General features: G+C 41.2%; 5 protein-coding genes, 3 long non-coding RNA genes and 1 pseudogene across 9 annotated transcripts in view; 2 read left to right on the top strand and 7 right to left on the bottom strand.

Annotated features, from left to right (window-relative positions):
* LOC148875974 (protein DEHYDRATION-INDUCED 19-like) overlaps positions 1 to 5,387 on the top strand; it is a 6,285-nt gene extending 898 nt beyond the window's left edge. The window contains exons 3-5 of the mRNA XM_088966812.1: positions 2,740 to 2,817; positions 2,983 to 3,266; positions 4,929 to 5,387. Of these exons, the coding sequence (XP_088822938.1) occupies positions 2,740 to 2,817; positions 2,983 to 3,266; positions 4,929 to 5,037 (471 nt within the window). The 3' untranslated portion in view covers positions 5,038 to 5,387. The remainder of the gene's footprint in view (positions 1 to 2,739; positions 2,818 to 2,982; positions 3,267 to 4,928) is intronic.
* A 5,611-nt stretch (positions 5,388 to 10,998) lies between these two features.
* LOC148875973 (reticulon-like protein B17) lies at positions 10,999 to 13,690 on the bottom strand. Its single transcript, XM_088965838.1, has 8 exons — positions 13,009 to 13,690; positions 12,755 to 12,911; positions 12,582 to 12,656; positions 12,374 to 12,509; positions 12,215 to 12,284; positions 12,038 to 12,103; positions 11,791 to 11,913; positions 10,999 to 11,305 (listed from the first exon to the last, which is right to left on the bottom strand). Exons 1-8 carry the CDS (start codon positions 13,505 to 13,507, stop codon positions 11,127 to 11,129), a joined length of 1,305 nt encoding a protein of 434 aa, XP_088821964.1. The 5' UTR covers positions 13,508 to 13,690; the 3' UTR covers positions 10,999 to 11,126.
* Positions 13,691 to 30,237: 16,547 nt separating this feature from the next.
* On the bottom strand, positions 30,238 to 31,856 carry LOC148875972 (endo-1,4-beta-xylanase 3 pseudogene; annotated as a pseudogene).
* A 112-nt stretch (positions 31,857 to 31,968) lies between these two features.
* On the bottom strand, positions 31,969 to 33,624 carry LOC148875971 (uncharacterized). The gene is made up of 4 exons (XR_016105406.1): positions 33,211 to 33,624; positions 32,956 to 33,112; positions 32,196 to 32,309; positions 31,969 to 32,081 (listed from the first exon to the last, which is right to left on the bottom strand). It is a non-coding gene; the product is annotated as an uncharacterized LOC148875971 (long non-coding RNA).
* Positions 33,625 to 33,719: 95 nt separating this feature from the next.
* Positions 33,720 to 39,822, bottom strand: LOC148875970 (uncharacterized). Its single transcript, XR_016105407.1, has 3 exons — positions 39,687 to 39,822; positions 39,519 to 39,564; positions 33,720 to 33,854 (listed from the first exon to the last, which is right to left on the bottom strand). It is a non-coding gene; the product is annotated as an uncharacterized LOC148875970 (long non-coding RNA).
* LOC148875968 (uncharacterized) lies at positions 39,064 to 43,316 on the top strand. The gene is made up of 2 exons (XR_016105408.1): positions 39,064 to 40,198; positions 40,669 to 43,316. It is a non-coding gene; the product is annotated as an uncharacterized LOC148875968 (long non-coding RNA).
* On the bottom strand, positions 40,510 to 43,224 carry LOC148875969 (D-amino-acid transaminase, chloroplastic-like). 2 transcript variants are annotated; one of them, XM_088965831.1, is made up of 5 exons: positions 42,571 to 42,703; positions 42,401 to 42,474; positions 41,741 to 41,916; positions 40,876 to 41,555; positions 40,510 to 40,769 (listed from the first exon to the last, which is right to left on the bottom strand). In XM_088965831.1, exons 1-5 carry the CDS (start codon positions 42,599 to 42,601, stop codon positions 40,672 to 40,674), a joined length of 1,059 nt encoding a protein of 352 aa, XP_088821957.1. In that variant the 5' UTR covers positions 42,602 to 42,703; the 3' UTR covers positions 40,510 to 40,671. The 2 variants fall into 2 exon arrangements, with proteins under 2 accessions (XP_088821957.1, XP_088821958.1); XM_088965832.1 differs by lacking the exons at positions 42,401 to 42,474; positions 42,571 to 42,703 and adding an exon at positions 43,086 to 43,224.
* Positions 43,317 to 45,482: 2,166 nt separating the features above from the next.
* Positions 45,483 to 49,419, bottom strand: LOC148875967 (D-amino-acid transaminase, chloroplastic-like). The gene is made up of 5 exons (XM_088965833.1): positions 48,822 to 49,419; positions 48,612 to 48,673; positions 46,860 to 47,035; positions 45,972 to 46,645; positions 45,483 to 45,819 (listed from the first exon to the last, which is right to left on the bottom strand). The coding sequence occupies exons 1-5, from the start codon at positions 48,850 to 48,852 to the stop codon at positions 45,722 to 45,724; spliced, it is 1,041 nt and encodes a 346-aa protein (XP_088821959.1). The 5' UTR covers positions 48,853 to 49,419; the 3' UTR covers positions 45,483 to 45,721.
* Positions 49,420 to 52,643: 3,224 nt separating this feature from the next.
* Positions 52,644 to 65,770, bottom strand: LOC148875966 (putative aminotransferase TAT2). Its single transcript, XM_088965829.1, has 7 exons — positions 65,250 to 65,770; positions 64,753 to 65,092; positions 64,398 to 64,616; positions 57,671 to 57,730; positions 55,051 to 55,206; positions 54,880 to 54,973; positions 52,644 to 53,066 (listed from the first exon to the last, which is right to left on the bottom strand). The coding sequence occupies exons 1-7, from the start codon at positions 65,516 to 65,518 to the stop codon at positions 52,945 to 52,947; spliced, it is 1,260 nt and encodes a 419-aa protein (XP_088821955.1). The 5' UTR covers positions 65,519 to 65,770; the 3' UTR covers positions 52,644 to 52,944.
* Between the last annotated feature and the right edge of the window lie 4,536 nt (positions 65,771 to 70,306).

Below are 70,306 nucleotides of genomic sequence, written 5' to 3'. Positions count from 1 at the left end.
CTTGCATTCTGTTGTTGTTATGAATAGTATGGGGGAAAAAGGTTTTTTCTCTATTGGTATCAAGAGAGATAACCAAAGGTTCTAGTTTGTCATCTTGTCGTTGTATACTTATCAATAAGAGTTTGTAAGGTAAGAGGATTAGTCGGCCTGTACCTTTATCTATCCTAAATGTGACATTGCAAAGCGCATTTGGTTGGGGTTAATGTACACAGTGATATTTCTTTCAAGAAGATGTACTGGAGAATGTGCCTTCCCGTGCATCAGGCTAGGCATTTGGATTCAGGGAAACTCTGGAGCATCCGTAGGACCTTTCACCTTTCTAAGGTTACTCTGTTTTGGAGGGGAAGGCCAGCCCATACATGGGGAGAGGATGTTCTCTGTAACATTATTTATTTATGTAGATTATAAGATGACTTGTTTCCAATCTGTTGTGTAGAAACTCCGCTTTTCTGTTTGAGATTTTGAGTTTCTAGTTTGCTTCGATCTCATTTATATTGCATGTAATTGATATTTTAGGACAGTGAGTGGGTTTTAGGGCACTGAGCAAATTTAATAGCTTAGATGCGCATGAGGTGATCAAAGAGGTAAATACCCTTGATGAGACAAAATATCTACCCTTTTCTGTTTTTTGTTTTCCTCTTAATTTCATTGTAGGGTTAGAACTCTACTTTTCATCAGTGCAGCCATTTCCTACACTATGCACAGGCCAACCAATGGGATCTTAACCACAGTTCTCTACTTAACTTTAGTAGTATCCATCCATTGTCTATCCTGGTTAGTGATATCCAGTTGATGTAGGACCAGCTCAATTCTAGTCCTTAGAGAATGTTGAATGGTCTTCTTTGATAAAATATTTATGGCTGTTGATGGCTGTAATGGCTTCTTGAATGAACAAGAAAGTAAATAGGAATATAAAGAAGAGAGAAAAAAAATACCTGGAATTACTCACAGGGTGCCTAGAATCGCTCCAGGGTATGAGAATCACTCAACCATAATTAGCATAAGCTGAAGAAAACTCAATATACTACATTGCTCTTTGTGTAAAACTTCCATACATATTTATAGACTCTAAACTCATAATAATCCTAGGAGTCGAACTGTTAGACTCAATAATCCTAGTAGGACTCAAACTAAGTTGGCATATCCTATTTCAATTCAAAAAAGACTCAATAACTACAATCCTACTTATGCAATGACTCTAAAATTTTAAATATAAAAAACTATAAATAGACAGTCAAACCCTATTATTGGACCCTACAGAAAAATTGTAAAATGGCAGAATTATCCCCAGTTTCCAAAAATACGGAAATACATAAAATTTCGCAAAATTCCAATTTTGACTCTTCAGCTCCTGCATCACCAGTGTCGGGGTTCCTTTTGTCTTCAGTTCAGACACAAAACTTATTAAGGATGGACTTGCTTTGGCACCATTTATTTTTCGGAGAAGTACGGAAGGCCGTCAGGCCCAACACAGATTTCTGATTTCCACTGAAGAGCTATAAACATTCAAAATGGCAACAACCCACACTCTATGCACCAACGCCCACCCGTGAATTGGCATCAATTCCGAGCTGGCATCTACCCCAACAGTACTCTGTGCCTGTAAATTCTGACCCTGGGCTGAACTGTCTTTCTCCCTCTTTCTTTTGTCTGTGTTTGGGGGGGGTATTTTTCTCCTTAACATATCTGAAGTGGTTCTTCATTTGCAGAAAAGCTAAGCAAGGGAAAGGAGAAAACTAGCAATAGTATTGTTAAATTGACAGAGATACGATTAGGTGGTTTTGTTGTGTTCTTCGACTTGTTTATATACCAAGTTACTTACAGTTACTTCTGATATCTTTACAGCCTAAAGAAGAAAAGAAGTTACCTGTTCATCTGACCTGAATTGCATAATCACTTAAGAATCAAGTGCCTTAATAAGTAATAGCATATGAAGCGAACTACCTTGCGACTTTGATCCTTGAATATTTGGTTTCCTATTCATGTCCATATATCCATAGAACTCGGAACTAACAATGGTGCCCTTCTCAGTTTCTCCACTTAAAGCCATTTTCAGTTTGCTCACTTATTTCAGTTCACAACTTTGTGCTCTTGCCTTTTCTTTTGGGGGGATGTATGAAGTAATATGATCTTAACTAGTGAATGGATTCTGGCGAAAGCCTCTTCCAATGCATTAACAGGATCAGAACCAAGAATTACAGAACTACCTTGCGACTTTGATCCTTGAATATTTGGTTTCCTATTCATGTCCATATATCCATAGAACTCGGAACTAACAATGGTGCCTTTCTCAGTTTCTCCACTTAAAGCCATTTCCAGTTTGCTCACTTATTTCAGTTCACAACTTTGTGCTCTTGCCTTTTCTTTTGGGGGGATGTATGAAGTAATATGATCTTAACTAGTGAATGGGTTCTGGCAAAAGCCTCTTCCAATGCATTAACAGGACCAGAACCAAGAATTCCAACTTGCTCACTTTCTTCACTCAAAAGCCATTTTCACTTTCTTATATCATTTTTCTTATACAAGGTTAAAAAACAAGAAAACTTATCCATTTAGTGGTCCTTTCCACAACAAGTATTGTTCATCTAAATGTTTCTTCAGTTTTCACTTTCCAATGTGTGAGATTGATGAAAATAATATTTGACAGATGATTTTGTTGTCAAGATTGTTATATTTTCACTTGCCTGCACAAATTTCTTACCCTTTTCCACTCTTTTCTTTCTGCCCTTCTGCTTGCAGGTTTGTCCCATTTGCTCTGTTAAGGTTGCGAGGGACTTGCTAAATCATATTATGCTGCACCATGGACACCTATTTAAGATATCCTTTTCATAGAATTGACTTTAATTTTCTTTGCCAATGAAATTGCCTATTTTAAGTTAATTTTTAGATGATTTTGGAAGGGTATGATTATCCAGATGCAGTTATTGGGTTACATCCATTTAATGAAAAGCCTCAGAGTTGCTCACCTTAACTAAAGTTCACTTGCAGAGGCATCGCAGATTACGCAGATTTGCTATTCCCAATAGTCAGACATTGTCCTTGCTGGGGTGGGATCTTCGTGAGGCTCATATGCAGGTTCTACTAGGAGGTGGTGGATACCGGTCAAATAATGCTAATACATCTAATGCAATTACAGATTCATTCCTTTCATCATTTGTGTTGAACTTCCCAGCATCTGAAGCAGATGAAATATCAAAGTCTGCAGTTTCCAGTGCTGAGGATACTTCTGTAAAGAGTACAGTATCAACTCAGATTTGGAAATCAAGGTACTGGATTCATTTTTTATTTTTTTATTTTTCATTGTTTTGAAATTTAGTAATCTATGTTTTCCATAGGTTTTTCTCTTTTCTTTATTCTCCTTTTATGCTGGTATTTTTGATGTTTTTGAAGTTTAGGATTATTTTGCTGCATGATATAAGCTTCATCAGGAAAGGCAACGAGAATTGATTTTTTTGATTGGATGTTGATTTTTTTTAACCCATCGAAAGAGGCATCGATCATTCTCTATATGATACAATTCTGATGCAGATAAATGAGGATCTTTATTGATCAAAACTGTGGAAAAAGTGCTAGCCCTTTTATTTTGCTCATAACAAAGATCTTTGCATGCACAAATTTTAAATTTATATAGCCAAACATTGTTGTTTCCTTTAGATCCCTCATCTTAGAGTGATCTCTATAATCTAGTTCCATTGAAGTCATTGAAGTTTGTACTAGATCACTAGAAAACCTATCCTTTAGGCAATGCAATTTTTTTTTTGTCTTTGCAATAGGATCTTGCTCATGGGGAGTGGGAATTTCTGGTTTATGTATTAACATTAATCATTTCTTCTCTTGATTCCAAATATGTTTGCAGTATAGATTTTTCTAAGTTTTCTGGTAAACCACTTAAAGGCACTTAATTGTTCTTGTTGTATAACATATAGATTTTGTGGACTTTCACTCAGGCAGGAAAAGCAGGGCCATGCTTATGTACTGATCTACAACTTTCTTTTCTTTTTGCACAGTTTTTTTATTGTACTTTTCAAAATTTCCCTTTATTTGGTCTCTCTATATGGTACTTGTGTTTATCACTGTGAAAGTGCTATTAATAAAATGGTTGGGTATTGATCAAAATAAATAAATAAATAAATAAAATGTGGTTATTGGGGGGGAGGGACAGTTGAGCTTATTGGAGGTTGTGTGGTTTTGTGCATGTGAGCACCTCCCGTGTGCATATTGCATTTTTTTGGGCCAGTGGATTGTTGGGGTGGTGGTCGTCCAGAGAGTAGGAGGGAGTGAAGACAGGTTTGAATCTATGGATCTAACATCACCTAAGAATTATCTTTTCACAAAAGAAATTCAAGAATTATGAGCAACTTGGAACTGCTCAAAGCGAGGTGCTATACACATTTTTGATAAATAGATCTCCATTGAAAAAACCAAACACACTTTTTTTTGGTTGTGAGGGTCAGTGTGAGTTTTTCATTTGGCACTTAACAAGCTTGTTTTGTTCACTATTGATCAGGGCTTCATTTTATTTTTATCTAAGAAAATAGGTCCAAATCGTCAGCCTAAAATAATTGTGACAAGCAGGAATATATCTTCAGTGAATAAACGGACAAATCAAATTGTCTAAGAATTCCATTGGTAGCAGTGTATGATTTTAATTTTTACTTTGGTCGGGGGAGAATGGATGGAAAAGTGGGGGCAAAATGTAGCCTTGTCTAGTTGCAGTTTATATTGCAATGAAGGCTCTTGTGTGCACAAGTGGCATAACCCTCTTCTTTCCCTTTGTTCACTTGTTCTGTGCACATATGTTAGCATCTGTGATGCTACTATTATCCTTGACCATGAATTGGAAATTTTGATGTGATTAATGTTTGGTGACAACAAATGAATCCTGGAGACTGAGTTCTGACATTTTTATATCTTCTTTTCGCTTGCAGTTTTGATTCCTCACTGAGTCATGAAGAGAGAGAACAGAAAATCAGACAGGCTACTGGGAGAGCTGGTTTTGTCCAGGATCTGCTTATCTCAACTTTATTTGGGGACTAATGGAAGTAGGGGGGCCCCACCAACAAGAGGTAAACGAGCAATTGCGTAATCCTGATTGGAGGCAGTTATGGGGTCCTAGTGGTGTTTAGATGCAATTATATAAACCTTGGGATAGCCCAATAAGTGCCTTCTCTGGATGTTCCACTCAAAAGCAACAGTCACTAATGGTGTTGGGAACGTCCATCCAGTTTACTGTCTGTTGACCAAGATATTCTATTAATGAAGAAGCAGATGGTCTACTAGTATTCTGGTATTGACCATTTCACCATTTTATTGTTTCCTCCCCTAATTTTACCTACTCAGACAATTCTTGCTTAATTTGTTAGTAGTAAGAAATTGGATTTAACTTATCCTGTGTCATTTTCCAGCTCAATAGCTATGGGGCTACTTGCATAGTTACCATTTTTCTCAGCCGTCTTCTTCTACATTACTGCCCCAGAAATTAAGTCATTTTTGTCAGCTAAATAAGGTAAACCGGTCTGTTCTGTGTAAGCGCCCCTGAGCATTAATGTTTAATGCCAGAAATTGTTGATAGTGATGCATCATTATATAGATTCCAGTGGAGGCTAGTAAACAGAAAATTTAAGGCAGTGATCAGGAAAAAAAATTACAGAAAAAGTTAAGGGTACTTATTTGTGTGCCTCCATTTACAAAGGGGAATACATTGTCTTTAGAACTGGTAAATTTTAACTAACAATTACTGCATAGAGGTGTGCTTTCACCCAGTCAGGCAGTAGACGTGGTGCCAACTAAGAAAACCCAGAAGATTGCTAGTCCATCATTCTCAGTGAATTCAGGTCGCTCATTCGTACTCAGTGTCAGAAAAATAGTGTTCACCTTTTCCATTGGTTGAGTCCAGTCCAGGGGAGATAGATTGTAGCTTTTTTATTTTTGGGCTTACGATTTTTTCCATTCTGAATCACACAGGCGTTGGGTATAGATAATTCGATTCTGATTTCAGGGAATTTCATTTCTGATTTCAATTTCGAACCAAATGGACCCTTAAAGCATAATTAGATTATTAAAACACTTCTTAGAAAAAGGTTTGAGGGCACCAAGCCATCAATTGCAAGGCATTTAGAAATTATAAAATCATTAACTGTTCATTAAAATTTTAAAATATCATTTTCTTAGAGCCATCAAGAGGGTTAGAAATATTTAGAGAGGGAGAAATAGAAGAAAAATATATAAAAAAATAAGGAGAAAAAAAAACAAAATGCTGAGAGAGAGATAGAGAAACGAAACTCAGCAGCGCAATTGAAGGAAGACTAATTGAAGGATCCTATGAGGATTAGAAGTCTCTCTCTCTCTGAATCTTAAATCGTTCTCGGTCTCAGGGAGCTCGGAAAAGTCAGATTGAATTCTTACAAACCTTGAGTTTTTCATCTTTGGAAGTTTTAACCGTTGTGTTGGATTCATCGTTAATTCTTGCAAACCTTGAATTCTTGCTGTGTTGGAGTTTGGAGTTCAGATGCAACATATATTACGATAGAGTTTGGAGTAAGGTGTTCACAGCTATTAACGGCACACTAACGGTTTGGGGTTATAGTAGATAAGGGCAACTTTTGAGTCATAATATCAATAAAAGTAATATTTTTAATAGAATTTTAAAAATAGGTTAATTTTTTAAAAATAATATCAAATAAGGGTAAAATTATTGTTCATCTTCTTCCTCTTGCATATTATTCATTAGCGCCGCCGCCTCTAACAATCTCCGGCAATGCCTCCGCCCACCTCTGCCTCCGCCTCCGCTTTAACAACACTTCTACGATTTTTTGAGTCTTTAGGAGCGAGTGTTCTTCATCGGCAGAGGTCCTTACAAGTTTTTATGTGAAATAGTTGAGTATTTGCCACAAAAATTAGAATCTTGGTCAGAATAGAATAGTTTGACACAAACGGTTTTATTGGTTGATTTAAAAATAATAGTGGTTCCGAAACCTCCAAGCTTCAGCAACCATAGAACTAATATCAAGAACACAGACAACTCCGAACATAGTCATGATCCTCTTCTCTCTCCGATACATTTGCAATTCCACCACCGTTGCTGGTTGGGTATACGCATAGTCCATAAGTCCATTATCTCCACCACCACCGCATCCCAAACCCTGTTGTTGTCGACGTGGTTTTGGTTGATGTTGCTTCCGCCCCTTCGACCTTTCTTTTCTAGGACAATGACTTTCTGGTGGAAGTTGTGGTGGCACCCACACGCCTCACACATTAGTCTTGGGGTGGTTTCATCGGTCGTGAGCTCTCCACAGGTCCGTCGCATAGCTGCTGAGGCTGGCCGCATGATTGTGGCGGCATTCTCTATAGGCATCATTTGTGTTATCTCCCTCCATAATTTAATGGCTGAGGTAAATGAGTTATCTCACTGCCTTAACTCAAATATCTTTGTACTGTCCGTCCATCCGCTTCGTTGACGAACACGAGATGTCGAGTTTTTCTCTATTTCCTGGAACGCTAATTAACAAAATCTAAAATTGCTTTGCCTGAAAAATGCCACTCATCCCATGCATCAACAAAAGAATTGTTCAATCCCAGTGAGCCCAACCGTTGTAATTGCCTCTTGCTCGCTAAATTTTTGTACAACCCCAGATCATTGGAACTCTTGAAATTCATATTAAATGAAGAAAGAGCATCTAAGTTATTCTCAGTAGCGCCATTGCTCATTCTCTGAAAAGAGAACGAATGGGGTAAATGGGCTTCAATATTGAACACTCGGTGAAGAATAGTTGCCGGTGAAGAACAATTGTCAGAAAACGGAAAACATTCTTCTAACAAATGGAATATTCCAAGCAAGGGCACCATTGCGAATGTTTTGGTGTTAGGGTTTGCCACCTAGGCAGAGGCGGAGGCGTTGCCGGAAGCGGCAATACTAATCTACAAGAGGAAGAAGATGAACAATAATTTTACCCTTATTTGGTATTATTTTAAAAAAGTTAATCTATTTTTGAAATTTCATTAAAAGTATTACTTTTATTGATATTAGGGCCCAAAATTTGCCCTTATCTACTATAATCCTGTTGTGTTATGTGGGTTAATTAATAAGACATGTTTAAGTTGCTTTGGTATAAATAAAAATAATTCGTCAAATATAAGGATATACATAAATAATTAGCCTTAATTAACACAAAAGTTTTAACAACGTGTGCGTATTTGTAATTATTGGAAATCCCGGGTAAGGTATTTGAAATTTTGCCTTAGATTTCAAAATGTCTAAAATTCACCATGAATTTTCAGCATTTCTCTTAAATTCACCATAACTTTTCAAAATGTCAAAAACTCACCATGTCAATAAGTTTTTATTTTCCACAACTTACCTTCTGTTAGTGCACCGTTAATGCTTCTTAACATAGGTGCCCGCATCAGCATAAATAACAATTTTCATACCAAATTACCCTTGGATGGCAACTTAGAGGCACAATGTATAGGGTGATATCGATACTTTTTTTTTTCAAAACCAGATTAGGTGGCAGGTTTAAGGCTCCTCCACCCCTTGAACCAGTCAGAACCCTGATACACCCTCTGTAGGGATGTATCAGGAGCTCCCAAAATGATACGTATCAATTGATACAGGCTGCTACGTATCGATACTTTGAACATTGGTTAGAGGAAAAATGGTCTTTCAGTTTTCAATTTTCATGTTTGTTTTTGCAGTTTTGTGTTTCGTTATAATTTCCAATGTTTTTATAATTTTTGTTTTTTCTTTACGTTTTTCTATTTTCTACAATATATAAATTTACCGATATTTTTTGTTATTTATTTACAATTTTTGCGTTTTTCTATAATTTTTGGTGTTTTTTCTACAATTTTTATTTTTTGATTTTGTTTTTCAATTTCTATAGTTTCTATAATTTGAAAATATTTTTTTGAACTTTTTCATGTTTTTCATGTCTAATTATATATATATAATATTATAGTTTCTATGAAACTTAAAATGGTAATATATTAACACCTGTTAATTTGTTAAGTTAGTGACATGGTGAGTTTTAGACATTTTGAAAAGTTGTGGTGAGTTTAAGAGAAATGGTGAAAAAGTCAGGTAAGTTTTAGACAATTTCATTTTGTTGCTTGAATGATTTCATGAATAAGAATATTCGGGGGAATGTACCACGTGAAAGACAAATATGTTTGTTATGTGATTTTTTTTTTGTGTAGCAATGCGATTTTTAGTTGTGAAAATAAAGAAACGAAAATCTCAACCATTGGAGTTCGCAATCAATGCTTCGGGTTGCGTTTGGTTGGGGTGCAAATTTTGTATTCATTTCACTTTTGTATTTGTTTGTAACTATGATTTGTACTTTAGTTTGATATAAAATTTGTAAATATGCATGTGATTTGCATGTAACAATTTTTAATGACGACGATGATAGTAAATAATATATTTAATTTTTTTTTATAATTTTTTATATTTTGTCTATAAAAATTATTTTTATTTGTCATACTTATTGTTGTTTAATATGATGAATATACAATATTATAGATGTGTCCAAATGTTTTTTTACAACTTTCCTTTTTGTACTTTTATAGTTTGGATTGGTTTTAAATTTGCATTTTATTTATATTATGAATAAAAACAATTATTCTTTGTCGCATTTATTTTTTTAATATGGTTACTTAATATATGATTCAATGAAATAATGGGATTTCATACCCTAAATGAGACTTTATGAGTTCAAATTACATTTTGTGCTCTCGCAATTAAAGATAAAATTCATAAATAGGGGTAATCTAATCAAGAATATGATTCAATAAATGTTAATGGGAATTAATACCTTGAGTACGAGACTTAATGAAAGGGATTTGAATGAGGAAAAAAGTGGTGGTTCAAATTACATTTCTGTCCTTATAATTAGAGAGACCAAATTCAAAAATTGGGGTATTTTAATCAAACAATAATTCCACACATGCTTTGTATGTGACAACTTTTGATGATGGTGATGATAGTAAATAATGTTTTTAAATTTTTTTTGCAATTTTTTTATATTTCTATTCTATAAAAAATTATTTTTGTTTGTCACACTTATTTTTATTTAATATGACAAATATACAATATTAGAGAGGTGTTCAAATGTTTTCTACAATTTTTTTTTTTTTTGTATTTTTTAAATTTCTGTGTTTTCATCATTTTAATACCTTGAATAACATGACATCAATTTCACAGCACTTGGAACCGCACATCTGCAACATCTCCATACTTTTAAATTATCATTTATAGGATAATATTCCCAAGACTGCAACATATTGTGAGGTTGGTGTGAATTGTGATCTGCGAGAAGCAAATCCAAATTCCTTCTTATGCCCATTCTCAGGCATACAAGGCAGAGGGTTGGATATAGAGATCACATCTGTGCCCCACAAACACCCCACATGCACATCTCCCACTAATGGGAGATGTTACCAATACACGGTTGGAATAGGCTGTGGGGCGTTTGTGGGACGCCGATGTGAATTATTGGCTATACCAAAAAGATCAGCTGGTCGGATTTTCTCCTTAGCCTCAGACCAACCTTACGGAAATTCTCAGCGAGCATCTCCCGGCTTGATTTTGTAGATGTTCCCAATACAGGGCTGGGGTGTGCTGTGAGGTGCTTCAAAAGATGTTCCACTCAAATCTAGGTGAGGTACTTTAAAAGTACAAATTAATTTGTACACCTCAAACAGGCATACTCACCGCCATGCATCACATTGCTTCTCAAACACATGGCTGTTTCAGGAAGCTCCTCAAACAGGCATATTCACATGATCGAAGGAACAGGTCTTTTTACCGTTGAGATCATGTGCTGATGTTGCAGCATCAGGGCTTCAAACAGAGACCAAATACATCCATATCAAATATATCACCAAGCTATTTCTCTTGGTCATCCTAGAAATGCGATATTCTGATTCTCAAGGCTCAATCAAAAGAATCCTGCAGAGTTGCCAACAAGGAACTCACAGAAAGGAGGAACATTGTGTTCATTTTATGAACTAATATATTCAGTATTATTGCATTGGAGGAATTTATACATTTTGATACTAGTTTCATCAGCTTACTAATGTAAACAGTACACAATTATTATGGGATACAGACTAAAAGTCTAAAACTGCTAATTTTTAGAAATCTCTTGCACTGCAACCAAGGCTTGATGCTGCTGCTGCTGATGTTCCTCTTCAGCTATTACCATCATGTCCTGCTGCTGCTGGTGCTGATTTTCCCATTCCACTTCTTCCACTTCTATCTGCGAGTATTGTCGATGGAAACGGAGCAGTACCAAGGAAATAAATGCTGAAATATACAAACATTAAATTAAAAGAGAGTACCACCAGACTTAGTAGTAGACGTCTAAAATGATGGAGTGAATTAAAATACTATTATATACAAAGAAAAATGGTCTCCAATTTCACAGTTTAGTTCAATTAGGCCTTCTACAACTCACTTTGGAGTTTGGATCCCAACATGAACATGACAACCACAGTTTTTCAACCAAACCAGAAAAAGTGACTTCATTAACCAAAAAGGGAGCTTCAAGGGTATGGGCATAGGCAAATAAAGAGAGCTTGGGAGTTTAGAATACATCAATACTGAAATATCAACATTATTTGGCGATCTTTTGGCCAAATATTTGTTGGAATATGAAATTTATTGGTGATATTATCTCCAATTGTTCAGGGTTCAGTTCTGAATATCTAGAGTAGAGGTGTTATCACAATTAAAGAGCAGTTAGCATATAAGAAAATGGATACATAATTGCAAATGCAACATGACAATACCTGTGAAAATACGTGTCTTTAAAGAGGATAAATTCCAAAAGAGGGTAGCTGCAGATGCTGCCACAATCTTCTTGTGGGAGCAGGCTTCCCATGTTTCCTTCATCCAACTACTCAGGTACTTAACTGCTTAATTGAAAAACATCATCTCCATATTAGGATTACTAGACACCAGAAACAGAACATCCACTCCAGTTATGCATGTATAATACATTCAGAACTCCTAAACACCTCGGTAGTTTTTACATACCTTGCTTGTTTATCGACTCATGGTAGCAAGAGTAGAGTTTGGGAACAGTGAAGGTAACAAAAAATCCTGCTCAAATTACACAATCCATTAGAACACTGCCAATTCCAAAATAAATACATAAAAATGCAAATGACAAAAAGAAAATTGGGGAGGTGGTTCCGAGGCATTTAGTCTTACCAGTTGCACATAGTCTCCATAGAGTCATCAAGTGGCCATATTCAGCTCCAAAAAGGAGGAATGGTGCTACCTGCAACCAGGATGACATATACATTTCTGAATGCCCCTCTCAGTGACCTTAAACATGGGAACCAAGAAGGAAAGCTAGCTGTTATTTACTTTGAGAGTCATGGATGGCTGGCCGGAGAAAAGCTGTCTTGTCTTTGCAATCAAAAGGTTTGCAGCAGGAAGCATTACTCGAGCTGCCCTTGCAATGTCATCTTCTCTTAGCTTAAACTCCTTCTTTTCCTTATCCCTGCAATATAATAAAGTTTAGATCTCAGAAAAGAGAGAACAAAGAGAGATACAAGAGAAAATGGAGTTCTACCTTTGGGAGACTGAGTTAAAGAAAAATGATGCACCCAAAAACAAAAGCCCCAGTTGGGAAACCGCAGAGAAAATGCTGCAAACATGACAACTCATTTGTTATCTTCAAGCACTGCAAATATGAAGAACAGAAGAACAATAGAGACAGGTTGTGGAGAGGGAGGAATTACATACCTAAAGTTTAATACTTTGGTAAAACAAGAAGACAAAAAACCGAGAGACCCAAACCCAAACCAGAGGCTTGACTTAGCAACCTCTTTCCACATAATCAAATCGGATATGAGCTGCCCAATGCGATCTATGCTGCTATTATCTTCATCGCCCTTGGTTTCTGGAGCCCAAAATCAGCAATAGAATGAGCCCAGATGAATAAAAAGAAACTCTTAATGGAAGGTTAATATAAAAAAACAATGGGAAACTAAAGATACTTGGAGAAGGAACTGAAGGGGCTAGACTAGGTTTCTCCTTTCGAGATCGGGTACTCTTTCTTTTTCTTGCTTTCCCGGTCTCATCTCCCAAACCCATATCTTCTCGAATCTCGTGCTCCAATCTCCGTCGTGTCCGCCGACTGTTTCTTGGCGACGGGCAGCTTGATAGAGACATTGAAGCAGCTTTGCTCTTGCATCGCCTGCGAGAACCCAGGTGATCGATTGGCTCTTCTGCTATTTCAGCCTTTTCGACAAGCCGGGTTTTCGATCTTCTGAGAGGGGAAGGAGAGAGGAGGAGAAGCTCTTGAAGGGGAAGCGCCTGTCGAGAGGGATGAGAGGGTGACGGGCTTCCATTAGGAGAAGGGATGGCATCAAAGTGGGGGATGTCCTCAGGTTCAGCACCAAAATCCTCCAAGCGAGCAAGTCGAGAAGCGGATTTGATACGCAGGCGGGGTTCGGAACGACGAGACGGAGGAGTGGAATCCATAGCTGAGCTCATCCTGTGTGATTGATTGCAAGGACTCTGTTGTCTGATGATGATAGTGAGAAGACGAAGAAAAGATGGAGCAGGACGTTAGGGTTTTGTACTTGTTTTTTTCCCTCTTCCTTGCTAGCGACTGGTGACAGTGAAAAATGGCTAGCCCCATAGCCGTTGAAGAGAAAGTGGACCTCTTTCTCCTTTTGTCTCCTTTCTAAGTTTGAATATTTGGGCTTCGTGGGCGCGGGGGGACCCAAACGGCAAACGGTAAGAAGTGAGAACTGAAGTCCAACAAAGGAGGTGTTAACAAATCTTAACAAATCTGCAGTTTTTTTTTTTTTTTTTTTTCTCGGAGTACTCCTCATAGATTCCATAAGATGATCTTTGACAACCTCAGAATTCCTCAGGCTAATTTTAATTCTTATTTATGGGGTCACATTATCATCGGAAGAGTTACAAAGAATATATTTAATTAGAATAAAGAGAAAATGAATGATAAATTGGCAAATTAGAAAAAAACATTCCGGATATATTAACCCTCATCGATTCAACAACAAACATGATGTTTCAATATATAATGAATTCATTCAAAATCCCTAAAAATGCTATATATGAATTGGATAAAATTCAAAGACAGTTTCTATGGGACAATATTAATGGTAACAAAGCCCTCCACTTGATGAATTGGGAAAAAAATTGCACTCCCAAAAGGTGAGGAGGTATGAGAATAAGAAGACTCTACTAGGCCAATGAGGCTAGCTTAGCTAAGTTAGGGTGGAGGATATTGAATGAGGAAAATAACTTGTGGGTAAAAGTTATTAAGAGCAAATATTTGAAAAGGGAAAACTTTTTGAACATTAAAATTAAAAAGGGAATCTCTTGGGCCTGGAGAGACATCCTCCTTGCTAGAGATCTCATTAAAATGGGATCTCGTTGGCAAATGGGTGATGGAAGTTTTATAAATTTCTGACCGGATAATTGGGTATATGGCAAACCTTTAATTGAAACTTAGAACCGTGAAAATATCACAAATATTAATATTAAAGTAGCAGAAATGATTGATTTTGAGAGGGATTGTTGGAAGGAGGAAAAAAAAAATAAAAAATGAGGTATCTAAAAATGTTTGGCAAGACATTAAGACTATTCATATTGCCCCTAACTATATGGAGGATAAAAGGGTTTGGGAGTGCAATCCCAAGGGGACATTTTCTATAAAAACAATTTATTTACTTAAATGTTCCTCTATTTTAAATCCACCTGACAACTTTAATTGGTTGAGTAGTGATGAAGGAAGATTTGGCCCGACCTCACAGTTATGCAACATGTGGCAAAGGCAACAGCTTAGCACAAAAGCACGCCTAAGGCACGAGCACCAAGGGGAGAAACCAGCGGTCCGAATTCCCTACTAGGGGCCCAAACTCACCCTTGGCCCCAAACCAGACAATAATCCGAACTGGCCTGCATGTAACAGTTTGGGACACACCTCGCCGAATTGGCCTGCCTTGTAGTAGTTCGGGACACACCTCACCGAACTGGCCTGCCTTGAAGCAGTTCAGGACACACCTCACCGAACTAGTCTGCCTTGAAGCAGTTCGGGGCACACCTCACCGAACTGGCCTGCCTTGAAGCAGTTCGGGACCCACATCACCGAACTGGCCTGCCTTAGCAGAACAGGACATATCTCCGAACTCAAGACTTCGCCTCGCTCACCACTCCACATCGCCCTTAGGGCACCAAAACCAAACAAACCGTACTATGCCCGACACCGAGGAAATCCGTACCCAAGGGCGGCGCACCCGGCTGACTTGGGATTTGACGCTTTGCGGCCGCACTCCAAACGGCCACCTGCCACCGCCTCCTAACACCGCCATCTCCAGTTATAGAGACGACTCTGACAAAAGGCAGTGACGGTTCTGTCCCAACAGAAATGACGACACTCGAACTGACAGATGCAAGGGTAATCATACCCGACCTGACAAGGGCTTCGGAGCGAGTGCGCGAAGTGATTATAAAAGGCCCCCTACCCCCAACAACAAGGTATGTGAACTTTGCGCCATCTGATCTATACTTTGCCTTTGAGAGATTACTAACTTGAGCTTCGGAGTTATCTCACCGAGTTTCCCCCGGAGTTCCCTCATCTTTTCCGTTTCAGGCTCCCCGTCACTCCAGCTCAGAGGCGAATTCGTTGACAGCTAAGACCGGCCGGATTGCGCTCCATCAAGTAGCATTTGGAATTTGAAATGCCCTCCAAAGATTAAATTATTTCTATTTTTTTTTTGTTTAATAACAAACTACCTACTAAAAGCCATTTGAGGAAAAGAGGATTTAATATTGATGGCTCTTAAGTTTTTGTGGGTTTAAGGAGGATACTAATATATCTTTAAAATTTGTGATCACACAAAGCAAGTTTCGCTTACGTTAAACACACCCTTGGAGGGCCCAAATGAAAATGAAAATTTCAGTGATTGGTGGACAAGAATGGGCGTTAAAAAAAGCAAAATTCTATTCATAAAGGCAAAACTAGCTTTTGTTCTATGGGTCATCTAGAAAAATAGGAACTCCAAAACCTTTAATGAAGGTACTACTCCCATTCCAATAATGTTAGATAGAACTCTCAATATGTTTATGGAAACTGATGAGGGCAGATTTGGCCCTCCAGTGAAATTGTGACACGTGGCACCTCGTGACAACTAGGAAAACACCTAGCCAACAAACTTACGAAGTTGGTGACCCACCCGGGCACCAGTCTGGCCGGCCTGGCGCGACCTACGCGCGGCCTGACGCGCGTCTGCATGACCTGCGCGAACTGCGCACGGCACGCGCGACCTGCGCGGCGCGCGTGCGGCGTGCGGCCTGCGCGACCTAGCCGACCTGGACCAGCCTAGCGCATGATCCGGCCAAGGCGCCCACTGATGAACCTGGCCTAGACACTAACCTGCCGACTGACACAGGCGCCAGCTTGACGACCTGGTCTAGACACTGACTCGCCGACTGACACAGGCGCCGACCTGACGACTTGGCCTAGACACTGACCCGCCGACTGATGCAGGCACCCCTCTAACAACCTGGCCTAGGCGCCAACCTGGCCGCCTGACACAAGCGCCAGCCTGACGACCTCGAGGAGTTCACCACCGTACCCCGGTTCTGATAGGATACGACGAGTCTTACAGTTTGGAGGCTTTTCACCCACCTAACCCGCGATGACTCCGGTATATAAAGACCTCACCCCCAAAGGGGAGGGAGATGAAAAAAGGGAAGTAACCCCTGCTCTCTAGCTCTCTCATATTATCTTCAAAGCTCTCTACAATAAGAGTGCTAACTTAAGCGTCGGAGAGCCCCCACCGGGAAAATACCCCCGAGACCTCTGATTTAGTTCTTGTAGGTCCTTCAGCTCCCGCCGCCTACAAAGAGGAGGAAAAGATGGAGTTCTCGCAGGTCTCTCAACTCCCGCCACCTACAAAGAGGAGGAAAAGATGAAGTTCTCGCATGTCCTTCATCTCTCGCAACCTACAAAGGAAAGAAGACCACCAGGCAGTTCGCCACCAGGCAGTTTGCCACAGAGCAGCTCGCCACCGAGTAGCTCGCCACTGGGCAGTTCGCCACCGAGCGGCTCGCCACTGGGCAGTTCACCACTGAGCAGTTCACCGCTGAGCAGCTCGCCGTCGGGCAGTTCGCCATCGGGCAGTTTGCCACCAGGCAATTCGCCACCGAGCGGATCACCACCGGGCAGTTCGCCACCAAGTAGTTCGCCACTAGGCAGTTCGCCACCAAGCAGTTCACCACCAGGCAGTTCGCCACCAAGCAGTTCGCCACCAGGCAGCTCGCCACCAGGCAGTTTGCCACCAGGCAGTTCGCCACCAGACAGTTCACCATCGGGCAGTTCGCTACCAAGCAGTTCACCCCCAGGCAGTTCTCCACCGAGCAGTTCGCTAGTAGGCAGTTCACTACCAAGTAGCTCATCACTAAGGCACGCCACCACCGGGTCAACTAACGAGGTACTTAGCCAAAAAAATTTTACATCACAAAACATTGGTACGTGGCCGAAAACGGTTACATCAATTGGCGCCGTCTGTGGGAACACACTACAAAAAGCTAAGTTCTCATCCTACAAAAGCTAAGTTCTCATCTTGCCAAAACTAAGTCCTCACTTTTTAGAAATTGAAGCTATCGCTTTGTAGTTTACATTTTTTTATGAACTTAGAGACTATGCAGGGAGCTAACGGACTAAGTAGCTCTACCAACCTTACTTTCAATTCAGATAATGCCACATCAGTCCTCTTCGCAAGGTCCCCCCTACAAAGATGAGCTCTTCGTGGCTTTCGCGGGAGTTGGTGGCCAACTGACTACATAGGCGCCCTTACTGGTCGAGCCCTCCAAGGCTCCCGTGTGAGCTGGCAACCTAAAGTTAGTAGTGCTGCCCCTGAAGGTCGAGCCCCTAGTAGCTTCTTATAGGAGTAGGTGACCGGCATTACGAAGCTGATGCAGGCCAAGCCTACGGGCCACATTACTACTTAAGACCCGATCACCTCTCCGGCACGGGCAAAGTTAGAAAAGAGTAGACCATTGGTCACTCCCAAAGCCTACGGGCCACATTACCACTAAAGACTCGATCGCCTCTCCGGCACGGGCAAAAGTCAAAGAAGAGTAGACTACGAGTCGCTCCCAAAGCCTACGGGCCACACTAGTAATTGGATCAACACTTACTAGCTCATCGACTTACGGGCCAAAAGAAATCTACTCCCTTCGCTAAGTTACTATAAGCTCGGGAGTGGGGGGCTATTGATGAGGGCAGATTTGGTCCTCCAGTGAAATTGTGACACGTGGCACCTCGTGACAACTAGGAAAACACCCAGCCAACAAACTTACGAAGTTGGTGACCCACCCGGGCACCAGTTTGGCCGGCCTGGCGCGACCTGTGCGGCGCGCGCGCGTAGCCTGACGCGCGCCTGCGCGACCTGCGTGCGGCACACGCGACCTGCACGAGCTGCGTGCGGCGTGCGGCCTACGCGACCTAGCCGACCTGGACCAGCCTAGCGCATGATCCGGCCAAGGCGCCCACCGACGAACCTGGCCTAGACACTGACCTGCCGACTGACACATGCGCCAGCTTGATGACGTGGTCTAGACACTGACCCGCCGATTGACACAGGCGCCGACCTGATGACCTGGCCTAGACACTGACCCGCCGACTGACGCAGGCACCCCTCTGACAACCCGGCCCAGGCGCCGACCTAGCCGCCTGACACAAGCGCCAGCCTGACGACCTCAAGGAGTTCACCACCGTACCCCGGTTCTGACAGGATGCGATGAGTCTTACCGTTTGGAGGCTTTTCACCCACCTAACCCGCGAGGACTCCGGTATATAAAGACCTCACCCCCAAAGGGGAGGGAGATGAAAAAAATGGAAGTAACCCCTGCTCTCTAGCTCTCTCATATTATCTTCAAAGCTCTCTACAATAAGAGTGCTAACTTAAGCGTCGGAGAGCCCCCACCGGGAAAATACCCCCGGGACCTCTGATTCAGTTCTCGCAAGTCCTTCAGCTCCCGCCGCCTACAATGAGGAGGAAAAGATGGAGTTCTCGCAGGTCTCTCAGCTCCCGCCACCTACAAAGAGGAGGAAAAGATGAAGTTCTCGCAGGTCCCTCATCTCCCGCAGCCTACAAGGGAAAGAAGACCACCTCATGCTGAGGGCAGTCGGATTGTGCCGCATCAGGGAGCTCCAGCATTCTCTAAGTCATCGGTCGCCTAGTAGGCAGTTCGCCACCAGGCAGCTCGCCACTGGGCAGTTCGCCACAAGGCAGTTCGCCACCGAGTGGCTCGCCACCGGGCAGTTCGCCACCAGGCAGTTCGCCACCGAGCAGTTCGCCACCAGGCAGTTCGCCACCGAGCAGCTCACCGCCGAGCAGCTCACCACCAGGCAATTCATCACCGAGTGGATCGCCACCGGGCAGTTCGCCACCAGGCAGTCCGCCACCAGACAGTCCGCCACCAGGCAGTTCGCCACCAAGTAGTTCGCCACCAGGCAGCTCGCCACCAAGTAGTTCGCCACCAGACAGTTCACCACCGGGCAGTTCGCCACCAGGCAGTTCACCCTCAGGCAGTTCTCCACCGAGCAGTTCGCTAGTAGGCAGTTCACTACCAAGTAGCTCATCACTAAGGCACGCCACCACTGGGTCAATTAACGAGGTACTTAGCCAAAAAATTTTTACATCACAAAACATTGGTACGTGGCCGAAAATGGTTACATCAGAAACTTTTGATGGGAATCAATTTAGTACCTCTACCACATCTCGCAAGATTTGGAAACAAATTAATTGGAATGCTCCAAAGTATGGTTTTGTTAAAATAAATTTCAATGCCTCTCGCAATAGTGATGGAAAATGTGCAGTGGCTTGTATAGTCTAGGACCATCTTGTTGGTAAGGTACTAGCGATCAAAGCATATAAACTTGGTTCCTGTTCTATCAATCGGGCTAAAGATTGAGCTGCATGGGAAGCCCATGTCCAAGCTACAAACTACAGGGAGTTTCCTATCATCATATAGGGAGATTCATCTCTTGTCATCTCCTACCTTAGAAGAAAGGTGGATATTCCTTGGAGGCTGAAAGGTACTATCTAAAGCTGCTTGCGAAGGAGAGATCTTCATTATCAACATGTTTTTAGATAAGCAAATCAGGCGGCTAATTAGCTGGCTCTTGAGGCCCTTTCTTCTTCTTCTTCTTCTTCTTTTTTAGATTTTAGCATCTCATCTCTTCCCTCTTCTCTTCTTCATATTTGTTTTGCTTACATTTGGGGGCATACTACCCTCCATTGTGTGTAGTACATTTTTTTTTATATATATAAAAAAGGTCTTAATAGTTCCATCCATTCCATCATCCATTTGTCACACACATTAGAAGGTCCTCTTGTCCTGGTTGTCCATCACCAGTAGTATCGGGCTTATCGTTGCTAGTGATGGAATGCACCGAGTCTTTGGCTTGGTTCCTCCATTTAGGCGTACCGGATCACTCATTGATAATTGTTTCTTCCTTTTTCGAGTGGCGACATGTAAATGACCATTTTATTTTTGTAATTTCTTAACTGATCATAAAAAATTCTTTCAAGTGTTTGTTGTGATGCAAAAACTCAATTGAGTCAAAGCAACTCTGAAATAATGGTGATAAGGGCAGATTTGGCCCTCTAGTGAAATTGCAACATGTGGCACCTCGTGACAACTAGGCAAACACCCAAACAACAACTTACCAAGTTGGTGTCCCACCCGGGCTGGCGCGGCCTGCGCGCGGTTTGCGCGACCTGGCCGGATCAGCCTAGCACATGATCCGACTTGGCCGACCTAGCAACCCATTAGACGCCCACCGATGAACGATAACGGCATACCCCGTGAGCTCGGTAGCTCACCAAGGAGCTCGCCAAGGAGCTCGGTAGCTCACCAAAGAGCTCGCCAAGGAGCTAGGCAGCTCTCCAAGGACCTCGCCACCAAGGAGCTAGGTAGCTTGGCAAAGCTCGCCACAAGCAGCTTGGCATAGCTCCCCCGGGCAGCTCGCCACTTATAGGGTAGCTCAGTACAGAAGAGTAGTTTGGCGTATCGCAGGACGATCTCCTGCCTGACAACCTGGCCCAGACACTGACCCATCGACTGACATAGGCGCCGACCTGACAACCTGGCCCAGACATCGACCCGCCGACTGACACAAGCGTTGACCTAACAACTTGGCCCAGGCACCGACCTGGCCGCCTAACACAAGCGCTAGCCTGACAACCTCGAGGAGTTCACCACCATACCCTGGTTCTGGTGGGATATGACGAGTCTTACCGTTTGAAGGCTTTTCACCCACCTAACCCACGATGACACCACTATATACGAACTCCGACCCCCAAAGCCAAGGGGAAGGGAGAAAAGGATGGTAACCCTTGCTCTCTAGCTCTCTCATTTCTCTCCAAGTTCTCTGTAATCAGAATGCTAACTTAGGCATCGGAGAGTCCCTGCTGGGAAAATACCCCCGGGTCCTCTGATTCAGTTTTCGTAGGTTCCTCAGCTCCTACTGCCTACAAAGGAGAGGAAATCACCTCACGTAGAGGGTAGTCGGGTTGCGCTGCACCAGGGAGCTCCACCATCCTCTGAGTTGCAGGCCACCTAGGAGCAGGTCAAATGACGAGTCCACTAGGGAGTTCGCCACCAGGGAGCTTGCCACCAAGCAGTTCGCCACCAGGGAGCTTGCCACCATGTCACGGGGGTAATTCTACAGCGGAAGAAACCCGTGCGGCGTCCTGGCCAAGGCAGGCCAGGACAAGCCTTTGTGCGCTTAGAGGCTAGGAGTTGCCCGATGGGATGGCTCCACCAAAGTCAGTAGCACTGGATCATGATCTCAAGTCCAATGGCCGGGGCACTCTTCTGGCTCAGACCGGCATGGGAGGCGCCGCTTACGTGCTAAAGGGGGACAACCATCATGGAAGGCGACCATGCGCCGATGAGGTGACTTGGCACCGATGTGTAGGGTCTCCTGTATGCCGATGATGACAGGCACCTGTGTGCCATGATGATAGGCAACCGCTTGGGCCGGAACCCACCCGTGCGCTAGGGGCAACGGGATAGCTCAATCAGCTTGGGCAAGGGGCTGGCGAGGTGTAGGGACGTGCTTGAGCCAGGCCCGCGTGCCAAGCCTCCCTTGAGTGTCGGCAGCGCAGTGCCGGTCCAACACTGTCCCCATGAGCTAGTGTGCGCCCATGAGGAACCCTGGTAGCCATGCTAGCCGTTAACTAGGGCCGCCCCGCAAGGGGATGATGGTCTAGGAGTGCCAAGGCTAGGCACCCAAGGAGGTCGACCACCCCTCCTCAAGGAGTACGTTAAGCTTTCGGTGGTCTGCCTGAAGATGACATCAGTTCTCCCAAAAGTCTTACAGGCGAAAATGACGGGCATGTCCCTAACGTAAGCCTGCCAAGCGTAGGCAAGGCTAAGCCTGCTTTGAACCGTAACAGGCTCCCCCACTCAATCCATTGTCGTCCTCGACAATGGGTCTTCCTCGTGAATGGGCGTCTGTGTCCCGCGCCATCCACTTCCTTGCCAGTTCCAGGGCTCGTCTGGCTAGCCCGGGTCTTGCCTATATTGGTGTCCATTTATGGGGACGGAACCATTTCACCATGCCGGCCTGCCTGGACTTCACCCCAGTGTCGAGGTTACTCAAACCGTGCAATGGCTATGCCGTTGAATTGTGAAAGAAGGGCCCTCGAAGAAATGTGTGTGGTGCTTCACGGAGGTCTGCCCCATGTATCATCTTACCTCAAGGCTCAACCGTCTTCTTGGTAGCTTTTCAGTGATGCTACCGAACACGTTGATAGGTCTACTCCTCATGTTGGCGATGACTTGGGTACCCTTTCACCATGCTGGCCTACAGACTTCACCTCGCCCTGTGCGGGTTACTCAAACCTAGCCATGGCTTATGCTCTCCTGGGCCCTCGAAACTACGCTTCGCCTCGCCGACTCGGGCTACATCTTCACTTCGAGGGGGCCCCACTGCTGCTGCCTCAAGGAGACTTGACCGCTTCGAACGCGAGTGTGGCAACTTTTACCCATGAGTTGCCGAACATGCACTCGCCTTGTGATAAGCTTCTGCTGCTGCAAGTGTTCAACCTGAAAGCTGAGCATGTCCACCTGATACTTTGCCGGTGTAGGGCCGCCATGCTCCAACGGCTAGTGTAACCACATTCCTAACAAGGCCCACGCGTCTGCCCCCGCATGAGGACAACCACCAATGCGTCTGCCCCCGCAAAGGAAGCTGTTTTAGGGTCATTGGAATGGGAACGCGAACATTGAATGGCCTCTTGATAGGCCTGATTAACAATCTGCTCAGGCAGTGTACCCACATTCCTATCAAGGCTCACGCGTCTGCCACCGCATGAGGACAACAACCAAAGCGTCTGCAACCGCAAGGGAAGTTGTTTTAGTGTCATTGGAATGGGGCCACAAACTATGAAATGGCCTCTTGCCAGGCCTGATCTGAATTATGCTCGATCCTGGGTGGAGGTGACTAGGGACCGCACCCCACCAAATGCTGCTTGTCGAAATGACCGCTTCAACTGGCTCTGGGCTAATCTGCTGAAAACCAATTGCGGCTGCAACTGGCCAACTTGCTCTGATACCAACTGTCACAGGGGTAATTCTACAGCGGAAGAAACCCGTGCGGCGTCCTGGCCAAGGCAGGCCAGGACAAGCCTTTGTGCGCTTAGAGGCTAGGAGTTGCCCGATGGGATGGCTCCACCAAAGTCAGTAGCACTGGATCATGACCTCAAGTCCAATGGCCGGGGCACTCTTCTGGCTCAGACCGGTCCATGGGAGGCGCCGCTTACGTGCTAAAGGGGGACAACCATCATGGAAGGCGACCATGCGCCGATGAGGTGACTTGGCACCGATGTGTAGGGTCTCCTGTATGCCGATGATGACAGGCACCTGTGTGCCATGATGATAGGCAACCGCTTGGGCCGGAACCCACCCGTGCGCTAGGGGCAACGGTATAGCTCAATCAGTTTGGGCAAGGGGCTGGCGAGGTGTAGGGACGTGCTTGAGCCAGGCCCGCGTGCCAAGCCTCCCTTGAGTGTCGGCAGCGCAGTGCCGGTCCAACACTGTCCCCATGAGCTAGTGTGCGCCCATGAGGAACCCTGGTAGCCATGCTAGCCGTTAACTAGGGCCACCCCGCAAGGGGATGATGGTCTAGGAGTGCCAAGGCTAGGCACCCAAGGAGGTCGACCACCCCTCCTCAAGGAGTACGTTAAGCTTTCGGTGGTCTGCCTGAAGATGACATCAGTTCTCCCAAAAGTCTTACAGGCGAAAATGACGGGCATGTCCCTAACGTAAGCCTGCCAAGCGTAGGCAAGGCTAAGCCTGCTTTGAACCGTAACAACCAGGCAGTTCGCCACCAAGCAGTTCGTCACCAAGTAGCTCTCCACTAGGGAGCTCGCCACCAAGCAGTTCTCCACTAGGGAGTTCGCCACCAAGTAGTTCATCACCAAGGCACGTCACTTCCGGGTCAAATAACGAGGTACTTAGCCAAAAAAAATTATACATCACAAAAAATGGTACGTGACCAGAAACGGTTACATCAAATGGAGTTCCACCAACTTCAACAACCTATCAAAGTCAAATTCTCAGGCCTAGATAGTGTTGCGCCATGCTCAATCTAAACTTGTTGAAGAGCCTAGCTCCCCCTTTGCGGTGCAAGACACTCGCCTAGTCGGATCAGTTTATCGCAAAGCTGCAGCGCGTGAGGAATCACTCTTGCGACAAAAGTCCAGAATCTCTTGGCTCAAAGAAGGCAACTCAAATACTAGCTTCTTCTTCCGTTTGTTCTAGAAGGCACATGAATCAAATTGCTTCAATTTGGGATGAGCACCAAGAGAATTTTATTACTGATGATAGGGAAACTAAGGTCGTTGCATCGGTTCTTTTCTAATTTGTTAAACAGGCCGGTAGACTTGGATGGCCTTGACAGTCAATTTCACATAAAAGCTAGGATTTCGGCTGATTGCATACGAGTGCTAGGACGCCCTGTACCGAGAGAGGAGGTAACATGTAATTTTTAATATGAATGGGGATAAAAAGCCCCAGCTCTGACAGGTTCAATGCCCATTTTTTCCCACTTTGCTTGGCTAGTGGCTAGTGGTTAGGGAGGAGATGCAGTGATTGAGGAAGTGGTGTCGGAATCTCAATCAACCTTCATTAAAGGGAGATTGATATTTGACAACATCCTCCTACCCCACAAGATATGCTCAGTCTTGAACATAGGAATGGACTCTCTCCCAGTCTGATGTTTTGGGTTCCCCCTTTCTCTCACTCGATTATCTCATGCAGATTGTGCTCCCCTTGTCAAGGTAATCGAGAGCAAAGTTAGACCTTGGAAGAGTTCATCTTTATCCTATGCAGGGAGGGTCAAACTTATTAAGTTTGTGTTATATGGTCTGCTAGTATACTTGTGCAGCTTTGCTCTCTTGCCGTAGAGTATAGTGGATTTGATTTGCAAAATTAGATATGTTCAGTCTTGAACATAGGAATGGACTCTCTCCCAGTCCGATATTTGGGGTTCCCCCTTTCTAGCACTTGGTTATCTCATGTAGATTGTGGTCCCCTTGTCAAGGTAAATGAGAGCAAAGTTAAATCTTGGAAGAGTTCATCTTTATCCTATGCAGAGAGGGTCAAGCTTATTAAGTCTGTGTTATATGGTCTGCTATTATACTTGTGTAGCATTGCTCTCTTGCCACAGAGTATAGTGGGTTTGATTGAGAAGTTACGCTCAAGATTCTTGTGGATTGGCAATGGGAATAGGGGCATCTACAATGTTAGTTGGGCCATGTGGTATTCCCCTAAGATGAAGGGAGGTTTGGGCCTCCAAAGAGTGAAGGACTGGAATTCAGCACTCCTGTTGTGCCAAGTCTGGAGGCTAGCTAGCGGGACCTTGCATTACCTTTTGTTACTCATCTGATTGCCAATGGTCGTCACACCCTCCTTTGGCTCGACCCTTGGCATGGGAGGGGGCTGATCTCCCAAACCCCTGAAGTAATCCAAAGTGGCATTGTTCGAACCTCTCAAGTGGCCAAGGTGAATTCCTTTGTTAGTAACTGCCAATGGATTCCTCTAGATTCCCAAATACCCATTCTTCGGGAATTATGGTACGAGCTTCACCAAGTTAAAATCGTAAAAGCCCCCAGGACTTAGTTGTTTGGACCCTAAATCAAACGATAAATTCATAGTAAAGTTGGCTTGGAATTGTATTCGCGTTAGTAGCCCTGATAGGACCCATTCTATCCTAGTTTGGTTTCATGGAAATATCCCTCGCCACTCCTTCATTTCTTGGCTTGCTTTCCAAAAAGCTCTATCTACTAAAGATCTGCTATCTAGGCACGGGATTGTTATCAGCAATGCAAAATGTGTCCTGTGCAAACGTGAGCTTGAATCTCATGACCATATTTTTGCTCTTTGTAACTTTTTGGTGGTTAGTTCTAGGTCGTTGTGGATTAATGTGGTCCAATATCTTATCCTGGGATCACCTTGTTGAATGGAGTCGTGCTCACTTGAGGGAGAACAGCATTCTTTGATGATTTTTTTGTTTGGCTTGGAATGCAATGACTGGTCAGAGAGGAACTAGAGAGTTTTCTGAAATGATTATCACCCCCAACGTTACTCAACAATGGGTTGTTTCTGATGTGCTGGGTTGGATCGAGTCAGAAAAGTTGGATGTTGAAGACTTGACTAGTGCTTGTGAATTTATCAGAAATTGGGAGATCCAAGCCTCCTTTTCTAATCCTGAGGGCTTATGACTTCTGTGGGAACCTCCCGCTTTGGGGGTCATTTGTGTTAACACTGATGGATCCTTGTTGGAGGAACATGGTGGCTTTGGATTCAATTTAAGGGATCATATGGTGACTCCCCATCGGTGCCCTCATAGCTAGTACCCCCCAGTGCCGATTCTTACCCAAGAGTTAGAAGCCATAAGATGAGCTCTCATTGAATGCGAGAGAAGGGGTTTTCAAAGGATTATTATCCAGTCTGACTCTCTGATTGCTGTAAACAACTTGAATGGGCATGTGTCTACTCCCATGGAGATCATGAATATTTGAATCCATTTTGAGTCTTTTACCTTTACTCATGTATATAGAGAGACTAATAGGGTGGTTGATTTTTTGTCAAAGTTAATTTTGGATGTAAATGAGGTTTTCTTAGAGTCGAATGAATTTCCTGAGGCCCTCTCTTGCCTTATTGACCAAGATGCAAGAGGGGCTACTTACTGTTGGCTGTAGTTGCTTCTCTTTTTTTTTTTTTTTTGTGAATAAAATTTGCTTTTCTTTACCAAAAAAAAGTATCGGTCTAGCTGATAATTTTACACGGGCTAGATTTTCATACCTTGGTTGGACCTAGGCCTAAAAGCGTGAGCCTTTTTATTTTTTAGTATGGGCTTGAATGTAAATTTTATGCATACCAAGGCCAATTTGACCTTATATTAATTAACATGAGCCCAACCCGGAATATGCATACATCCATACATACATACATACCTTTATTTTAAATTTTAGTATGAATTGATTAATCTATCCAAATCCATCTTGAATGCATCGTGGATTGGGCCTAGATTGAACAAATCAGTCTTGATTTTGGCCTCATGCCTTAGACCCAATTCTTAGGATGGGCTTTGATTGAGCTTAAACCCAGCTCAATCCACTCAACTTGCAACCCTAGGTCTGGATTTAGAATATGGCCCCATAAAATGTTGAATATGTTTCAGTAGAGATTTGCTAAGTGATTGTGAAGTTGGTATGGGTTTAGAACATGGATGGAACCATAAAATATTGAATCGGTTTGGTAGATGTTAAGATTGTCATGCCAATGAATACAAATGAGACAAAATTGAAAGTTTTGCATCAAGTTGGAGTTTAAATCATAGATAATAACAAATGAATACAAAACGAACTAGTTGCAAAATTTGCTACCAATTTAGATTTATTGTAAACAAATAAGCATTAAATATAGGGATGGCAACAAGGCAAGTTTTGAGAGGGTTATTGTAAATTCTTGGCCTCTCAACCCGTACCCACCCCAAAACCCATAGTGGGTTGGATTTGAGAATCCAAGCCCTACCTACACATAAAAATGCAAAAGCCTCCTCGACCCTACCTTACCCACATTCAAGGGTAGGGGCGGGTTGGGTTTAGAACCTGCATCTAATTTCCTTTTATTTCTTGTCATATATAAGTAATAAATAAGAAAAATAATACAAATAAACAACAAAATTTCCAATTATTTGATTAAGGCATGTAAAAAATACATAAACTATCAATTATTCTTCATGCAAAATTTAAAATATTATTGAATTCAAGACCTAGTACATAAAGTTTATATGATTTCCATCAATATGCGGATCGGATTTAACCTAATATTGTATCTTATCTATACTTGTATGGGGTGTAGAATCCCAAAACCCACCCTCACCCCAAAACCCATTCTTCAAATAAAAAAGCCCACCCTGTCAGGGAGGGTAGGGACGGGTACCCACCAGATAGGGTAGAAATTGGCATCCCTAATTAAATAGAGCAACTAAATGATAGAATTGGTATTAGTTCTTCTCTTAAAATTTTTATTACAACTTAATTTTTTAAATAGATAAATAGCACATAGTTTCATTTTATCTCATACTTTATTTTAAAATATTAATAAATTATTATTTTTTACTTGTTACCAAATTATAAAACGAATTTTGTTTTAAAAAATCATAAAAAGAGATAAAAAAGGAGGAAGAAAATGAATTTGGATTTATTCCTCACAAAGTGTGCCTTACACCAACATTACAGTGCACTACAATTGTGCATTAATGATAACATCAAGTCTGGGAGATATTCTCAATGAATGGCTGCGGTGCACTATGAGGTTGGTGTGAGTAAGGGTGTCCATAAAAAACTGAAAAGCCGAATCGAACTGGAAAATCCAGTTAACTTTTGGTTTGGTATTTTTGAAAACTTGAAGGACTGATTTGGTTTTTGATTAACCTAAAAAAACCAGTGATTAACCGAACCAACCAATATATATATTTATATGTATATTATATATATTTTAATATATGTCACATATTATCTATATATTATATATAAATATATGCATTGTATATAAATATATACATATATTATATTTATAATTATCTATTTATAAATATATTGTATATATTATATATATTTTTTAATATTTATAATATACTATATATCATTTATTATTTATAATATACTATTCTACATATACATTTATATAATATATATTATAAATATAAAAAATCAAAGAATCGAATCGGTCAAAAACCAAACTCGATAAACTCGTTAATCGGTGGTATCGATTCGATTTCAGTACAGAGAAACAGAAAAACTGATTCGGTTTGAAAAAAAAATGCCTATGATTTGGTTAACTGAACTGTTGACACCCCTAGGTGTCAGGTGTTCTCTGCGAGGAGCAAATCCAATCTCCAGTGAAGTCGGATTTTCTCCTTACAGAGCATGCCTCACACCGACCTCACAGCATGTCTTGGCCGCACTTTGGGAACATTTCTTATACTTGTATTTATTATTCATAGGGAGAGCTCCCAATACAGGGTGGGATGTGGCAATGAGGTCGGTGTGAGGCACACTCTATGAAGAACAAATCCTAATTCTCTCCGTGTCCGGATCTACTAACCACAATACATTGCTTACACATTTACACGGTTGCATATTGGGAGCCCGGATCTGCTAACCACATCCATCCAACCGTACATTGAGAATATCAGCAATATAATATACAAGAGATTACCAATGTATGGTTGGGTGGTCGTGGTTCGCAATATATTGTGGTAGTAGATCCGAATAGGCAATATGAAGTTCAAGAGATGTTAATGATATGCAACTGTGTGAACATTGCCAATAATGTATTGTGGTCAGCAAATTCGAACTCATGGATAAGGCTGTTCAACCATAAAATAGAGGCCCACAGTTAGGCCTGTAAATAGATTGAATTTGAGTTGAACCAATTTAGATTCGAATTTGAAACTGATTATAAATACCAATATCTGAATTCGACTCGATATCCGATGGATATGAAATATATTGATTCGAATTCAATTTCGATTATTAAATTGAATATTTGATTCGATTCGAATTCGACCGATTGACTTTTCGAATATGAATTTGAATATATTTGAATCCAATTCAATTCGAATTCAATTAGAAGCAGATATCAATAGACACAGTGTATACATTTTGAACTGTGGTTTAAAGCAAAAACCATGACATTTCATTACATATAAACATATGTAATTCCATTTATACACAGATTTATGTACATTTATATATAATGCCTCTAAGTAAGGAATAGAATGGAATAACCATAAGTCTATAACCACTAACCAGGAGGAATAGGAGGAGAGGTATACAGACAATTCCAATTCCAATGAGAAAACCATTAACAGAGAATACAATATAAATGGACCACTTATTCGGGCTCAAGGAACTATAGTTTATGGTGATCACCAGAGGTGACTCAGCCTTTCCACCACAAACGTCTTTGATATTTTCTTGGTAAGCGTTACAACTTCAATTTCGTATGCCCCATGGAAGCCTCTAAATTTGAACTCTCCTTTATCATCAATGTGACCGTGATTAGCATGAGTCAACCACTCATTCTTAAGAGAAAGATATCTCTTTCCAACTTCATTAATACTACCTTCTGCATCAACCACTCATTCTTAAGAGCTCCCAGCATGATGCCTTCCACTGAAGGGTGAGCAAAGGCTTCCCGGAGCATGACCTGCAGCTAGAACATGCTCGTTTATTGAGGAGACATCCCCAACTGGACTATCTATATGTCCTTGTATTCCTATACCTCCAGCAGGTGCACCTTGTTCTTGCAGGTCAAGGATATGTTCAATGTACTTCTCTGGAGACGACCTAGTGTCATCTCCATCCTCAGCATGATAATCATTCACAAATAATATGACATGTGTCCAGTTGATGGGCTATCTTGAACATGTATGCTCTGGTATCTTTTCCCAGTCTATCTTGGTAGAAAGAACCATGCAGCATTTCGTTGTTTACATCATAGTGCCTAAACTTGCCCTTATACTGTGTGAGAAGACCATTAAGACGATTCTGAACCACTGTCATCAGGTCATTTTTGTTCAATGAGCGGATCCATGACTGGATGGTATATTCCACTACCCAGAAGTTACAATGATCACTGATCTCTATGTTGTGGCTCTTACACAAGTCCAACATCTCGTCAGCGTCTTCATAGTTAAAGTTGCCTTGTTGTGTTTCTGTCCATGGCCATTTCAACTCATTTCCAAAGACAACCCAGTTGAAATTCTTAACAAAGAAATCAACAAAATCTTCATTGTCTATATTTGTTCTGTTGATACATGAGCCAAATGGGAAACTGTTTTGTGCCCGTCTTTCACAAATGTGCCAAACAAATTACTAGCATCAGATCCTGCAAATTTTAGGATGGCATCTCCCTTGCGTATCTACAGGACAGAAAGGGTAACATAGTCAAATGGTTAACATGAGAAGAGAATTTTAGGGAAAAGAGTTTCCAATACTAAAATATGTACATGTATATTGAAGGCTGCCACCAATATATCATTATGAGGCAGCAGCTAACAATGCTCTCCTCCTCTACTGTTGGTACCATGTAATCATCTTCTCACCTGCACGGTGGAGAGTACATACATCATTTTAGAGAAGAAACTGTACCTTGAGTCATCATTTTAATTACAAGCCTTTAAACTGAAATCAACATAATCAGCTCCACTAGTATACATCCCTAGGCATCGTCTTCTTACCATAGTCTTAACTCTTGAGGCAATCCCAGTCATCTACCAGAGGCTACCCTGCAGGGCGAACAGTCTTCAGCACTTTAGGACCTTTCTCATATCCAAACAAAAGCTTCCCAATGAGCATCATACTGTGGTCTATGTGCATCCTGTGGGACATCATATCCAGGAACTGCTTTTGAGCTTTGAATTTCTTGGGTGAGCCTTCGGGAGCTTTCCGGATCTGGCAGAACAATATAGACATATTGTGTTTGTGCTTGTGCAAAACTAGCCCATAGGAAGTTTGTTAAGTAAATATAATTACTAATTTGGTTTTCATAGCATCATGTGTCAGAAGTTCATCAAGAGAAAGTGTGCATTTGGACTGGATTGGATTCTCACTTGTTTGCCCGTAGGAAGGTTGACAAAACTAGCCCATTCCCTCACTTGCCCATCACCTAAGGCTGCATTTGGATTGGATTCTCACTTGTTTTCTCTCAACTTCAAATCAAAAGCCTGCAAAAATTATAACCTAATTAGTAAAATTCCTTTGAAACTATACTTTGAAAAAATAAACATAAAGATGTCAAAACTCAAGTATTACCTGTTCATTGCTTCCCTTATTAATCAAAGCATGAACTATTCAATACTTTAACAACCATAATCAATTAAAGAGAAGGAAAAACATAAGTTACTTGATTGCTTTAGATTATAGTCTAAACCATATTCATCAAAGTACCAAAACTAAAAACTCACATAGTCACACTAAGTGTCAACTCAACAAAACCAAAAAGAAGAAAAAAAAGCTAACTAGCATATATCAAAATCAGTCCCAAATAGTTTAGAATAACCAATTTATCCATACAACCATTATAAAAAAACTATAAAAGATAGTTCAAGGCTCCAATTAACTTCTTCAAGGCTAATGAGCTATCCTTCATGCAAATGACCAATTAACTTATTTAAGGCTCCAAACTATCCCTCATGCAAATGACCAAAGTTTAAGCCTAGAAAAAAAAAACAAAACAAAACAAAACAAAACAAAACAAAACAAAACAAAAACAACAAGAAAAGTATAAAACCACATGTTAGTCTAATTCTTGGGAAACATTAATCACAATTCATAAATATTTAAAAGAATGAAAATTATTTTCAATCTTACATATGCTAATTGGATGCACCACTTGCATGAGCACCATTTCCATCAACATTTGTGCTTGCACTTTCACTTCCACTTGGAGTTGAGGATGGAGTCATCGGAGTTTCAATAGATTTACCAATAGGACACATAGAAGAAGCAAGTGTTTCATCAAAAGAAACTAAAACATGCAAAGAGAAACATAGAATATGATTAATACACTCATTTAAAAAAATTATAAGCTTAATACCAAAAATATATATGAATATAGTTACTTACATGGAGTTTTTGGTTTAGGTGCTTCAATCCAATATTGTGCACAAACCAAAGCCTCCACTATTTCTGGAAGCAATGAACACTTATAAGGATCCAACACTCTACCACCTGTACTAAATGCTGACTTTGATGCTACAATGGTTGCTTGAATTGCTAGGACATCACGAGCCATTTTTGAGAGAATTTTGAACTTAGAATGATTAATTGACCACAAATTTAGCACATTAAAATTTGGCATTTCTGGAATCAATGACTCCTCCAAGTATTGGTCCAATTCTAATTTTTTGTAATAGAACATCGATGTTGTTTCATCACTTGTGCATGATTTTTGAAAGCCTTTGAGATACTTTTTCTTACTCTCTTGCATCACACCCAAAACTGAACTTGTTATGAATGATTCAAGGGAGTACTCTCTTCATTAAGAGTGGATGATGTATCATAATTTGCATTCACACACTTTTGCTACTTTATCTTCTCCCACATAACTATAAACTCTATGCAAATTATACCTCATAAATGCCAACTTGTATCTTGGAGTAAGAACCACTGCTACTGCCAAAGGTAAATTAACCTCATCCCAATATTTATTGAATTTTCCTAACCATTGCTTGAATATAATCATACTTGCTCAATAGCCATTCATCAATCTGCACACGAATCTCACAAATATCAGGAAAAAAACAAGTTGGATGTTGGATATGTAGTCCTTGAAAATGCATTAATTGCCTCATAAAAATATTCCAAACATTTACAAACAATTTGACTAATATCCCACTCCTCAAAAGATGGATTAAGATTATATTCTTTATCAATTTGTTCCAATCCAGCAAATGTAGCCCTATATTAAGTGTTGTTTTGAGTATATCATAGGATGTATCCATCTTGTGGGGCAATCTAAAACCAACTCCTTTTTACTACGAATCTTTAATTGACTTTTTGCCATTTCAAATTTCAGATTTCTTTGGCTTGAAACTTGTAAATATTTGACTGATTCTCTAATTTTTCCCATCAATTGCCTAACAACATCCAACCCATCTTGCATAATGAGGTTTAAAACATGTGCTGTGCAACGCACATGAAACAATTCCTCTGACAAAAGAAGTTTACCCTACCCAGAAAGCCACTTCTTCATGTTTCTAATTACAACATCATTCACAGAAGCATTATCAACAATGAAAGTCATCACTTAAATATCAAGGTTCCAATGCAAAATAAGATCTTTGATGACTCTAGTAAGGTTTACAACATCATGCTTCTCTCTAATAGCTCGAAAACCTATAATCTTCTTTCTCAATTGCCACTTATCATCAATGTAATGTGTAGTTAAACAACAATATTCAATATTGTGCCCTGCCATATATTAGTAGTGAGACTAACCTGGGAATCAAGCCTATCAAGAATGCAATAAAGCTTCTCTTTCTCATCCTCATAGGTTTTCATGCAATCATTCCTAATTGTGTTACATGAAACCATTTTAAACATGGGATTAAGACCAATAACCCAAATCTCAAGAAGTCGTGCTTTGCCATGCTAAATGGTCGGTTATGTTTGATTAGATATCTTGTAAAGTCATATCTACTCTTTATGAGATCATATTCCTATCCCTCTAATCTGTGGGTTGACTCACTTACATTTGTAGAAATTGTCAACATTTGTTGTCCAATTTCTCTTTGTCCTTTTGGTAATCTTAGTGGACATCTTGAGACACAATTAGCTAGATGAGTGATCCCACTAGTGCTTGTTGCATTAACATCTTGTTTACAATAATTGCAAACAACTCTTTCCTCATTTTTTGCATTAAGAATTATGTGAAAATGGTTCCATACTTCATATGTTCTTTTTCTTTTTCTAGGGACCAATGGAGGCAATGCAGCACTAGGACTATTCACATTTCACCATTTTCACTATTGGCATTTAGGTCTAGTGCTAGATTGAGAAGGATTAACCAATTCAAACATTTAATATTTTCTTCAAAAGTAAAAATGGAACCTAAATAAAAATTACACAAAATAAAGTTTAAAAAATATCAGAAGTTTAAAACTAGCAAGGTAAATGGATAATCATAAAATAAAATTACTAAAAATGAGAAGTAATAAATATTCACAATATCATTTAGGAATTGGGACAAAAAAAATTTGCAACATAATCACTATCTACATGAATAAACCAATTCCTAAATTTATAATCTATTCTATTTATTCTATCTCATTTAAGCTGAAAAATATAGCTCATAAGTCATAACTAGAAACCAATAAACCAATAAACCAATAAATTATTATCTAAAAACATTATTAGAATTCAAAAATCTGTAATCTATTCTATCTCATTTGAATAGGAAAATGAATAAACCAATTCCTAAATTTGTAATCTATTCTATCTTATTTAATTTGAAAATTTTAGCTCAAAACCAAAAACCAAAAAAAAACAATAAATCATTATCTAAACCACTATCAAAAATTTGTGATTTGAAAATTTTAGCATAGGAAAAGAGCTAAAAAATCTAAATCACTATCTCATTAGAAAAATAGTTGAACAATCTAAAAAATTTAGCATAGGAACCAATCTGTAAGGCTGTAATCAAATTACCTTGAGAAAAGAGGCAGGGGACGACGGTAGGCATGGGTTCCCGGTGGTGGGCAAGTGTGAGTATGTAATGGCATGGGTTCCCGGTGGCAGTTGTGGGTTGTAGCAAAAGGCCGATGACGCTGGACAGTTGAAGTCTAAGGTTTGCTTGAGCTTGAGTAGTGGCGAATGGACCAAGGAGACGACGTTGAGCTTGAGCTATGGCCGGTGACTGGTGCTCGACCGCTATCACTGACGCTACTGTTGATGATGGTGGTTGCTCGGGCAGCGAGTCATTATCTCATTGAGATTCTAAGAGAAGAGAGATAAAGGTAAGGGGAAAGATGAGATGAAAGACGACGACATTCGACGAAAGGATGGTGGTTGTTCGGACGATGAGGGGCGGTGACTGGTGATGAACCGATGATGGTTGCTCGGCTGGCATTTGGCGACAGTGAAGGGAGTGACAGAGGGTTTGGGTTTTGAGAGGTAACTGGTAAGGAGGTTCGAAAGAGCTTGATTTTGAGATTTTCGAACTCATTACTTATTTTTCATTTTCATTTTTTTTTTCTTTTTTAACGTTTATATATATATAATAAAGGTTCAATCGGTTAGGTAAAAACAAAACCCGAGCCCTATCTTTTTCATTCGTTTGAACTCTCTTTCCCCGGTTTCATTTTCCACCCAAGCCCTAGCTCAAGAGCAAGAGGCCACCCTCACCGGCGGTAATTTTTGTTAGACAGTTTTTGTATGCCCTTAGCTTCAATCTGATTTGATGTACTTTTTCTATTTAGTGGAAATAAATAAAGTGCATGTTTGATTCATGTTGTTTGGTTTAATTCTGTGTAAAACCCTAAAACTGGACATTTATAGAGACTCGTGTTAGTTTTAAATGTTCACAGCCGTTGGATAAGTCTGGGGAGATTTATCCTGCCAAGGCTGATACTGGTGTGCCACCAAGTGTTGGGATGGCCTGTCTCAGCCACCAGGGTAAGACCCGAGGCACATGCAGTATGGGATTACTTGAATCCTTGAACCGGACCAGATTTCCAGTATTGCTCTAGACGTTGGAGATAGATGGGCAAAACTGGAAAGTTACACCTGACCCCTAGACTCGATTATGACACTTCACTAGGTGTTGGATCATGCTGCCTTTGATATGCCAATCAGTGAGATCCTTAGCGGGGATCAAAACCTGGGTATGTTGGGGCAGTTTGAGAATTCATCTGAGTGGGTGATCATAGTGACAGAATCAGCCATTTTGTCGGACAAAGGGTAATGATCGGGAATGCACTCTCTCTGATGGAAACCAAACTGCCGGCAGTTGATTTCAATCGTTGGAATTTTGTTTTGCAAAATTAATATATTTATATTTATATGTACGGTTTCAAATTGTTTGCAAATGGTTTTAATTCCCGGGATCCATGTGAGAGGAGAGTGCGACACTGTTCCTTGCGGCCGAGGGAGAGGTCCTCTCTTGTCGGGCAGTGCTTGATCATTAAGGGCTGAGAGGTTAAGTGTAAGACCATTGAGGATAATACCTGATGGGCTAATCTTGCACCTGCCCACAGTCCCTGGGTTTTTATAAGATGGCTTGGCCCAGGGACCACTTAATGTAAGTGTTGGGCCCATTGGGCCCATATGATGGACTCAAGGGGTTCATTGAGTTTTTCAGTGAATTCGGATGGGCCTTGTATTAAAGGCTGGGCCGAACCCATGTAGCTGGTGTGTAGATCAATGCTTGGGTCCCACGCCATACAAAGAAGCCCAACTGGGCAGCAGATTGGAAAGTAATTAGACACTGAACACTTAATGGGCCAGAAGCCCATTTCGAGGTGGGCTGATATGATCACCGATCCTTGGGGCGAATCTGAGATTAATGTTAGTAAAAGGATTGAGCCTTTAGCCTTATCCACTCTTGGAGACCAAATTCAAATTAGATTTGAATCTGGTAACCTCCTGATAAGATCAGGATTAAGCTAACTTTATCTGCAGATAGGATTAAGATTATCCCCTATCCAAATACTGATTTGGATTGGGATAACTCCTAATTAGGAGGTTTCTTAATCAAGAAGAAAGGAGAAAAAAACCTAACCAAGAAGGAGAGAAATACAACAGATTTCGAATCAAGAAAAATCACAAGAAAGGTTCCTGCGAATTGAGATCAGATCTCATACTGTAGAAAAAGAAAAAAAAGGCAGTTCAGCCTTTTCACCTTTAGAGTTCTCCTCCTGCCGCCGCCATCTCCTTTGCAAGATTAGATCTTTGCAGAAAAGAAAGTCAAGAAATCTGTTCTTGACATCAGTCTTGCAAGAAAGACTGAAATAGATTCAGTGTTTAGTGCTTCCAGAGGGTTATTGTGAAGGATCGAGTGTGTAGGACGCACTCTGCTGGTTCTGTTCCATCCACAGCTGTGTCATATTCAGTAGGAATGGATTTTGGAGCATTCTTTGGGCGTGAACACCAACTTTGGGAGATAGTGCTTCTCCGGATCAAGTATATTCCTCACATTTGTCTTTTGGTACAGATCTGGTTTGATTATAGTTCAAGTAGGATCCTTGAATATTGTATTCTAAATTTAGGGAATATGATTCCCAGTTCGGAGAAGGTAGAAAATTTTTGAAATTCGCCCACCCATTCCGCAACCTTTATGGCGTCCATTAGATGGATCCTACCATTCTTTCAATTTTAACGAGTCCGACGGTGTGGAATCAACCAGCGGTAGCATCCATTCTCCTCATTTTCCTTCCAAACCTATTATTCCTCTCCAATATGATATTCTTCCTTTCTACATACCACCGGTGGCAATTTCTCTATTTTACCGAGATTCGACAGCGTGGAATAAACCGGTGATAAGTCTAAATGGGAAGTTGGGTTGGGGCCTCCACGCCGATTTACCATCAGCTATCCGATATCACGAGCTCTGACCCAATTGCATCTCTATGCCATGTCTTCGCAGCAGAACGAGTTCAGCCTTCTAATGGCTCGCGCCTTTGCGTTTGTTAGCTGGCCATACAATGATAGGGTCATTGAGCATGATGGGTCGGAACCCGATCGTGAATGAAGTAAGAGAGATGCCAATCGTCGGAGGCACGAGGGTTTTCCGATTTGCACGTGGGCATTGCTTGGCAAAGAAACACTCCATGGTGGGATTTGATGTAGTAATCGGATATAATGGAGTTCTTATTTTTGTATTTCACATTTTATTTGGATCCCCAGGCCTTGTGTGAGATTTTCTATTATGAATAAATAAAGAGTTTACTTTTATCACCCATGGAGTAATTTAGATGGGATCTCTCCCCCTCTCTCTCAGAATCGGGAAACAACAATATAGTTCTATTGCCTTCCCTGTGTAAGTTAAAATGCCCCACATCTTGGGAAGAATAAGGTCTGGTTTATGAATCTTCATGTTGTCGTAGATTGATCAAAAGCTTGAAATGTTCAATCTGTCTAGCAAAACAAGTATTTCCATCCAATGATAGCTTGTTCTCTCCGTTTTTTATCAAACCTTTTATCTTGGTGTCAAAGAAATAGAGTTGAGATGAAACTGGTTAGATTTTCAATGTTAGAGCTTAAAACAATTAAGACCCCCAACTCAACTGCCACTTTACACCTATCGTCTGTTGATTCCATGTTGTCGGAGTTCAGTGAAACAAAGAAATCGTCGCTGGTGGTCTATTGAAAGGAAGAATATCAGATTGGAGAGGAATAGCAAGTTTAGAAGGAAAATGAGGAGAATGGATGCTTACCGTCTGTTGATTCTTGTTGCCGACTGACTCCACGCCATCGAACTTGCTGAAATTGCCACTGGTGAGAGTGGACTCTTACTCTTGAGCTAGGGCTCGGGTGAAAATAAAACTAAGAAAAGAGAGTTCAAACGAAGAGGGAAAAAGATAAGGCTCGGGTTTTATTTTTACCTAACCAGTTGAACCAGGCTGACAACGATTAACAGACTTGTTAGGTTAACGGAATAGCAAGCCCCGAAGGGTCCATTGAATCCGGACTCCCATTTTCTCGACTCTCGTATGTGTTGGGCCTAACGATGGCAAAGCGGGGAAGGTTTCAGACTTCAGCGCAAATGGTAAGCAAAGAAATTGATGGAAGATTTCACAGATGGTGTGGGTGAAGCCTTCGCCTTTCCCAAATCCCAATTATTGCCATTCAGGAAGAATTCGATCTACGAATTCGACCTTTAAAAGCCCTCATTGTTCATCTACAAGGTCCTCCCCAATTGTTACCGGTCAAGAATGATCCGAGATAGGAGGCAGCTGCGGAAGAATAGTCTATTTTCTCACTTACATTTCATCGCTGTAGAGGGAGTAGTGGTGGCGAATTTTATTGCCATAAAGGGAAGACCGGTGGAGATGGTGGTGCAGCGGCGGCTATTTGAGTTCAACAGAAAAAAACATATCAGCACACTTGGTTGTAGGTACGGTACGGGCGGTATCGGAAAACTGAGTTGTATTTCTCATAAATTGATCTCTATTTACATGGGTGAATGTAAGAGAGTAAATGCCGACAAGATATGGGGGTTTACCCTTGGCATATTACCAGCCATGATTCAATTAATCCTTCCATAGACGCCTAATTCCAATTGCATATTAGGCTAAAAAGATATGTCTTAAACTGAATATCTTTATTCTTTCTTTGTATGCTAGATTGTATTTTTTAGATCTTCTATTCTACAGTTTTATCCGACTCAGATCACATGTAAAGACGTATTTCAATTTCTACTTGTAATTACAAAAACAAAGACACAGATATATATTATATTCCAGTTTGTTTCACCCTACCTTCTCACACCATACACAAACATAGTCTCTGGATCAAGTCCGGAGTTAATTCTGTTCAGTGGGTACAGAAAAAATGGTGATTTACATTTTCCTTTTTAACTTGCAGTTGCTACACGTAAGCAATTCGTAGCCTTTGCGTTTCAGGGCCTGCTATCATATCCTCCCAAAGCATATCTGAAAGCGCAAGGGTCAATTTGCCAACCTTTCCTGCAAAATAAAAATCCGAAATTGTATCAGAACAAGAGATATTGTCCCGGAGCTCAAGCAGCTCAAGAAGCCAAAAGCTTTGGGGGGATGGTCGCTGGTTGCTTACCATCTCCTATGGGTTTCTCATCCCACATGATGATAGGTAATATGGGAAGCCCACTTCCTACAAACATCATCTCGGCTGCGTTTCTGGCTTCTTCCACTGGTATATCTGCAGTGTTGACACTCTTCAGAAGGCCCTGCCCAACCAATTTTGGTGCCAGGGCCATTAGCCTTTTTGCAGTGCACCCAGCCAGGACCTTGTCGAATGAGGGCAGCAGAAGCTCCTTCTTCTGAGTTATGAGAGCCACGTTCATGTTTGGTCCCTCTGCAACACAACCTTCATCATCGACCCAGATGGAAGCAAATGCTCCCTTCTCCTCGGCTTCCATTTTGGCAAGGACGTTGGGCAGATAATTCACATTCTTCATTGTGGCGAATAGCGGGGACTTCATGGGTATGGTGGATGTTATCACCTTCACGCCTTCTTTCTGTGGCTGTGGGGATCCCTCGCCCTCGATGACTACTGCATAGAAACCAGGTGTTGAGCAGCCTGCAGATGACAGCAGAAAATCCCCTGGTCCTGCACTCAACCAATATTTTAACGAGCCGTTTCTGCACTGTGACACGGCCGTCAATTGCAGAAGAATGCTTCTTAGAGTTGATCTAGGGAAGGGGGGTGGAATTTTTGCTTTTGATGCTGATCTCAACAATCGGTCCAGATGATGGTCCAAGTCATATATGTAACTAGAGAGAGAGAGAGAGAGAGAGAGAGAACAAGCAAGAAATTCAACAAGTGAAACAGCTAGTAAACTTCTGGGTAACTTGATACAATTAGTAAGTTCGATTATTTTGGATTTAAATCGAAGCACAAGTTTGTAGTTGTGGGCTGTAAGCTATAGTTTAAGCATAATCAACTATGTTGGACTTACCCATCAAAAATTCGAGCTGTGTCGAATACACCATGCCCTCTGTGAACCATGTGATCATCGATTGGAATAACCATCAAAGCTGGATCAAGAGTAATTCCACCAAAAATGCTAGAATACATTGCTCGATATGGTTGCTTCTTCCCTGAATTCCATTTTTCTTGCAGTTTCTCGAGGACCTGAATTGAATTCAAGAAGAGAACGGGTGTTAGCCTAACCAACGGCAGAGAAAGACTAAATACTCACCCAGTACTGTTCGAAGAGCAATTACACCTAGGGATCCAACCATTCCAAAACTTCAACAGATTGGATGATCTCTTCATCCCTTCATTATTTCAGAGAACCAGTTGAAAACATATGAATAGAAAAGGTTAATATCTGGTAAGTTAGGATCAATGAATTAGTTTGATCAACCTCAGCTTCAAGCACCTGCTGCTACAGTATGGTATTTCTCTGTTACGCAATCAGAACCTCACCTTCTGAGTACTGATAATCATGGTGGTTCATTAGTTATTAAGGATTACTTGTCCTACGATCTAGCACCTCAGCTCTATGTTGGATATGGGATTGTGTAGCCCATATCAAGCCTATGGCTTAGTCGTGCAGCAGTGGAGGTTAGGGCTCACCTTGGCCCTAGAATGAAATAAAGAGAACCGGAGGTACCTCTGTCGACGAGGAGAAAATGGGCACTCGAAGACGGCTGCTATTTCCGTCACTCTCGGATCCATTGATCTCATCTAAAGCAACAAGAAACCAAAAGAGTTTAAGACACCATCCTACTCTTGATGGATTGAATCACAGAATAGCGGGGGAAAAAAAAAGCCAGAATTTGCCTGTTTTATTCTGAACAGAAGAGATTTCCATGGTGGGAAATGATGAAACTTGAAAGCTTAGAGGAACAGGAAATGCTTTTTCAGAAACCCCACAAGAGAAGATGCTGTTAGTTCGAAGAGGGAAGGAATGAAGAAAACAAATGGAAGTGAGATGGACGAAAAAATGTGATCACAGTTTCGCTTCAAGTTGGAATCAATGGTCTTGTTCTTGTTACTTATAAAACAGTCAGATGCTGGTGTAATTGCACGAAAATGAATAGAGGCTGGTTCGGGGATTCGGATAAGGACACGTCCAGACCGACAATATTACGATTTTCTCTGGCAAACTTTTTCCTTGGTTTCTTTTGATAGGAAAATCAAAAGCGGGTTTGCTTTCAATGTTCCATACTTCCATTCAGAATGCAAGTACTCTGGATTGACCAAACTCACACACTGATTTATTCTCCATTAACTAATGCCGCAAAGGCAGTTGATAGAATTTGGCACTTGGGATTGGCCACACCAAGCTCACTCACCGATTTTCTTTCCATTGACCAATTCTGCTCGCCAAGATTGATGCCTTTGCCGCATCTGCAACAAGTCTGGTAAATTCTCCGGTTGCTTATTGGCAAAGTGGATACCACGGTAAATCAGGTTTTCTTTTGTGTTACAGAGTTGCAGTCCTGTCAATCGGCTCGCAATGTGCCAATGTAATTTTGGTTTGGCCTAATGCAAACAAGTGTTCCTCCACGTGTCGGAGATATACAGATTATTGACTAACTAGTCCATCAGCAAATGGTTTGGCTAGACAACAGATTAACTCTACTACAATGGGTTTTGATGGTTTTTTATTCTTATCCTATTACAGCCGAGCCACAGTGTGCCAGCACACCCATATAATCTGATTCTGATAAGGGGAAGAACATTCTCTACATTAATTGGGCCTTTGTTTCTTATAACATGGGAAAGGACACGTGGTGTAATGTTTAATTGGGGTTAATAGAAAAAAGTTTGTTTCTTGTAATATGGGTAGGAACTGGTGGTGTTTTATTAGGTTAGCAAAGACGAGAGAAGATTAATTGCCGGTTCTAAATACAAATCAAAACCATCTGATTTGAAATAGATTATTTTTTAAAATAAAAACACAAAGAACATATTTTTGGGTTGCGTGTATTTTTTGTTTTTAAAACTGAAAAAAGGTTTCTTAAATCTGGTTTTAAAAACATGTTTTCATGTATTCCATAAATCATATAATTTATATATCAGAAATTTTGTTTTTATTTTAAAAACCAATATTTTATTAGTTCGAAAAAATGTATTATTTTTTGAAACAAAACCAACTTACTTTTTCCTTTCAAAACAAAAATAGAGCTCAAGAACATGTTTTTGTTGTTTTGATGATGTGGAAATTCTAAAAACAAATGAAAACAAAAAACATATTCATGTTGTAAAGTGCCCCCTAAGTTAGTAGGAAATTCCGATTCCAGCCACATTACAAGAAATTTAACTTTTCCAACAAACCAACACATAAGGGTTCGTTTGGATATGAATAGAGGTCTGGAATGTTTGATTGGGCAGAATGGTTCTGATTATCATTCTTGGCAGAATGGCCATTCTGGACTCTCCCATTGGAAATGAGAATCCCATTCCAACCAACCAAATAAAAAAAGAAAAATACAAGTGACTTAACCCACCCCCAAGCTCCATATCTCTTTATCCAATGCCAATCCTCCTTGAGAGTTGTGCATATCTTATAAAAATCGATTCCGATTTCAATTCCCTTTTGAACCAAAGGTTGGGTAATAGGCAATTCCAATTCCAATTCCAGAGCATTTTGATTCTGATTCCAACCTTAAACCAAATGGACCTTAGATTCCTCCAAGATTTGCTGTCCCACTCCCACATTCCCATGCTTCGTGTTCATCTCATTTGGTTATCCTCCTTTCCCTGGCTATCCAGTATTGGACACCAAAATGATTTCTACAGAAACATGCAAAATGAGTCCATCCAAAAGAAGAAAGAACAGAAAAGTACAGACAGGCCCAATGCAGATTTCTGAATTCCACTGCAGACCTATAAACATTCAAAATGTCAAATACCCCCACTATATACACCAAGGCCCACCCATGAATTAGCATCAATTCTGAGCTGGCACCCACCCTAACTGTACCTTGGGCCTAAAAATTCCGACCCTGGGCTGAACCGTCATTCTCCCAAGAAATAAAGGCATACATCATCCCGTATATCTGATCTGAAAGGGAAGGCAAGGAGATCATTTTTGTATCTGAGAAGCAAAAATGGGTGTATTTTCTTTTCTTTTTTATATATACCAAACATGACCAGGTCTATTCTACCGAGGACCAAAAATAAAGGCACTAAAATTGGAGGAAAATCATCAAATGTGGCCTAAAAGTTAGCATGAGTACAAATGAAGCTAAAATGGAAACAAAGGAAACTCGAACTTGCCTTATCACATCATAATTTATGCTGAAACAGATGATATATTATATATATTTCCAGTAAGGCCTTGTACCAGATTGGGTGAAGATGGCACAGGAATTAGGTAAGGGCCAAAATTTTGTTATAAAGAGAAATTTTAGTTACATCTCCCCAGTCCTAAGAACAATAACAAAGAAAACATTGCAAACCCTCAAAAAGATTTAAATCTGTCCCTGATAAACTAGAAGAGATAATTTGTTTTTGTAATGAAAATAGCATCAAGATGTTAAATAGGGTGCATTGCAGGAACTGCTAAGTGTTCCCCCATCTCATGACAGTTCCAACTCAAGCAGCCTATGTAGATGCTCTGATACAGAAACCAGAATCTGTTTATATGATACTTTGGGATACCGGCAAAATCTAACATAAATGACAGGGATGTCATAAGCTATATCTCATGTATCACAATATGGTATGAAATATGAACATGACAGTTTTACCTAAATTGCAAATTATAAGATATCATTTAACAAGATCAACATAAAATGTCAACAACCAAGATTGGCTTAGACTTATCATCATTGGCTATCAGAAAAGAAAAAAAGACATTTAAGAGGACAAAGGCCAAAATGATCTAAGATGAAGTAATTTTGATCAAGAAAACATCAACAATGGACATGAACATTATAGAGAAAGCACTGTTTCCTTCATCTTAATCTTTTTTATGTTTCCTCTACACATAAGAAATGCGTAGCCTCTGTGTCTCTGGACCTGCTAACATATCCTCCCAAAGCAGATCAGAGAGTGCAAGAGTCAGCTCTCCAACCTTTCCTGCAAAAACAAAACGAAAAATTGCATCATAAGGAGATTTTCATGGAACACAAAAGTTTAATTAAGTGGTTCACTAGGTCCACATGAAATTAGAATGGCCTACATGAGAATGCATACATAAAATTAAGGTCACGAAATTAGGATACATTTACCATCTCCTATGGGTCGCTCATCCCACATGATGACTGGTAGTATGGGGAGACCACTTCCCACAAACATCATCTCAGCTGCACTTCTGGCTTCTTCCACTGGTATATCTGCAGTCCTGACACCTTTTAGAAGGCCCTGCTCAACCAATTTGGGTGCCAGGGCAAGAAGCCTTTTAGCGGTGCACCCACCAAGGACCTTATTGAATGAGGGTAACTTGAGCTCCTTGTTCTGGCTTATAATGGCCACATTCACATTTGGTCCCTCAGCAATATAACCTTGCTCATCCACCCAGATAGAAGCAAATGCTCCCTTCTCCTCTGCTTCCATCATTGAGAGGACATTTGGGAGGTAATTCACATTCTTCATTGTGGCGAATAGTGGTGACTTCATTGGTATAGTCGATGTTATCACCTTCACCCCTTCTTTGCACTGAGAATAGTCTTCATCAATTACAACTGCATAGAATGCAGATGTTGGGCAGCCAGAAGGTGACAACAAGAAATTCCCCGGGCCCACACTCAACCAGTATCTCAGAGAGCCTTTTCTGCACTGTGACACTGCTGTCAGTTGCACAAGAATGCTTCTTAGATCTGATCGAGGGAAGGGAGGAGAAATTTTTGCTTTTGATGCTGATCTCAGAAACCGATCCAGATGATGATCCAACTCGTATAAGCATCTAGAGTAAACAACATATTCAATAAGTGACACTGTTAACAGATATGCAGGTATCTTGTGCCACACTAAAAGGTGAAGCCTTGGTTTCAGTGCTACTGATCTGGTTTGCATTACCTATGGCGTGCAACTGTGCAAGTTGGAAAACTGAAATACAGATTGCTGGCATGTAAGCTAAGGTAAGAATTAAAACTGTGAATTGGAAATACTGGATTTACCCATCAAGAATCATGGATGTATCAAAAACACCATGTCCTCTGTGAACCATGTGATCATCAATTGGAATAACCATCAGTGCTGGATCAGGTGTAATTCCACCAAAAATGCTAGAATACATTACTGGATATGGTTGCTTCTTTCCTGATTTCCATTTCCCCTGTAGCCTTTGAAGCACCTAATAATTAAATACATAAGAAAAAAACAACAACGATCATGGTTACAATCAGATGAATGCATATGATAAATGCAAGATTGATTTCTCAGGTCCATTTGAATACAAAAAAGTTTGCATGAATTGCAGGAAATTCTAATTGTTTTCCTAATCAACAGCAGATCAAGTCTTTCAGCAGAAAAGTCTTTATTTTTGAGTTGCAACTAAGGGTCATTCCATCCCAAAACTCAACAATTTAAGTGATTATTTCCCCTTCCCACCTCTCTTTTCTTTTAGCCAGTTATAGAACAAATGAATATGTTACAGAAGATAGGACAGTTGGGATCATGCAATTAGTCCATGTTTTATCCAGGATTTGCCAGGTTGTATGAACTAAACCCCGAAACCATTTGCATGTTTGCAGAGTTTTTTCTCTGTGCCATCATTGGCCCTCCTCATGGCCTATGGTAATGTAACAAATAATTTACACTGGTTTTTTTCAAACTGTATGCAATTTTCATCAGTTTATTAGAAAATAGGGGACTCCTTAGACTGTGCTGATTACTGTCAATTAAATCAGCCAGCCTAGGTTGACTTGATTTGGAATAAATTTAATTCATACAGTTCATGAAGATAATCCCCATCAAATAAAAAAAATTGATGTTGATTGGAGAAGCCAGAAAGTAGCTGCAGATATACATATATGTTAAGCATATCAAGTACTTGCTTTTCTGAATATAACCACATCAGAATTTATGGCAAACTAGGTAAGGTACCATGTGTAGCAGTTACCCTGCAGTCTGCATTTTCAGAATTCCAGCTTGATACATCTAATTTTCCATTAATGCCATCTGAAACTAGAAATTTCTTATTGGTAACTCTAGTTTATCTAATTTTTTCCCACTGTGTATTCGTTCTTGTTTTCACACTTCACTGAAGAACAAGTGATAAAATGATTAGATCATAGCCCAACTCTGGTTCCTTGAATCCCATAGAGGTAACTACCAATTCACCCACAAGAGTGCACGTTATGCTATGTTACAGAAAAAAATATTATTTTTTTATCACTAAAAATATATTATTCGGATCACAATAATGACCTTGCAACTTCTCCAGACAACCTCTTTTGGCCTTGGACTCTCTATATAGGAATAGGAGAACCTCGGGATGAAGGAAATCTTTTTTATGCATTTTCATTTTGTAATTGAAGTCTCTAAAAACTTCAACAGATCAGCAGCTGGCATACACCCATGGATAAATAGATAAGTAAACAGCAGGAAGAGCAATGCATAAATGGCCAATCCAGACGAACTCAGCTCTTGGACAGTCTGGACTCTGAGAACCATACAGAACCTCCATATAGCAGAGCTAAAGGCACACGGACCGTCCAGAAAAGGAACAGAGAGAAGCTACTTGGACGATACAGTCTATCTTAACATCCTTTGTTGCTAGTCAAAATAGGTCAATAATAGATAATTAAGTGACAAATTAACACAAATAATACTGTAGCTGACTAGCTTCTAAGTGTGAAACAAAGTGAGACGCGTCAGAAACAGTAGAAACTACTATAATCAGGAGAAGAGAAAATTAGAATTTTCACCTCGTCAGAGGAGGAGAAGACAGGCACCCGAAGATCGTTACCATTTTCAGCCTCAGATGCATCTTCAAAATACCACGGACAAGAATCAGATTGTGCCCAAACAATAATAAAAACCAAAAATAAAGTACAAGAAAAGAATCGAGGAGATTACCGTCACCATTAACCACTGTTACAATGGTTCAAACGTCAAGAAAGAAGAACAGGACTTACCTGGTTTCTGATGAGATGAGGAGACTTCCATGGAGGGAAGGGAGAAAACTTGAAGAGGAGAAGAATTAAGGAAATAAAAAAAAAACAAGAGATGACCGATGATTCTAAAGAAGGGGTGCAATTATTTTTTTGGTAAGAAAGAGAAGAGGAGTTGAGATGTGACGAAAGCGGGAGGAGGTCAAAGTGTCGAATGCTAGCCACAGTGGAGTTGCTTTTGCAAATTTGCATGTAAGAAGACTGCTCACGAATCACAACTTTGATCCTGCCTAACGACCCATATGATCTGATGATCGAATTCCTCTCTTGTAAAGCCACGTCAGCCGTTAAACTTCGATCTTTTTAATGGGTTTAAGAATCCTCTTCTCTCAAGTGACTACAGGCTTACAGTCTAACAGTCCTATGGTCCCAACTCAAAGGTCAAAACATTCTGCTCTTCCACGAACCCCTTTACTCGCTCTCTTTCGGATAGCCGATGAAAATGCCCTCCAAACGATTAAGAGAACGTTTTTACTTTCGATCGGGGACGTAGAGCTGTGAGCCTGCAACCAGTAACTAACCACTGGAGAGGGAGGGAGTGTTGTTAGAGTGGCCATAGGCCAACGTTTTGATCATCAACATGTTGTAATATGGAATGATCATGTGATAAGCTACATGTTGATAGAAGATGATTATTTTATGGTTATCATCATGTAATGCTATCACATACAATCATTTATTTTAAATTATTACTCATTTATTTATTTTCTATAAAAATAAATTTATTTGATTGTTTATTTGTAAATGTTTTTATGCGTGGAGATATCAATATTGCTGGATTATTCCGAATCCAAATTCCAGCTCTTATTGGGTTAAAGGATATCCATTTGACCCAGTCTAGATTGGATGACCATGTGGCTAAATCCTTGGTCAGTATGAGACATTTGTCTCAATCTGGAGAGTTCTTAACTTGGTCTTCCCTCCAAATGTTCAAGCTGGTTAAGTTCCCTCATCAAAAAAAGGAAAGGAACATTAGGGAAAGACCTATATATATGGCTATCACAAAGATAGTCATATGTGCAAAATCAAGATAACTTGGAAGGTCAAGCAACCTCGAAATTTCGGCCCCATCCAGATTTGGCAGTTCTCTATTGCATTTTTGTTTGAGAGCTAGGTGCCTTGGATCCTATATTGTGCTGCTACTCTTATTCTCATTGTGTGCAGGTTTGGTACGCCAAGATCTCAGCTGTCCACCTCTGCATCTACTCGGTCCTTCAGGGAGGAGGGAGTGAAGAGGATTCATTCACTATTGTCATTATGTCACTTAGTTACTCCTTCCATTTCTTTTGCTTGCTTATAGTTTTTGTTTTTTCAAATTAAAATACTAATTCATTACAAGTATTACAAGTGAATTAGGGATGGCAAGTTTCTCCATTTTCCCTGTAGTAGGAGTCCGCACAGCGGGGATGGGGATGATAATTTTTCCAATTTCCCTGATTTCAGTAGGAACCCGCCTTGAGGGATGGGGAAGAGAATTTTTTCATCCTAAATTTTGCCAATTGGTTTTATAATATTGGAATGGCCTAGAGGTGCCCACATTTTTATGATTCCCGCACTGTAGTGGGTTGTGCTAGCACGGCTCGTGCAGGTTGGGGTAGGGCCCAGCATGAGCCCGGGCCCGTGTGTTGGGCCATCTTGTATTTTTTTTCTTTCTTTCTTTCTTTCTTTTTTTTTTTTTTGTTTTCACTACAAAAGAAATTAAAAAAGAAAAATTAAAGGAAAAATGATAAATTCAATGATTGTATATTGTAACAACAATTTGAAAAAAAATCATCTTAAAATTTTATTTCGTATGAAAAATCAATTAATAAAATAAAAATATACATCGATTAATAAAATTGAAAAAAACAATAAAATTATAAAAATTCTATAACAAATAAAAAAATACAAATAACTTACAATGTATAAATAAAATTGATGAAAATCTCAAATTTTACAATAATCTAAAAAATTTTATTCAAGTCCCACTAAGTGGTGATACATTGGATGACATGTCAAAGTAATGTCTTCTTTTATCTTTGCAGTTTATCTTCTATATCGAATCAATCTCTTAGATAATTGCACATCTCCAATGTTTCATTTATCATCTGACTCTTCCTTTCATCTAGCACTTTATTTCCTATACTAAAACAAGGTTTTGATGCTATTGTGGACATTGGAGGGGTTAATAGATTAGGTGCCATAACAACAAGCTTAGGATAATTATTTTCTTGTACTTTCCACCATGTTAAAATATCAAAATTTTCTATGTTGTACATCTAAAAGTCTACTAGATATCTTTTCAAATGGTCAGTTCCAAAACTATTATTGCTTTGACAGTTAAAAACACGTTTACATTTATTGCCAATTTCTCTAATGCCTTTTTCGGGTACATCCCTCATGGTGAAATAATTCGAAACATAACTGGTTTTCTTTTTTAGTACTCTAAAATTACTAGGGCCAACATTAAATTGGGTTTGAAAATGGGTTTAAGAGGAACCAATCATTTTAATAGACATGAAATCTAAAATTTAGAAAAAAAAAAATCCAACTAACCCAATAATTACACTTTAGCCCTTAGAGTTTGATATGCCGATTTGGTATCAAAACTTGAATGCAAAGCTTTTAAGTCTTCCAAATTGCAAACTTCAACTTGAGACACTTGATCAAGCCTTCCTTGTTGAAATTAAAAAAAATAAAAAAATAAAAAAACTTAAGAATATATGAAAGTAGACTATAGAATAACGTGAAAGTATGAGAATGGGAGATTGTATTTGATTGAATGAGAATAATTGTTGTTGTGATAAAAATGGGCAAGGGTTAAGGGTCAGAAATAATTGAATTAATCAAAATACCCTCATAAATTAGCTATTTATAGTTGTTAAGAAAGGAGTATTTTGGTCATTTATAAAGTTTATTTCACTCTACTTAAAATTTATAGTAGGGGTATTTTTTCCATTATACCCCCCTTATAACAGCTATAGAACTGCCATATTCAACGCAAACCACGCTACGCTGTGGCGTGTGTCCTAATCATGCCGAGCTTGGCATGTGGGCCATGCTGGCATGAGCCCATAGGGTCATGGGCCAAAATCCATTAACCCAACCTGACCTAGGGGGTCATAGTTGGCGAGCCATACCTGGCACAACCTGATACGTGCCGGCCCAAGGGTGGCCCAGCCCGTTTTACACCTCTAAATGGCTAGTACAGAATTCTATTCCCACTGACATGGAGAGGAAATGGAATGGCAAGATGTGACCAATAGACAGTGAGCCATCCAATAGACGGTGTATCATCTACACTCTACAATTACTTGCCTTCTAGGTTGTTCAATTATGACATGCCACGTTAGTTCCATACATATTGGAGTCAGGATCTACTCTTCATAGAGCACTCCTTACATCGACCTCACAGTATATCTTGGCCACACATTGGGAACATCTCCAAATACCGTATTTGTATTTAATGTTCATGGGGAGTTCCCAATATATGATGGGATGTGGCTATGAGGTCGATATGAGGAGCTTAATGAGTAGCAAACCCTAATTCAAATTGGTGCCACTGTTGGGCTGGGGGCATATTGTGATTGGTCCAGAACCAATCATAACTCCACTTTTGGGTTGGGTTCGCAGGTTGGGTCAAGGAGACATAGAAGAGACGTAAATAATCAACTGTCTCGGACTCCCCCTAGGTACTCCCCAACTCCACTCCAGATGAGCCCAGTAACTCATTCATCCATTCATCTCTTTACTTGGGCATAACCCCAAACGCAAAATAATGGTGCTTGTGCAACAGCAAACCGTGCATTTGCTCCACTATTAGATTTTTTTTTCTTTTTAATTATAAACAATTTACAAACCCTACTAAGGAAAAAAAAAAACCATAGTTACGGTATTCAAGTGAGAATACCTCCTCTTATTGTTCAGATTCAGAGAAGCTTTAGCACCAAAACTAAAATAACGGTACCACCAAAATGTAGCAGAGAGCCAACGTGCAGTTGATTCTCTCTTCCAGATTGGTTGACTAGAAGTACTGTTTACTTCCTTTTATGGGGATTTTTTTTTTTTTGTGGGAGAGGGGGGAGAGAGAGAGAGATTATTGGATAGTTCATTGTGGTCGCTTGGCGTGCCTCTGGCAGAAGGATTTTATCCTCCCCATGGCTTCTTCAAGAGAAGCCGGCTCAACTGCAAAAGTGATCCGGAGCCAATTTTTTATTCCCACAGCGATTCCTGCAAGAAATGTTATTCCCAAGTGATTAAATAATAATAATAGTATAGGATAATGCGGTAACTACGAATTGGTTCTTCCGAACTCCAGCATTAAGGAAAAAAAAACGTTGAAATAAGCAGCAAATCCTTGCAAAGTAGTATTACATTTTTACAAAATTATGCTTGCATGCCTCCATGCACACACAACCAGGTTTACATGTATGTATTTTGATACCATAAGCCTGACACTACTGGAAATTACATAACCAGCTAACCACCAATCAACCGGTTATACAACCCAAGGTCAGAGTGAATATGTGAAAGAAAGAGATTTCTTTAATTGTTCATCAGACCAGGGTTTTTACTCGGCCAAGAATTATGTAGCTTGACATCATAGTTAATAATTTTTTTACCATGAGGTCTTACTGTTGAAACCAACAACCTCTAGTCATATATTGCTCTGGGGATTTGGTATTGTTAGCATGGACTCATCTAGCCTTAGTTCTTCAAGTATTCTGGGGATAATTAACAAGTAAGAACAATACAAACTCTGTTTCTTTGACAGAAAAGTATATCAAACAAATAGGGGAATGAGAGACAGAGATACCTGGGTAGTATAACAATCAGAAACTCAACATTATGACATGTAAGAAAAGATAGAAGCTGTTTTCTGTATGGTTATGATGATCTTCTAGAATGGAAGCTGAAGAGAATTCTGATACATAGTTGTTGCATTTGATCTGAAATTACAATGTTGGTAATACAAGCAAAGTACCTACCCCTCCCAAGACCCCAGATAACTGGGACCAACATTGGGTAATGGCCCTTTTTTTTCATGACCTATGGCAGGCTGTACTTTGGCAGCCGATTTTCTGATAACCCTGGCTCAGATGGGATCAGGAATCAAATCTCAGATGGGGAAAACAACATTTTTCAAGGCCTTCAGTGGCCTGATTGGAGAGAACATTTCTAAGATGGAGGAGATGGCCTTCTCTCATGGCCTTGGAGGACCCATAGTTCAGTCACATGAATCATTTATGACAAAAGGGGAACCACATAACACCATCAACTGGGGCAATTAGGCCAGCAAGGATCACATGTCATGTCCCTGTCCCTTGATGCCCTTCATTATCAGAGATGCATTTCTTCTAGGGTGGATAATTCAGCTGATGAGCAAGGGGTGGAATTGTGTGGTAACTCTTATTCCTGACGCAAAGATTCCATAGCTGAAATGGTTTCTACATCTTGAGGGATGGACTCACATCTTTTGGCTGGTGTCCATCTGTTTTTGGCTACACAAATATGGGAGTGGGGGTGAGGAGGGTAAAGGCAGGATTCAATCCCAGGTCAGTGGGTATCCACTGACTTCACCAGCTGGCATTAGTTTATGCCTATTGGTTTTATCCTTCCTGTTTTCCAATTAATATAACTGTGTTTACTGTCCACTAAAAGAACAACAAGATGAAAAGAAATTACAAACAAGTTGGATAGATGAACAATATTACCACTTCTGGAAGCTGTCATTGTGCCCCAACATAGGTTTCTATATGGCTCTTATTAGCATGCTCTCATATGTACAACATTGCACAATAATTGGACTATGCCTTCACAGAGAACATGTGGTTGTGAACAGAAAGACAAGAGACTGAAAGGGGAGGAATATGGAGCCATATTTAATTGTCATTAACCCATTAAAACAGAGTAATACATTGGGAGAAAATTGGGATCAACCACCTTAAGTACATGAATAATGCATACATGATTAGCATGGCAACGAATAGTGGTAAGCAGATAACTAATCTTTGTATAGAAAGTTGGTAAATTTTCCACGCACCTGGCAAAACAATCACACATTCCTCTTTGGCCATCTTGTAGCAGAAGTCTATATCATCATTTATGTCTTCTAGAAGTGACAGATTCAGTTTCACCTGCATTGCAGAAGGATAAATAAGAAAGTTTACAATGTGTGTTAAAAAACACATCCCAGGTATCTCTATGTCCTCACCATTAGAAACATGGAACCCTCTGGTTTTGAGGGGCAAGTAATGCAATCAATCTCCTTTATTTTCTCGTAACAAATATCTGAAGACTGCCTCAATATATTTATGATCTTCCTAAAGAAATCCTTATTAGTCTTTTCAAGGATTTGAGGAAGTGCACCCTGATGCATCAAACATTTCATTAAACAACATTAAAGAAAGGTAAGAATGTTTGCATTGCCATGCTAAATACGTGAACTAAATTTATCAATTCGAGATTAAATTTGGATATTTTACCCATGCAAGGAACCATGACTACAGTTGTTCAAAGTCATTCTTCCCAAAGTCATGATAGATATGAAAGTGGTATTGCTAAGGAACATGCCAGATGCAATAAACATTGATCTTAAGAATGATTTAACCACTAATAAATACTATTGTACTTTGTATACTGCTTATTAAGAAGAAATTGTCATAGGAAAACAAATTTACTGAAAGAGAAATATACATACATATATGTATATGTCTGTATTGTTGGGGAGGGGTTCTTAGGTTTTCAGTATGATCAATAAATTTCTGTTAGAGCCCCCACAGAAAATCTAAGTTATATCTGTAATTGCCCACTCTCAATTCCCTTAATTATTAGGAATTTTAGTTGCCACATTTTAATTATCAAAGAAGTTAATCATATTTTAGAAATCCTGGAAACGTGGGACACAAAAAGAAGAAAAAGACAAGATTTTCCCTGTCTCTCAATTTTGAGCTGGCCAGTCTAGTTAGTGCATCAATTTTCCTTCTCATACTCAAATGCTCAGACCTTCTCTCAATTTTCCTTCTCCCTTTGTATGTCAGTTTTTTTTTTTTTTCGAAAAGGTATGGCATCATTTTATTAATTGGTGTTCTGACAGACTTCATCTAGCTGTGAAGATTTGCCATTAAAGATCCTGATTTTTTTTTTTTTTTTGAGAGAGAGAGAGGTAATAAGAAAGCAGAAATGTACATAAGAGAATGTACACTGCAAAAGGATAACAAAAGGCCCATGCAAGAGTCAAGACAGTCAAGTATTTCTACACAAATATTCCCTAGCTTTAGCAAGATTATCAGCTAATGAATTTGTTCTCTTGGAACCCATCTCAAAGTTGATTGCAAACTGTAGATGATATCTCTAGCTTCAAAAAGATAGTGTCAATTCTCTAAGGTCCTATACCTTGTAGGCCTAACCACTTGATAATATTTATTGAGTCTCCCTAACGACAAAAGACCCTGCTGTTTCTTTCCATCCAGATGCATCAAAGAGTAGCTACATATTAAAGACCCTACTGTTTCTCTTCATACGTCTGTTGGAGCAAACCTACTTCCCATTCTCCATTGAAAGAGGTAAGATTATATTTATCCAATACAGCTTCTTATGTATTCAATCTTCTATACCTATATTAACTATATCCATTTGCTGATGGGGTTAATCATATAACTCTTAGAACTTTTTAAGCTTATTTTATTGTTAGAGTTTAATTGATAACATTGTATTCCAGATTCCTTGTTATTATATAATCTTTGATTATATCCAAGACATTTACTTCCTGCTTTTGATCTACTCCTTTTCTTTAAGTCTATATCCTTCCATAGACGTTTGTACAACCCAACCATTGATTTTAAGATTTAAACTTTATATTATATTTAAAGATAAAAAACTAAAAAATGAAAAATTCCAATCACATAACTAAAATAATATTTATTGTAATTCACTTAATTAATTAATATATATATATATATATGTGTGTGTGTGTGTGTGTGTGTGTGTACGATCAATATTGAATTTATATACAATGGCCCCTCAAGGCAAATTCCTGGTTCTGTCTGTTTGCAGACACAACTTTTGGCAAGTGAAATGGATAAGGGTTCTTGGATCTTAGACCTATGAGAACTGGGTGTTCATCCTGAAAACCAAAGATTTAGCCTCTACTCTATGCATATTTAGGGGGAGAAGATTCATAAACAACCCTGCCTAAAAAACACATCCACTAAAAGGCAATCTTCCAACCCAATGGAAGAGAAAGCTTTAGAAAATCGATCAAGCATATGTCCTATGTCCGATAAGAAACTGCAAAGTACAACAAACAATCAACCAAATGCATGAAAAACTGGACCAGGTAAAATTTTACCTGGTTCAGTGATTCTACTAAACAAATGGAGAATAAGAGAGTAGGTTGTTATGAATTATGATGTTGATATTGAAGCCTTGAGTTCCTTCTTATATTTGACGCACTGATTCCATATCGGTATGGGATCATTAGCATATTGTTTGTGCATCAAATAGTTTATATCCAGAAGCTCCTAAAATTTACTAAAGAACAGAATTAAGAAGCCTTAATTAAAAGGGCAGCCCAGTGAATGAGGGTCCCACCAATGTGGGGTCTGTGGAGGGACAGATGTAAGCAGCCTTACCCCTTGCAGACACATAGGGGCTGTTTCCAAGATTTGAACCCTGGTTGCCCAGGTCGTAATGGAGCAACCCAACTGTTGCACCAAGGCCCACCCTCAATTAAGCAACCTTAGTTATCCAACATAAAACTTATGGTAGTATTAGAAATAAAATTTTGAAGGATACATATGTTCTTCAAATTTAAACTATAATTAGATACAAACCTGAATAAAAGTTACAGGGTCAGAGGAGATATTGAGACAACCTTTAATGCCGTCAACAATCTGAGAAGAAAGGTAAGGGAAGTTAGAATTGGTCATGCATAATTTCAAGTGTCAACAATGAATACAATGAAAATTGGCATATCTTTATTGCCTTCTCCCTTTTAGTCCTTTAAAAGAAGATACAGAGCATGTTCTACGTAAAAATATTCATTGGTGTGAAGGAAAATTACAAGTACAAAGTATAATTGAATATTTCAAGTGAACAGACATTTCATCTCCCCTAAGAATTTATTTATTTCCTAACAATACACAGTTACTGCCTGAACACACTGAAAGGAAACAGAGCTTGGCAGGTGATGAATTATATTACAGATACCTGGATAGCATCACATAATGGATGGATGAAACCCCCATACTGTGAATGATCCTTCATATTTGTTACAGAAGATAAATGCATGCATGTTAATCAAGTCATAATCCCTGATCAGCAACCCAAACACTAAATCCTCTTCACCAAACAACAGCAACAACAACAATCCCCATACGGTGAATGATCCTTCATATTTGTTAAAAAAAGATATATGCATGCATGTTAATCAAGTCATAATCCCTGATCAGCAACCCAAACACCAAAGCCTCTTCACCAAACAACAACTGAAAACAATGCAAGAAATTGGAAATGAAATCCGATAATGAATGTATTCAGAAGATAAATATTTATACAGTTACAGAGCAGATGGAGCCACTTGTCTAATAGACTTCTAACAGACTCCCACTTGTCTAACTGTTACAGAACATTCTTTGTAACAAATTAGAACTGTCCAGCTGGCTAGTCTAATACCCCCCTCTCAAGTAGGTGCATGAAGAAGAGTTGTAATGCCCAACTTGCCCGATAACAAGGTAAATTGATCAATACCCAGAGCCTTGGTGAATAAATCTGCTAGCTGGAACTTGCTAGATATGTGAAAGGTCTGGATATCGCCACATTGAATGTGTTCACGAATGAAGTGGCAATCTATGTCGATATGCTTTGTTCGTTCACGAAATACGGGATTTGCTGCTATATGGAGGGCTGCTTGACTGTCACAATGGAGTTGCATTGATACTGTAAACGGGATGTCTAGGTCTCGGAAAAGGCGTTTCAACCATAATAATTCAGTGGTTGCTACAGCCATGACACGGTATTCAGCCTCAGCCGAGGACCTAGAACCATGTGTTGTTTCTTCATCTTCCATGAAATGGGCGAATTGCCAAGCATGATGATGTATCCCGTAGTAGAGAGGCGAGTGAGTGGGCAATTGGCCCAGTCAGAATCACAATAAGCCTTCTATGTGAAGTTATTATCAGATGGGAGGAGAATGCCATGAAGCAGTGAGGACTTAAGGTATCGAAGAATGCATAGAGCAGCATCAAGGTGCTCTTGACACGGGGCACTCAAAAACTGAGAAAGTACATGGACAGCAAAGCTGATTTCTGGGTGGGTAATGGTGAGATAAACCAATATTCCAACAAGACGGCGATAAGACGAAGGATCTGTGAGGAAAGGACTTGAATCATCAACAAAATGCCATTGTTGTTCCATTGGAGATGAACACGGCTTGCAACGCAGCATGTTGGTTTCTTGTAAGATGTCCATGAGGTATTTGTGTTGGGAAAGAAAATTGCCCTTGGTAGACCGTTGGACTGAAATTCCAAGAAAATAGGTCAAGGTACCCAAATCTTTGAGAGAAAAGCAATTATTGAGATATTGTTTAAATGAGGCAATCAACTCAAGAGCATCTCCAGTGATGATACGATCATCTACATAAGCTAGGACATCCAGGTAATGACCATCATGTCATAAGAAAAATAACGAGTGGTCAGCAGCTGATTGGGAGAACCCATAGTCCCAAACAGCGGGGTGAATTTTTCAAACCACATATGGGAAACCTTCTGAAGACCATACAGTGATTTATGAATCCTACAAACTCGATGATCACTGGTAGGGGTGTAAACGAATCGAATTCGAATTGAATCAGGTAATATCCAAATTCAAATCTGATTAGAAAATTCGATATCCGAATTCGATTCAATATTTGACAAATATTGAAAATTAATATTCAAATTCGAATCCGATTAAATATTTGAATATTCGATTCGATTCGAATTCAACTAATTAATTATTTTAGGTAATTAATAAATATATAAAATAAATATTTTATTTATATAAAGTATATAAACATATAAACTATTTATATAATTTAATTATTATAGATATAAGTTATATAAAACATTTAAAAATTTTATATATTATATATAAGAATTAAATAATCGATCAAATTCGGATATTTATCGAATTGAATCAGGTCATATCCAAATTCAAATCCGATTAGCTATTCGGTATGAATAGGATATCCAAATTCGACCGATTAGGTATTCAAATTATCCGAATTCGATTCAATTATACCGAATCTCGAATTTGAAATTGAATTTTCGAATACCGTTGACACCCCTAATCACTGGGAGAGGAGAAATCAAGTGGAATCACCATATAAACTTCCTCATGAAGGTGTCCGTGCAAAAAGGCATTGTTCATGTCAAGTTGATGAAGTTCCCATCCTTTAACAGCAACAAGTGAGAGTAAACAATGAACAATCACAAGTTTGGCAATCTGTGCATAAGTCTCGTGAAAATCCAAGCCTTCCACTAGGGTATAACCTTTGGCAACAAATCGCGCTTTATAGCGGTCAATAGTTCCATCAAAATGGTATTTATCTTATAAACCCAACGTGAACTAATGGGTTTCTTGCTGGGTGGTAGGTCCACCAAAGTCCATGTATTATTTCTCTTTGATGCTGTCATTTACCATAGCATGTTGCCAATTGGGGTCATTGATTGCCTCTGAGAAGGATTGAAGCTATGTATGAGAAGAGACATGGTTAAGGAATGTGACATGAGATGGAGAAAGTCCATCATAGTGTAAAAATTGAGAAATATGGTGGGGTTCTAGTTATGTGGTTTGGGAGTTATTAAATATGTAGTCATGGAGCCGGATGGGTGGCTTACGAGTGCGTTGGGGTCTAGTGGATGGTTCTAGTAGGTGGAGTTCTAGTGAGTGTGTTGGTTCAGTGGACCCGATAGGTTCAATGGGCACATTGGTATGATGATTGTCAATGTAACAAGATGGTTCAGGAAGAATGATGTCATCAACGAGTGGAGGTAAAGAAAATGTAGGAGTGTTGGAAATAGTCAATTGTTGGTTCTCAAAAGGGAATTTTGTCTCATAAAAAAAAACATCTCGTGACACAAATATGCGCTTAGAAGATAGATAATATAGCTTGTATCCCTTTTGACCAAAAGGTTAGCCTAGAAATATGCATTTAGATGCACGATTAGCAAACTTGTCTTGTGATTTGGAGTGTTCATGGGTATAGCATAAGCACCCAAACACTCGTAAATGAACATAAGACGGTGATATGACCCAGAAATTTGACACGAAGTTCATAGACTTACAGCAGCGTTCACACACTCGAACATCAACAAAAGAAACTAGTATTCATTCAGTCGAAAACATTAACAGTTGGTCGGTTCTTCGAGAGACCGCCGGCTCTCCCAAACACTCACAATATTCTTTACTCAAAGAAAACATACCACCCCCATCCCCCAAAGCCCCTTCTTATACTCTACTGATAGCATAGTTGACTCCCTCTATAAATGCCCAGCTGGCCTAGTTATAAATGCCCAAAAACTCTTCTTATTCATAACTGACATAGCTATAAATGCCCCAAGACTCACCTTATTCCCTCCAGCTATAATTTCCCTCATGTGATTAATTGTTCAATTATTTCCCCCCCTTAGCTGATTGTTGACCTTTCCTCTTCTTGGCATTAATTGGGGCCTATCATTATCCGCCGCCCAAAGTCTAACCTTGTCTTCAAGGTTAAAATGAGGAAATCGGTATCGAAGTAAGTCAAAAGGCTCCCAAGAATCTTCAAAATCAGGCAGGCCCAGCCAATGAATAAGAACTCCCAAACCAGTAGCTCCAGGCATAGTGGATGGACGCACACCACGTACTGATATGTCCCTGCACAGGCCAAGCAGCAACATCGCCCAATGCACAGATGGTGTCTTTGCTTTGTCACCTCTTGAAGCATGTCTATTTCCTCCAGCTTCGTGTTTCCAACCTTCAGCCTCTCCATGATCATCCACAGCCATCCTGTCCCCTCCCTGCATAGTGTGCACTGCTCACAAGTTTCATGCTTATAGAAATAAGAGAGCCTAGCAATTGCATCCACAATATCAGTTGACTTATCCATCACAATTACAGCAGTTGTCCCTAAACTCATTTGGACAGCCTTGAGTGCATCATAATCCATCAACACATCATCACATATGTGCTTTGGAATCAGTGGAACAGAAGAACCCCCTAGTATCACTGTAAGCAAATTATCCCATCCACCTCTAACTCCTCCACAATGCCTCTGTATCAGCTCCTTCAATGGAATACTCATCTCCCCTTCAACTGTACAAGGCTTATTCACGTGGCCTGAGACACAGAATAGCTTTGTCCCATAATTGTTCTTCCTGTCAAAACTAGCAAACCATTAAGGACAACGCCTTAAAATGGTGAGGGAAACAGCAACGGTTTCAACATTTGTAACAGTTGTTGGACATCCATATAGCCCTGCATTAGCTGGAAAAGGAGGCTTCAACCTTGGTTTTCCTTGTTTTCCTTCAAGGCTTTCCAACAATGTCGTCTCTTCTCCACAAATGTAAGCATCGGCTCCATAGTGGATATGAACATCAAAATCATATCCCTTAACAGTAGAAGACTAATGTAACGAGAAGAGTTGCTCCTGTAAATTACCCTCCTGAGTCGATTGAAAACTTTCAAGGAGAAGTTCTTTGAATTCTGTCCAACCACAAAAAGGTCGCCGGCCAACTTCCCGGTAATACCACGCTAATGCATCGCCCTCTAAACAGACAACTGCAGCTCGCAGATGCTCTGCCGAAAGCAATCCATTAATCTCAAAATAGTGTTCCGCATGAAAAAGCCAGCCGTCTGGATTTTCCCCATCAAAAATAGGTAGCTCCAACTTCCGAGGAAGTGAGTCAGGAGTATGTTTCGGCACCGGCATCGAGGAAGACGTCGGAAATGCCGCACTCTTCCCTTTGCCAGCCGCACGACTCAATGCAACTAAAGGAGGAGCAATGTCAGTTGTGGACAAAGGAGTTGAATAGGCCTGTTGCTGAAGCAACAGATCAAAACGTCTTACCAAGTCTTGAACACCTCCTCCCAGGGATGTGATCTTCGAAAGTCCAGCTGTTATCTCATCACGTAAGCCATCCACTTCAGAATGCAGAGAAGTCAAGCGTTCTTCAAAACCCTCCACCTGCGATGCCACTTCCTTAGCTGTCACCATGGCCGAGGAAAGACGAGCTCTGATACCACTGATATGACCCAGAAATTTGACACGAAGTTCACAGACTTACAGCAGCGTTCACACACTCGAACATCAACAAAAGAAACTAGTATTCATTCAGCCGAAAACATTAACAGTTGGTCGGTTCTTCGAGAGACCACCAACTCTCCCAAACACTCACAATATTCTTTACTCAAAAAAAACATACCACCCCCATCCCCCAAAGCCCCTTCTTATACTCTACTAATAGCATAGCTGACTCCCTCTATAAACGCCCAGCTGGCCTAGTTATAAATGCCCAAAAACTCTTCATATTCATAACTGACATAGCTATAAATGCCCCAAGACTCACCTTATTCCCTCCAGCTATAATTGCCCTCATGTGATTAATTGTTCAATTATTCCCCCCCCCCCCTTAGTTGATTGTTGACCTTTCCTCTTCCTGGCATTAATTGGGGCCTATCAGACGGCACCCGATCAAAGAGGACTTCATACGGTGATTTCCCTTAAAGTACCGATGTGGGAGTGAAGTTGATAAGGTATGCTGCTGTCAATACACATTCCCCCCACAATTGAATAGGAAGAGATGCTTGAAAATGCAAGGCCCGGGCCACTTCCAAGAGATGACGATTCTTGCGTTCAACAACGCCATTTTGTTGTGGCGTGTCAGCGCAAGAGCGTTAATGCAGAATACTATGCTGAGCCAAATAATCTTGCAATGGGCTAGACATAAATTCACGTCCATTATCAGAACGGATCACATGTTGTGGACTGACTCCATATGGTTGCAGCGGATTGATTCAGAGAAGAAAAAAGAAAGAAGATATCAGGCTACTTGACCGCTGGCTCTGATACCATGAAAACAAAGCAAGAAATTGGAAATGAAATCCGATAATGAATGTATTCAGAAGATAAGTATTTATAGAATTAAAGAGCAGATGGAGCCACTTGTCTAACAGACTCCCACTTGTCTAACTGTTCCAGAACATTCTTTGTAACAAATTTAGAACTGTCCAGTTGGCTAGTCTAATAGCAATAATAATAGATTGCAAGGTTAGCACTGAACTTTTGACCTAGGAAATCTGGCAGGGATAAAAAAAATGTCACTCTTAAACTCTTGAACAGGTAAAGACTTGAGGAGCCAAAGGTAAGGGAGAAGAGAAAATCCCTACCCTCTAAAACAAAAAGAACTTTTCTCAACTAAGCATCTTCTGAATATGCTGAATGTTCTATGACAATGCCTACTAAAATATTAATCAAAACTAATTGAAGCAATACTTGATCATTGCCATTAAATGTTCTGAAAAGGAGTCAGATATATAAACCTTAGTCTTTTTAAGGATTTCACTTGGATCACTTGTCACAAGCCAACCAACTCTCCAACCAGGCACTATCCATCTCTTTGATATAGAGCCAATAGTAAGGACAGGAACTGTTGATCCAAATATTCCCATCGGCACAAAAGGTTTGCTTCCAAAAGCGAGATGATCATAAACTTCATCTGCAATCACCAGAATTCCAAGTTTCTTTGCAGTCTCAGCAACCTAAACACAAAGAAACAGCAGATATTAGCATCACATCCAACCGAATTTCTCCCTAAGTTGCTAAATAAGAACCCAATTTCTCATCAGAAATAAGTATATAGACTAATGCCAGATCCTATACAAGTATATAACTCACCTTCTCCAAGTGTTGATAACTGAAGACATTCCCACAAGGATTTCCTGGGTTTATTATAACCATTGCAGATGTGTTCTCATCTGCAAGCGCTTCTACGGCATCAAGATCAATCTCCCAACCCTTTTCAGGGAGAAGATCAAAATGCCGAACTTCCAGATGGCTAAAAGCTGCACGAGCTTCATAATACGGGAACCCTGGTCTTGGAAGCAAAATATTTGCACCAGGGCGAGCGAGGACGGTTAGAGAGATCTCAATGGCTTGTGTAGCACCAAGAGTGAGGAAAACATCGTCCGGCGATAGCTTGTATGGGAGATCAAGAGAAAGATATTCAGCAATGGTTCTGTTCAGGGAGAATAGTATACACCAATTAAAAGAGTACACCTCGTTGATACGTCTCTATTTAATTAGAACCATACAATTCCCAAATAGAACACAGTAGTATGTTAAGTTGTAAACCAAGAGAAGAAAATCACAAATTTGCCTAAAAAGTTGGTTACCTTCTTGCAGGAAGAATTCCAACGGTGGGAGAATAATGATTGAACTTGGCGGAACGAACAGCCTCAACAATGGCGTCCTCGGCAACCTCAGACGTACGAAAGCAGGGAAACTTAGATGGATCGCCATGGCCGAGAGGGATGGTGGGCCTAGGATCTTTAGGATCAACTGCCGCCATGACCATATTGAGAACGCCTCTAACGGTGATGCCTGAGGCTGTGTTGAGTTCCTGATTGGCTACGAAACCCCATCTCTTGGTCCCGTTCTTCATCTTCTCCTGCGCTTCTTGCCCTTTCGTAATCGTCGCTCCACCCGAAACGAAAGGCTGGTTGTTTTTGTTCTTCCAAAGGTTTTAACGTGGCAGACGATGAAATTGTGAATACAGACGGTGACCGCAACGATCAAACTAGCACGACGACAGTGAGTGGAACAAGTGTAATTTTTGTCAGCATCGAAGTTCACAGCGGCCACATAACTGTCTGTTGGTGTCCAACACCATACGCTGATGTGATTGTTTTTAGTCAAAATAAATTAAAATGTAATTACTAATTTATCTATTTTCATTGTAACGTCTCATTCCCAAAATTTTTCGGATACGTTTAACACGAACTTACCTCTCCCTCCACTCCATCATTTCCGTTATTCTCTTCCTCTCTCCCTCCCTACTGCCCCTTCGCAAGAATTCCGCACCCTCGCCGTCCCTCTTTATTATGTGACACGTGGGAGAAACAACAGCTCGGCAAAAGGGGCCAAGCCTAGGCGGGAACAAGGGGACACATTTTGCCGAACTGACCCTTGTAACAGCTCGGGATATACTTCGCCAAACTGACCCACCTTGTAACAGCTCGGGACACACGTTGTCGAACTGACCCTTGTAACAGTTCGGGATACACTTCACCGAACTGACCCACCTTATGACAGCTCGGGATACACTTCACCGAACTGACCCACTCTGTAACAGCTCGGGATACACTTCGCCGAACTGACCCACCTTGTAACAGTTCGGGATGCACCTCGCCGAACTGACCTGTAGACACCTCCGAGCTCAAGACCGCCTCGCTCAGCACTTCACATGACTTGGCACCAAAACCAAACAAGTCGTACCACGCCTGACACTAAGGAAGTTCGTGCCCTAGGGCGCCGCGCCTGACTGACTTGGGATCTGACGTTTGGCGGCAGCACCCTAAACGGCCACCTGCCACCGCCACCTCTAGTTAGATGACGGTTAGGCAGCAACGGTTCTGTCTCAGCAGAAAGGACGATGGCCGAATTGACAAGCACAAGGGTAATCATACTTGACCTGACAAAGGCCCCGGGATGAGTGCACAAGGTGACTATAAGAGCCCTCTGCCCCCCGACAACGGAGGTATGCAAACTTTGCGCTATATGGTATTACCTTGCTTTTGAAGGATTCTAACTTGAGCTTTGGAGCCTCTACACCGGGTTCCCCCTGGAGCTTTCCCATCTCCTCCGTTTCAGGTTCCCTGCTACCCCGTTCGGAAGCAAGGCAGCGGACAGCTAAGACCGGCCAGATCGCGCTCCATCAATTGGCGCCGTCTGTGGGAACCGCTTCAAAAAGCCTCCCTCCAAACTTCGATAACCCCTTTTTCTTCAAAAAACCCAACACTCATGGCCTCCTCCAGCAACACCGGACGTGGCACGGAGACAAACGCCACCGGGAGCAACTTCAGGTCCCCGTAGTGTGCGTTGGACAGTTCACTATCCCCCTTTCGGCGGATGGGATCCCCATCTTGAACGCGCCACAAGCAGTGGCACCCGTAAACCCTCCTACCACAAGCGTCCCCTTTCCTCTCCCCATTGAGACAACCTTCACTGAACCAACTGCCGTTCCCCTAGCAGCTAGCCAAAACCGATTGGAGGACCTGATGCAGTGCATGCGGGCAATGCAAGCCCAAATGCAACAGTTCCAGCAACACCAGCTTCACCAGCACCAAGTGCTGCACAACATCTCCCAGTTTCACTATCAACAGCAGTTCCCCCAACTGCCACTGAACCAACCACTACTTCCACCTCGCCACCCCGCTCCGAGGCCGGTCAAGGCCTCCCCGCAGGATGGGCGCCCCCACCAGGCAAAGGCCTCCCGGCCCCAGAACCACCCCAATAGCCAGGCCTCGTCCCCAGGCCGAAGAGAGAAAAATGTCATCCCCGCCTCGCAACCCGCAGGCGGGTTGGGAACCTCGCCCGCGAGGTCGGCACCCCGGCGCTCCAAGCCCGAGCTCCCGCTCACCGAAAACCGATTCAGCATCCTGGCGGCATACTACCAGCATCCCGGGCCCATCGAGCTCGGTAACACGGAGGCCAGCAGCGCCAGCACAAGGCCCGCTCAACGGCGAAGGCGCCGGCGAAGTCGCCGAACCACCACCCGCGCCTTGTCGGAATTCAGAGGCAAAGACACGAGCTCGGACGAGGTAGGGGCTGCCCCGGTTCTCTCGGTTCCTTCCCCCCTCGAATCGGAACTCCTGGCGGTCCCCTTACCCAGAGACTTCAAGCTCACACCTCTGGACAAGTACGACGGGTCCTTCGACCCCAACGACCATGTTGACGCATTTTCAGTCCCAAATGCACCTCGCCAGGGCTAGCAAATCGTGCATGTGCGTGGCCTTTACCACCACCCTCAGGGGGGTAGCCCGCACTTGGTACAGGAACCTGGCCCCCGGGTCGATAAAGTGTTGGGCCCAGTTCGTGCAAGTCTTCACCACACACTTCGTCACCAGCCGACGGTGCCCCAGAACAGAGGAAAGCATCTTCGGAGTGGTCCAAAGAGAAGGAGAATCTATTCGGGGCTACATCAAGCGGTTCAACGAAGCATGCTTGCAGATACCGCGGTTGGACCCCGCAATGCAGCTCGTGGCGGCCAAAAGAGGGGTGACGCACAAATAATTCAAATGGCACATGGTGGCCAACCAGCCCGCAACCGTGGCCGAATTCCTCAAACTCGCGGATAAGTTCATGAGGACAGAGGAAGAAATCAACCAACGAACCGAAGGCGGGAACGAGAAAAGGAAGAGAGAATGCGAGCTCCCCAACCCGGTGAATAGAAAAAACCCGACACGGGAGCCGAAGTCGAACCAGTCATTCCGGGCCCCCCTAGCAGTTCGGACGGACTACACGCCGTTAAACACGAGGCGGACAGAGATCTTAATGACGATCAAAGACGCTCCGTACGTTAAGTGGCCACCTCGCCCAAAGGGAAATCCGAACGAGAGAAATAAGAATTCGTATTGTAGTTTCCATAGAGATCATGGTCATAGCACCGAGCAGTGTAATAACCTCCAGGATGAGATAGAGGGGCTCATCCGTCGCGGATACTTGAGAAACTTTGTACAGCACAACAATAACAATAAAGCAGGTCGGCAAGGGGAGCACGAAAAGGATGCCCCCGAGTCTAGCAGCAGACCTGCCGAACCATTGCAGAAGCAGCCTCCGGAAGAGAGGCCAGTTCGGGGAACCATCCATGTAATAGTGGGAGGTTCGGTGGTAGCGGGGTGTACCTCGGCAGCAGCCCGGACTTCAGTTTGCGAAGCGGTCCTCGAAGAACGGAACCCCCCGAAGAGACCAAAGACCAAAGAACCAATCTTTTTCACGGAGGACGACGCGCGAGGAGTCCACTACCCCCATGATGACGCGCTTGTCATTAAACTAAGGATAAGTGACTTCGAGGTTAGGCGCGTACTCGTAGACTCGGGCAGCTCAGCGGACATCCTCTTCAAATCAGCATTTGACCAGCTGTAGTTACAGAGGAGCGAGCTGAAGCCCGCGAACACTCCCCTGGTGGGTTTCAGCGGAGAGGAAGTCAGGCCCCTCGGAAAAGTAATTGTCCCTGTGGAAGTCGGCACATGGCCTTGTGCGGTCAGACTCAACCATGATTTCCTGGTAGTCGCGACCCCCTCCCCATACAATGCCATAATAGGGCGGCCGATCACGCATATCCTACGGGCAGTGGTCTCCACCTACTATTTGGCCATGAAGTTCCCTACGGACTTTGGTATAGGGGTAGCGCGGGGCGACCAGCTCGAGTCCTGCAAGTGCTACGTTGCCGCCCTGAAGGGAAAAACCAAGGCGGCCGACGACCTCGAACTGGAGCGGCCTGCGGAGCAAGGTGATGAGCGAGCTTTGCCCACGGAGGAGACTGTCGCAATCCCGACTTCAGCTACGGACCCAGCTTGCACACTAAGCATCGGAGCTTCCATCGAAGACCCCCTACGAGCCGAACTGGTGAGTTTTTTACTTCAAAATTTAGATATTTTTGCATGGTCCACGGCCGACATGCCCGGCATTAGCCCCAGACTGATAACTCACAAACTTAATACTGACCCTGTAGTCAGACCCGTTAGACAGAAGAAACGCAACTTAGCCCCAGAACGCTGGAGAGCGGTCGACGAGGAGGTCGAGAAGCTCATCGCAGCAAACTTCATAAGGGAAGTCCATTACCCAAGATGGGTGGCCAACCCGGTGTTGGTGAAAAAGGCAAGCGGCAAGTGGCGCATGTGCGTCGACTATACCGACATGAACCGAGCTTGCTCGAAAGATTGCTTCCCCCTCCCCAGAATTGGCCGCCTAGTGAACGCGACCTCGGGAAACGAGTTGCTAAGCTTCCTGGACGCCTACTCGGGCTACAACCAAGTTAGGATGGACCCATCTGATGAGGAAAAAACCAGCTTCATAACCGAGTTCGGCCTGTATTGCTACAAAGTCATGCCCTTCGGACTAAAAAATGCCGGGGCGACTTTCCAAAGACTTGTAAATAAGCTATTTCGGCCCCTGATTGGTACGAAGATAGAGTGCTATGTAGACGACATGGTCGTCAAGACTCAGTTTTCACAAGAATTAATACAAGACTTAGATTCTGTTTTCCAAATCCTGCGTCAGTTTAGCATGAAGTTGAACCCCAACAAGTGTGTCTTCGGTGTCACCTCGGGCAAGTTCCTAGGCTACATTGTCAATCGGCGCGGTATTGAGGCCAACCCGGATAAAGTAAAAGCCATTCTAGATATGAAACCACCTCGAAAAGTAAAAGAGGTTCAGAGGCTAAACGGCC

Source organism: Nelumbo lutea, chromosome 1 (genome assembly GCF_056320005.1).
Source record: "Nelumbo lutea isolate HS-2025 chromosome 1, American lotus-T2T, whole genome shotgun sequence".
NCBI classification, from domain to species: Eukaryota; Viridiplantae; Streptophyta; class Magnoliopsida; order Proteales; family Nelumbonaceae; genus Nelumbo; species Nelumbo lutea.
The sequence above is the reverse complement of the archived record's forward strand: the minus strand, read 5'-3'. Positions and strand labels throughout refer to the sequence as shown.

What these genes read in the sequence shown, in the direction of transcription:
- LOC148875973 (XM_088965838.1), bottom strand. Translation starts at nt 13,507, where the DNA reads ATGAGCTCAGCTATGGATTCCACTCCTCCGTCTCGTCGTTCCGAACCC. An exon ending in CCCTTCAGTTCCTTCTCCAA is followed by an intron (nt 12,912 to 13,008) that starts GTATCTTTAGTT and finishes TTTGGGCTCCAG; the next exon opens with AAACCAAGGGCGATGAAGAT. An exon ending in TTTAACTCAGTCTCCCAAAG is followed by an intron (nt 12,510 to 12,581) that starts GTAGAACTCCAT and finishes ATTATATTGCAG; the next exon opens with GGATAAGGAAAAGAAGGAGT.
- LOC148875969 (XM_088965831.1), bottom strand. Translation starts at nt 42,601, where the DNA reads ATGGAAATCTCTTCTGTTCAGAATAAAACAG. An exon ending in TTCTGTTCAGAATAAAACAG is followed by an intron (nt 42,475 to 42,570) that starts GCAAATTCTGGC and finishes TTGTTGCTTTAG; the next exon opens with ATGAGATCAATGGATCCGAG. An exon ending in TGAGAAACCCATAGGAGATG is followed by an intron (nt 40,770 to 40,875) that starts GTAAGCAACCAG and finishes TTTATTTTGCAG; the next exon opens with GAAAGGTTGGCAAATTGACC.
- LOC148875967 (XM_088965833.1), bottom strand. Translation starts at nt 48,852, where the DNA reads ATGGAAGTCTCCTCATCTCATCAGAAACCAG. An exon ending in CTCATCTCATCAGAAACCAG is followed by an intron (nt 48,674 to 48,821) that starts GTAAGTCCTGTT and finishes GGTATTTTGAAG; the next exon opens with ATGCATCTGAGGCTGAAAAT. An exon ending in TCTTCTCCTCCTCTGACGAG is followed by an intron (nt 47,036 to 48,611) that starts GTGAAAATTCTA and finishes TTTAATTATTAG; the next exon opens with GTGCTTCAAAGGCTACAGGG.
- LOC148875966 (XM_088965829.1), bottom strand. Translation starts at nt 65,518, where the DNA reads ATGAAGAACGGGACCAAGAGATGGGGTTTCGTAGCCAATCAGGAACTC. An exon ending in AAATCCTTAAAAAGACTAAG is followed by an intron (nt 57,731 to 64,397) that starts GTTTATATATCT and finishes CTTTCTTCTCAG; the next exon opens with ATTGTTGACGGCATTAAAGG. An exon ending in ATGTGTGATTGTTTTGCCAG is followed by an intron (nt 53,067 to 54,879) that starts GTGCGTGGAAAA and finishes CATTTCTTGCAG; the next exon opens with GAATCGCTGTGGGAATAAAA.